The 72,089-nt window shown below is 38.5% G+C and overlaps 2 protein-coding genes across 2 annotated transcripts; one reads left to right on the forward strand and one right to left on the reverse strand.

Annotated features, from left to right (window-relative positions):
- The first annotated feature begins 19,158 nt into the window (after positions 1 to 19,158).
- On the forward strand, positions 19,159 to 27,441 carry LOC145778991 (protein unc-93 homolog A-like). Its single transcript, XM_082590572.1, has 4 exons — positions 19,159 to 19,229; positions 19,952 to 20,106; positions 21,510 to 21,677; positions 27,317 to 27,441. Exons 1-4 carry the CDS (start codon positions 19,159 to 19,161, stop codon positions 27,391 to 27,393), a joined length of 471 nt encoding a protein of 156 aa, XP_082446698.1. The 3' UTR covers positions 27,394 to 27,441.
- Positions 27,442 to 29,235: 1,794 nt separating this feature from the next.
- Positions 29,236 to 49,829, reverse strand: LOC145778992 (uncharacterized). The gene is made up of 18 exons (XM_082590573.1): positions 49,705 to 49,829; positions 46,256 to 47,590; positions 42,805 to 42,962; positions 42,444 to 42,561; positions 41,468 to 41,546; positions 41,099 to 41,309; positions 40,076 to 40,295; positions 38,672 to 38,819; positions 37,882 to 38,052; positions 37,266 to 37,423; positions 36,790 to 37,021; positions 36,561 to 36,622; positions 32,636 to 35,943; positions 32,153 to 32,403; positions 31,487 to 31,966; positions 30,508 to 30,807; positions 30,078 to 30,300; positions 29,236 to 29,794 (listed from the first exon to the last, which is right to left on the reverse strand). Exons 1-18 carry the CDS (start codon positions 49,766 to 49,768, stop codon positions 29,681 to 29,683), a joined length of 7,632 nt encoding a protein of 2,543 aa, XP_082446699.1. The 5' UTR covers positions 49,769 to 49,829; the 3' UTR covers positions 29,236 to 29,680.
- Positions 49,830 to 72,089: the final 22,260 nt, after the last annotated feature.

Raw genomic sequence — 72,089 nt, forward strand, 5'->3', positions numbered from 1 at the left:
AAGGGCGAAGCTGCCATCAAGGCCATAACACGATTTTTAAAGAAGACAAATGGCATATTATTACCATCGTAACCAATCAAGGCCGCCTTATCGAAAAACGTCCTACTATTTTGGTATTCAAAAAAGCAATCCTGCTGTTGAGAACTCGATTTAGCGGGAGAAGACAAGCTATATCCCTTAAGGGGCTGAGTGGGCTCAGTCACATGCACAGCCTGATCACGATCCTCAAACACGTTAAAATCAGGAGACACGATACGCCTCTCACAACCACCCAAATTACGTGTAGCTGGGCGATCAGCAACTAGCGGCGCAGAAAACTTTGAAGGGGGCAAAGCATTACTGCTAATGGCGGCCCCGTGACCTGTACGCTCTGGGGGAGGATTTCGGTTGTAATTTGCAGACCTTGGCTCTACAGCCTTCGGAAGACCCTTAGCCGCGGCCCCGAGACCTCCTGAAACAGCTGGAAAACATGTGGATTGTACAGGTCCACTTACAGATTGAACAGGCGTCTGGAAAAGGTTAGGTAAATTAAACTGCGATTGATGTTCACTTCTGGAATGCCTAGAAGAGCCCTTCCTAGAGCTACGCCGGGAGCCCAACTCAGAACGATATTCAGCTAAAGCTACCTTCTTACGTTGTTCAGCCCTCAACTGTGCGTCTTTGAGTGCGAACTCAGCAGCTCTCGCTTCGGCTTTCGCGGCAGCCTCAGCTCGTACGGCCTCAGCTCTTGCGGCGGCCTCAGCAGCTCTCACTTCGGCTCTCGCGGCAGCCTCAGCTCGTATGGCTTCAGCTCGAATGGCCTCAGTTCTCGCGGCGGCCTCAGCAGCTCTCGCTTCGGCCTCAACTCGTATGGTCTCAGCTCTCGCTATGGCCTCAGCAGCTCTTGCTTCGGCCTCGGCTTGGATCTGGAGCTCCTCTCGTCTTAGCTGTAGGTTAATTTGTGCAACTATCCGTGACGAGCTCTCAGACATCCTAGTGCTTACATTTGAGGCGCTATCCTCAGGATGTATGTCAGCATCCAACCTATCTGAGAAATCACTTTCTTTTTGTTTGAAGTTATTTTTTAACGAGTTAAATTCGGGATCTACCCTATCACGAAGTTCTGCCAAGATTGCAGAGTTAAAGATTTTAGTCAAAAGAGCATGGAAATGCCGTAATTCCTCTTCTAAAGTAGATAACTTAGATCTAAAAATTAACAGTTCCTGCTTATCACTCAAAGAACCTAGGGCTACAGAAAGTTTCCCAATTTGAGTCAAAATATCCCGTCTAAGATGCCGGGCCTCTCGAACTGACTTAGCCTCATCGTTAATGGGCCCCTCCCCAGAATGGCCTGCCCGACCGCAAAGAACATCATCAGGCTTAAACTCAGTCGAGTCGACGGCGGTCGAGTCCCTGTCGCCACCGAGTGTAGACATATTAAATGTTAGGGCTAAATTTAACAATTAAAAAATTAAGTTACACAAACACACAAAATTTAAGTTATTAAAAGCTTAACTGTAAAGACCGTAAAAATACAAAAAAGAATTTAAATGCACGATACCGTAGCTGTACGAGTATGTGAAGTCCAAACGTCCACAAAACTTGCTTGGATTCTTCCACTTGAATCTTCAAGCACCGATGGATTGCCTTTAATCTTCTTTCTTGCTAATGAATGTCAAAGTTATTTTTCTTCTGTACCAAACTGAGAAGAAATGTCTTTACTTTTTAGCTTAAAGTTCTTCAGTTGCCTACCGAGAAGAAATGTCTTTAATTTTCTTTGCTTCTGTAGACTACCAACTAACAAGATCTTCTTTTATTATTTCTTTGCTTTTGTAGCCTACCAACCAACAACTTCGTCTTTTATTTTTTGCTTCTAAGTGCTTCTGTGCCAAACACTAGACAGAGAATCGTCTTTTATTTTTTACTTCTAAGTGCTTCTGTGCCAAACACTAGACAGAGAATCGTCTTTTATTTTTTGCTTCTAAGTGCTTCTGTGCCAAACACTAGACAGAGAATCGTCTTTTATTTTTTATGGTCACAGCGGTAAACCATAATCTCTTCGTGGGAAAATTGTAACATAAGATTCCCAAATCCGTTCGTCTGTATATAATGACCGAAGAAACACACACTTGAATTTCTTTTCAAACAGTGTATTTCTGTAAAATTAGCCCGAGGCTATCGAAAACGAGGGGGGTGCAACGCCGTACACCACTGAAAAACTGTCACTACAGAAGCAGATTACTTGGATAAAAGACGGAACCTTTGTCCAGCTAGCAAGCACTAAGCCAACAGTTAAATGTGCGGCCAACTTTCAAACAATCATTTTACGAATGACCAGAATAGATAGCAATATCTCAAACTCACATATGCAGTACTGTGACGCAATAATGAAAGACAATTATGAAGTCATTCCAACAGGTGTTTAAAGCTGATGTAATATTTCCTGTTTAAACAGGCCCAAACAGGTTTGACACAAGTTTTATGAACGATGGTGCAATTTTGGCACATTTTCTAGCAACTTGCATGACGTAATATTCAGTAGACTTGAACGGTTTTTATATGACGTTTGAATAGGTGAACCATTGTCTGGAACAGCATTTTAAAATTGAAATTTAGCCGGCTCAAATGATACCCTAAATTTCACGGTTGAGCCACCCGTTGTTCACGGTTGATCCACCATTATTTCACTTCCAAAAGGTATCCCAAAACAGAGCTCAATCTGCATCAAACACAATAAACTCTTCTCTTGAACATCTTGCAAATAAACAATCAAAAAAAGTTTAAACTGTGTATTGTGTCTAGTGTCTTAAAATGAAAGAACAGTGAACACTGAACGAACAGAAATTTATATTTCTGAAAACACTGAGAATCATTGAATAGGAAACTTTGCACGAAGGTGCTTTTACCTTTCTGAAACGATTTCGCGAACTTTGTGAAGAAAACGAACATTAGCAACCAGTGGCGTTGCTATCGAGAAAAATATAAGGGGGGGGGGGGGGGGGTGCTAAAAAAATTACCCTCAAACTGGCGCTTTACAGAAAAAACTACTCTTATGGAAGTTTAAGGGGGGCAGTGGACCGCCCCCGGCTAGGACACCAGTTTTACGCATCAATTACAGTACGGTACAACAAAATTAGGGCAGTACGTAAGGACCATCGCCTCATAAACTACATTCCTTATGATAAAGGCATGGCTCAACCGTGAACATTGAAAGTGGCTCAACTGTTAACATCGCCGCCATTTTCAAAATTCATGAAAAATTGCCAAGAACCAACTGGCTAATCAAGCAACGAGAACTACTAAAACAAAGAGTAAGTTACCTTCACCTATCCCAATATTTCCATTAAGACAACGATGAAACATCGTAGGAAAAAATAACACATTTCTTATTTTTCTCAAAACTACTTTTACCTACCATTTTACATTTAACTGATTCACAATTTTTCTGCTTGTAGAAAATCCCTAAAACTACATGTGCTGATGGACTTCAAGTTTTTCCATATTTTCGTTATGAAACGGTTGACTAATCATGCACGACGTTGCGATAAAACCGGATGGATCAACCGTTACCCGGCTCAACTAACCAAACCTTCCCCTAACATTTTTAGTCATTTTCCAAAGTGAGCTGCTGTAAATTTTACTGTAGCCTACCAGGGCCCGATTAATCATGAGGCACACGAGGCACAGGCCTCAGGCCCCCTGGTTTTGGGGGCCCCCAATTTTTTTACTTTAGTACCGTAGGCGTAGGTAGTGAAAGTTGTTGTGTCAGTGTGAGCACAGTTGTTGTTGCAGTGAGCAAAGTTGTTGTGTCTGGTTCGACTCTCGGGGTGTGCGCTTGAGCAACGCATTTCAGGACTGCTCTCCATTCAGCGGCACCTAGTAAATGGAATAATTCCTCGCCAACAACACTTCAACAATCGGAAAATTTCACTCTGCCAATCTCGGTAACCGGCCCTGCGTCAAAAGCCTCTACAGTGAGTCTACACGTATGCGAAACTACCAGGAGTAACCTATCAAGGCTTTGTCAGTCCGAAGATAAAGATTCAAAACCAAACCAAACCAGTTGTTATTTTTGAGAAATGATTTCAAATTTTGTAACGATTGCTAAATGAAATAACGATTCCGAATCGTCACGCTTTGGCGAAGTTACTGGCAATGCTAGGCAAAGGTTGAACACTGCTACTCTGCATCGAAAGCGCTTGCCAATAGGGGCCGCTAAAATTAGCTGTGCCTCGAGCCCCCGTGAGCCTTAATCAGGCCCTGTAGCCTACTATGCTGTTGATAAAGTTGTATTGAAGAGGGTTCAATACCCGAAATCGCGATATAGAACAGAAGAATTTCAAAGGAAGAATTTCAAAGGTCCTTGCTTAACAGCCACTATCAATCACTTTCTTTTTCTGTTTGAATTAACATGTCCTCTAAAAGGTTGTCGTTAATATTATAGTATTCACATTTTTCTCAAACGCTTCAACAAGCGGAAACTTTATTCCTTGTCAATTCAGGTAGCCGGACCTGCGTCGCCCGTTGACGGGGGTTCAAAGCCTTTATCCTACACGTAGGCTATATAAACTATCAAGATTAAGCTCTCAAAGAAACTTTTTCAGTCCGAGTATGAAGATTCTTCCAGTCAAGGATGTTGCAAACGCTATATTTTTTCGAATTCAATTCGAATTTTAGCAGTCTTGAGGGACAGTGAGAGTGGCAAACTTAGTCAGCTGTGACACACGTTGGCAAGACCTATAGGCTACATAGGCCGCTGTGTGCTTTGATCTTTTTATCTAAGTTGGTTACCACTATTCAAAGTGTGAAGTTTCCGCTTGCAGGCCTATCTGAAATGCTGTTGCCCCTGAAAACATATTCCATCCTTTGACTTGTTCCGTTTAGCTACACGTCTTGAGAGTTGAACGCTAGTGTCGCTTAATTTTATTTGCTTTGGCTACAAAAACAGATGTCTTTTTCAGCTAATCATAGACTATGACATCATTTTTTAGAACAGCGCTTCTTTACCTGTGAGTAATAAACTTAGGTAAGGTAATTTGGGGCTTTCCAGGGGGTAGAGAGCAGCACATGGCAAAAATTAATTGTTGCAAATTTTTAATCAAAATTAATTAATTGTTGGTTTTGATATTCCATTTAATTGATTGCAAAACACCAATAAGTAGGCTACGAACAGAATTAATTTCATGCTGCTGTTTGGAAAATTACGCCACCATTGCATCATTGATGGCTAGCGCAGAGACGAAGACCCTGTGTGACGACAAAATATAATTTGGCAAGACACCGAAAGGTGTGCTGTCGATTGAGGAGTGGCACCCCTTCGACTATAGCGGAGCCCTAGATTTATTTCATGATTATGAACAGAACACTGCTCTGGGTAGAAATTATTACAGACTTTCATTGAGCTATAGCCTACTGAACTGAACATTACGTCACATTTCAAATCTTGTTCTCAATGACAAGTGATGTGATGTGATGTTCTCAAGTGATGTTCACTGTGGAGTTAGTTGCCTGCTTATAGCCTATAGCCTTCGGTAATGCCAAATATATTTTGTTGAGGATTCCAATGTTTTTTGTTGAGTTACAATTTTTTTTTTCATTCAAGCAGCCTTATTTTAAATTTAAATTCAAGAAACAACGGTTCATTTGTCAAATTTTCGTTAGATCAATAAAGCCAATTTTATAGAACTTCAAATTCAATTTTTTTTTGGATTTTTAAGTCAATAAAAAGTTACCCTTATACTAATCAGACTAGTATCGACAGTATAGCAGCGACTCTGAATGCTATCAAGCGTAGCAAGGCATACTCTGGTCGAATTACTGCGTACAGATTCCTACATTATACTATAAGTTACATAAAACTGCTAAAATTTAGCTTCGACAAAGACTTTCTTAGTTCAATGAAAAATATAGCTTCAAACATTTCTCAAAATAAGTGGCCTAGTCAGTAAAAAAAACAAAAAGTATTTTTTACCTTTAAATTGTGTAGCTTGCAATTTCTACTTTGTAAAGTTTATGTTGTTTCAGATTTTTGGAAACTTAATTCCGTTCTTTGTGATTGAGCTGAGTAATTCCGATGGAAATAAAGACTTGTCTTTGGACTCTTTTAATCAGACTTTTAACACATCTGGCAGTTATCAATTGTCCACAATTGCGCAAGAAAAATTGAAGTAATGAACATTTTATGTCGTAAACTTTGTTTTACAGTCGTTTATATGATTTAAGTGTTGGCAGGAATTCATGGGAAGACCTGCAGCTCACTGTTTAGACTTTAAATCAAAATTTTTTAATCGTTCTTGTGCTATGAAACATTTTTTAGAATTTTGTAAAGAGAAAACTTTGTTAAACTATAACCAAGCAATGACACGGCATTTTACATGATATACAACATAAACTAAAAATTGCTAACGTTTTTGACCATAGGCATGTTTGCTCTTCTCAAGCATTTGAATACTGAACAAGGTCTAGGCCAGCGGTTTTCAACCAAGGGCCATGGCTCACCAGTGGGCCATGAAAAGATTTTGAGGTGGGCCACAGACCTATTTAAAAATTTGCTAGAGTAAGTGAAAAATTTAGTTTCATTTGAGTTACTATAGTTAATTTTACACTTGTGTGTTTTGTTCAGTTGTTTTGATTGTAGCAACAATCAAGGCCTACGAGAGGGGGGTACGGAGGGTACGGCGTACCCTTGAAAGCCCAGGCCTGTGATTGTTGGGGGGCCCGAAATAGTGATTTTATAATTTACGCGCAATAATGTTTGGTTAAAACCGATAGCTTTTTTTAATGCCCAGATGTTTTTGGGCTTTTTGTGTTTTTTAAAAACTATTTGAAAAAAGGGGCAAACTTGGTTTTGAATCTTTATCCTCGGACTGACAAAGCCTTGATAGATTATTCCTGGTTGTTTTGCATACTTGTAGATGTAGAGGCTCTTGAAGCAGGGCCAGTTACCGAGATTGGCAGAGTGAAATTTCCAATTGTTGAAGTCTTGTTGCCGGGGAATTATTACATCTATTAGGTGCCACTGAATGGAGAGCAGTCCTTAGAATGCGTTGCTCAAGCGCACACTCCGAAAGTCGAACCAGCACCGCTTGATCTTAAAGCTTCTTCGTTCACGAAGTTACGCGCTAACCAACTGAGTTGTCGGAGCGACACCTTACATTATGTCATTATTCAGATGCATGGGAATATAATTTAATCTAGGGTAGGCCAATGCCATTCTCTGTTGTTACAAACTTGTATTTTATGATGCTCAGTCTTATCGTATCTGGCAGCAGGGCAGGGTAGGCCTATATCATGAGGGAAATTACATATTTATCCTCTTTCATATTCAGTATTATTGTACATATAGCCTATTAAAATTAAAAAATAGTTTACTGCAGCTTGATACTATTATTGCACACAGATGTCCAATTCTGCAGTAAAATGTTGTATGCTGGTGTGCAATTCGCCTAAGCAAACATCACACGTTTTGCCCAAGACAAAGGGGCCTGGAGTGAGAGGGGGGCCCGAAATGACTCTTCGTACCCCTAGTGAAAATTTCTCTCAGAGGCCCTGGCAACAATGAATGGTGCTGCTGTAATTTGCTGCAGAATGGTAATTTCCATTCTAATAATTGAAATAATAATTTTGGTGGAGTGATGTAATCAATGCTGTCTGTTCTCTGTTGCATAGTATACGAACGTTGATTTTAAGCAACTACAACAGTGTGGTTCTTATAGGGAGCCACTTGGCTTCTTAAAGAGAAATTTTTAACAGAGAGGAATAATCGTGTTGAAAGGAATTGGGAAGAAATGTAAATCAAATGTAAATATATCTAAATCATTGGTTTTCAACCAGGGTTCCGCCAGTAAGTCTAGGGGTTCCGCAAGTTTACATTCAAACCCGAGTCTATTTTATGATTATATGCATATTGTTTAAATATAATTAAATATTGATTAGGTTTGCCACTATTAATAAATTTTCTACACTTAGGCCTACCATATTTTTATCGCCTAAAAAGAGGACACGTTTCACCAGCAAGTAGAATTTTACGCTTGAAGAATCGTTTACATCATTTTTATTTAGATCATTACAGTATAGGTTCACGCAGCAAAAGTTACCAAAAAAGACAAAACAAGAAAACAGACTGACTGAACGTTTAACTTTTTTTTCTCATTTTTAGTGCCTCCTTAAAACAACAAATGATTTTATATTATTAAGAGTCAACAAAAAGTGAAAAAAATACCTAATTTTTAGACAGTTTCAGTCAGACAGCCATGATCGCAAAAATCTGCAAAATGTGACAAATCAGGCACGATCTCAGGTAGCCAAGCCTTAACTTTATTCAACAAGGAATGATCAGCCTTAACGAAATTGTTAAATTGCTTGCAAGAAATATGGTTAAAACAGTAGGCTGCACATAACCGTTAAGAATTAGGATGCTAAAAATGGCGTGAACTAAAAATCTGTCCCTTTTCTTGCAAAGCTGTAGGCCTATCCATGCCACGATTTCTTTTGCTGGAGGTTAGGTGTTACACACATTGCACTTATAGATATTAATTTCGATTTGTTTCAAGTAACAAAGGAACCAAACTGAGTTGGTAATCAACAATGTCAACAAGCGTTGTATCAATATAAAACGTATGTAGGTAAAAGAATAATTTTTTGTCAGAGTGTGAGCATGGCCTTTAACATGTCGTTTAGCCTACTATCTTACAGTGAACCAGGCAATGAAAGTTCAACAACAGTTCCATAAAATGCGCCAATTTCTTGTAGATTTTATAAATCAGCATGTTACATTGGTAGCCTATGCAAAATGTTTAGAAAACTAATAGCCTACAAGCCGTCGCTGAAATGTCATCAAGCCAGGGGCGCCGGAAGCGGGGGGGCAGGGGGGGCGAATGCCCCCCCTGCCATCAAATTTTCTGCAGATGGAGGGGCAGGGGGGGCAATGGTGCCCTTTTAAAGTCATGTAAGCTACTGCACATTTTGCAATATAACAATTTCTGCTATTCGCTTTTAGCCTAATTATAATCTTTCATTTTTGCCTCAAAATAATATTTACGGCACAAAATTTTGCAACACAGTACAGGCCTTAAAACTCGTTTTTTTTCGACAGCCATCGTGGCCTAACGGGAGCTCCTTCTCGGCGGCCAAATCTGCGTGCTTGGAGGCCAAAATACAAAATAAAAATAACGATAGCACAAGTAAATAGAATTAAACTTGCAACAATGCTAAAATGATCACTTAGCGTTGTTGAAGTCTGGGCCTGGGCGACGTCCTACAATAGAATCGCTGCACCACGCAATAACTGCTTTATCGGGATTGTAATCCAGTACTATTCAAACGACACTCGCACGAGTGTCTCCAATGTGGCTGATTTTATAAAAGTTCGCTACTACCCTAGAATTCTTTTTAGCAACGAAAAACAACGTTCGACATGTGTTGACGATGACGGCAAGGTAATAAAATAAGTCAGGGGTGTGCAACGTGCGGCCCGCGGGCCAAATGTGGCCGCGAAGAAAAATTATGTGGCCCGCGAAGATGTGCCAATTTTGAATTGTGTGCGGCCCGCGAAACGAGTTTATAATTTAGTTTAGTCTGGTACGTATGAACAATTCATTGTGGAGTGGATTATTGTAGATTTCGCACCTTCTGTTAACCATTTTAGAAGTCTCCCACCGGCCACCGCTAAGCCATTGTATTTAATTATTTGGAACGTAAAAATGTATGGTCACATAAAAGGCATTATGAACAAAGTACGACTTTGGAAAGCTCACGTACAGACAGGAAATCTTTTCCACTTTCCAACTTTAAGAGACTATGGAATGCATCCTGAGAAGAAAACTGAATTTGCTGACCAACTTGAAAAATTGTTGTATGAATTTTTGGCTCGTTTCAAGGACTTCAAATCTCATGAACATTTGTTTGGTATATTCGCTTCGCCATTCAACACAGACATTAACAAAGCACCAGAAGATATAACTTGAACTGATTGATCTTCAAGAGAAAACGGATTTGAAAGCAAAGTATTTAGAAATGAATCTTGGCGATTTTTACCGAAAGCATTTCAACTAAGATGACTTTCCACATTTGAAAAATCCATGGCTTCAAAAATGGCACTTTTTGGCTCAACGTATTTGTGCGAACATTTTTTTCTAAAACGGGCGTCATGAAATCTCCCTATTGATCGGTTCTGACAGACGAACACTTGGAAAATGGACTTCGAATTGCGATCATTAAAGTAAAGTATAGCATCCATTAAAGTAAATTTGGAAAAAGTCGTCGGGAAAAGAAGCCAGCTGCAAACTTCTCACTGAGCTCGTTTAAAGACGGTGTGACAATAAATTTGAATAGCAGTTTTCTTCAGAAATATATGCGTCCTAACTTATTATTTCTGGAAGGAGATAACCCCTTCTTCTTCTTCTATCGAGTCTTCTAAAGTTTGTTGATACACCACAGATTGACACATTCTTCCGCAACGGAGTTGTACACTGACAGGTCCCACCTACTGCACCGGGTGGCAAGCCGAGGGCAAACAAGATAACCCCTAATATAAGAATAATATAAATAACAAAAAAATACTCTTTTGTCCCTGCAACTACTAAAATCATATGTTAAATAAACGCGCGGCCCGCGGTTTCACCCAGTTATTCATATCTGGCCCTCCTGTAATAAAGGTTGCACACCCCTGAAATAAGTATTTCAATGATTAAAACATTACTTGTAGGCTTTAACTGCCCTTTATCAGAACTGACGATGCACTAGCAAGTGCGAAATATTTTTTCTGTTACATCTACTGACATCTGATCCTGTTGCCTTAGCAATTGAGGTTTTAGCTATTTTAATGATGTAGGCTACATTACTAAAAGACATTACTAAAAGAAGCATAATTTTTGCAAAATATGATCAAAAAATGTTTTCCCATTGATGTCAACTAACTTTGTTCTCCTTTTTAACAACGGTTCAATGTCCGACAACATCGAATCGACATAAAAACGACAATATTGTCAGCTGATGTAAATTAGCAATTCGGATTAAGACTTTGTTAAAATAAACGTCGGGAATTACAAACAAGACTTACAGCGCTGGCGATCGCAGATGGATATTCCATCAATAACAAATATTCCCGCACAATGTAACAGTGGCGATTATGACGCGCTGACCTAACTTTGCGTCACTCTTTGATACTACATATTTTCGACAGCTAATTCACGATCATTCTATTGCGAAATAAATAATTGGCTAAAAGAGACCGGCGGCCAAACTTGGCCGATTGAGGAGGTAGCACCGGTGGTCATTCAAACACTACTTAGCGGCCATGGCCGCAGGCTGCTTTAAGGCTTGACAGTAGGTTACATCATTATAAAATAGCATGATGTCCTTCTTTGTATACCGGACACTTGTAAGCTATCATTACTCAATACATAGTGAGCTGATAGATTAGCATTATCGCTATGTCTTATCTTAAAACTTGAAAAAAAAATTGGCCTTTTAGTAAACAAAAGTGCCCTTTTTTCGTAATCTTGCCCCCCCAGTTAAAAATCGTTCCGGCGCCCCTGCATCAAGCAATATAATCCCGTGGAAAATATATGCAAGAAAACCCAAACTCTCAAAAAGAGGACATTTGAGCATTTTTTAGTGTCCTCGGAGGACAGTTCATTTTTCTTAAAAAAGAGGGCAAATCTTCTTAAAAGGGGACGTATGGTAGCCCTAGCTATACACTTTAACACGTTCGCTGCGATCCCGAATTTTCGTTGTTTTCTTATGGTGCGATTACCTTGAATTTTCTGCTCTCCCGCCAAATTTCGTCGACATGTTTTCTTCGTTTCAAGGAGTTCTTTCAGACAGTTTAATCGTTTTTACAGTTTGTATTTTTATTGTATCTGAAAATAAGTATTTTAATTTTATTTTATTAATCAAACGATGCATTTTGCATAAGGCAATTAAATTATTGAACAGGGGTTCCTCGAGCTTTTGGAGTGTTTCATTGGGTTCCGTTTCACCAAAATGGTTGAAAACCACTGATCTAAATAATCTATTGAAATGGTTAATTTATTTATGACTGAGCACATAGTTTTAGAATTCAGAGGTGATGAACCTTTTTGCGGTCGCGGGCCATTTTGTCAATTACACATGAGATATCGAGTCACACAACTTTTTAATCGTAACCTACTATGAAATCTTTTAGAAGCGACTCAAGATATTATTCATGAAAAGTAACAAACGGCAGATGAAAGTAATAAAACCCACACAGTTGAAATTATCTTACGCAGAATCGAAACATAAAATAGCAAAAAATAAAAATAAATCAAATTGAGCAAAAAGGATAGAGCAACAGTACTTGCATTGATAATGAAGACGGTTTAATTTTCGAAGGTTTGCTTTCAGATGAGTATGATTTCTTCTTTTTTTGGCTCTATCCTTTTTGCTCAAGTTGACCAAATGTTTCGACCATTATGCTCCGAAACAACAAATCAGTTAATGAAATTTCTTTTTCAAACAACAAACAAAAGCCCATGCGAATCATACAGCTGAAGTTATCTAATGCAGCATTGAAGCATAAAATATTAAAAAATAACATTGATCAGGGTTGATCTCTAAGTGGTCAAAACTGGTTTTGACCACTAAGCGGTTTGAACCTGGTTTTAACCGGTGAAAATTAGGTATAAACCGGTCAAAACCCAGAAAAATATTTTTATGTAGTGAAAGGTTGGCTACCTGGTAAAGGTGGGTCCCATACTTGATTCAAGCTTTGGGGGATGAGAAGATGAGGTTCTCATTGTACTAAGCCTTCGGCACTAACGAGAGTAGGGTGGCCAGTTCCTTTATCTCGGCCGCCTTTCCTTCAGCAACTACGCCCACCCAATTTATTACACCCTGGGTAGAGGTGAGCGGTGTTTGTCAACAACCAGCGTAAGCCGGGAGTCGAACCAGGTTTGCATAATTGGAAAGCCAACGCCTTATCCGCTGCGCCATCCCACCGCATATCTAGGCTATGGGCTACCTGGGCTATGGGTTATTTAGAAAATATAAAAGCAGTTGTGAGTTGTGACCATTTTGATATGCAGTCCTCGAAATAGCTGGCGGCCATGGCCGCCTGAACTTTCATTAATGGCCGCCAATACCGACCTGTCAAACAGCCACAGATGGCTGCCTGTAAAATTCGTACCAAAGATTATATTTATCTTGGATTTTTCTCTTGTTTCAGCGCCGCCAAAAACAAGACATCAAACAGCGTTAAGACTACTACCTTAATTACATGTCGTGCCACGTCTTATGTGCTACGCAACTGGAGGGCAAATGTTGCGCAAAGTTTATGGAAAAATTGATGGCAAATGTTTTTCATAAAAAAAAAATTTGTCGGAATAAATTCTTGTACTTCAGTTGACTGTGCAAAGGGTTCATCGTTCTACCAAGCATTTTTTAGTTCATCAGAAACTTATTTTTATAATTTGAATTTTTTCAATAATTAAAATAACTAACTGATTGAAATATCAAAAATAAACAGAGAAATTGAATATTTTTGTTCCAAATCCAGCATTTAGGTTATTGTTGATCAAAACAAAATATAGTTGAACATCATTACTAAACATGGAGGGTAATATTTTTAATTCAATTGAAAAGCAACTTGATTCATACGCTAAAGGGGTTTTGACCAGTTTTGACCAGTAATAGGTGGTCAAAACTGCCCGGTTAAAACCGATCAACCCTGACATTGATGCATTGAATTTTTTTGCTTAGTGGAATTTTTGGAAAGTTTTTTGCTTGACTAAGCGTTCAATATTTGGTCGAACAGACGATGTGACAACTCTCAACTGCATACTAAGATTTTCATCTCTCAGCCTCGACCTATAACGACTTTTTGTAAAGTGCATTTTAGAAAAGAACTGTTCGCATAGGTACGTGCTGCTGAAAACCGCTTTGAGATGTCTTTTGTCTTTAATGCATGAGCAATTGTCAAATTGTTTTGCCGACCGTGCACAATTCTTTGACGGGCCGCCTGCGGCCCGCGGGCCGCAGGTTCGTCACCTCTGTTTATCGTTCATCTAAAATTTAGAGTTAGACCAACGTCGAGTTGTTACAACACTTTATGATGTAATAGACTACTTTTTGATTACCATAAAGTCATTGCTTAACTGAAAGCGGTAGCCTACTGAAATTTGTGCAGGTCTGTTTTTAGTATTTTTTTGTGAATTATTGTGGGGAAAAATTGACAATAGTTGTGTCTTTCAAGGAAGAAATGCAGCATTAATGTTGAGAACCAATGTAACTACAAGTTGGTCAATAGCGTTCAAGAGCACTCATCTCATTGATGCACGGTATAATCTGTTTTGAAACATTTTCTGCTGTTTTTTGTTTTTAAATATATTTTGCAGTTTTTTTTATTTCATGAACAATTAGCCTAATGGGCCATAAGAATTTTTGTGCAACGAAAATGGGCCACGAAAGAAAAAAGGTTGAGAACCACTGGTCTAGGCCTACTTACAACTTAAATTAAATTAGAAATGCATAAGAGCGAATTAAACATAGCAAAGAAATTAAGGCACATCACATGGCGGTTGAATGTGAATTATGCTTAAAGCAATTAAAACCACCCCTAAAGTATTTTAAAACTACACGGAAATGTTCTACCGAATTTGACAATAAAATCCACGAGGTTAAACTCATCAAATCTTGCCATCCTCAGGTTAACAGACAGTTGTTTGTCGGAGGTACCTCCTATCTGCTCAACGCATTTGATTAAATTGTCATGTGATGTGTTTCCCTTGCGTGTAATCAAACCGTCATTTTACCTTAAATAATACTGTTATGTTTATCTCGTAGCACCCGTGGCTCAGTAGTTATCACCTTCGGTTCTGGTGCTGGTAGTCCTGGGCTCGATTCCAGGTCGGGTCATACCAAAGAGTTTAAAAAGGGTACCGATTGTGTACTTTCTTGCATATCGCAGTGAGGATAAATCGGGTAATAATCTGGTGACATATCACCCTCTTCCAATCTGCCTTGAGCCAGCATGGAAGCAGTACGGCTCATAAAATCACATGGAACCCTGTCAAGTAACCCATGTTGATGCGCAATCTGCTGCAAGCGGAGATAGCGAATGATTATATATGTTTATCTAACTCTTGAAGATTTTCTATATTCAGTGTCCAGATGCTTGAGAAGGACTCACATGTGCATAGCCGAAAACGTTAGCAATTTTTAGTTTATTTTCATACTTATATCTGGTTAAATCCCCCATATTGTTGCTCATTGTTTATGGAACATTTTTGTGCATTGAAGAAATTTTGCGAAATACTAAACGAAAACCAGATAGACTTTAAATTGGATTTTAGCTAAAGAGCAAATTCAATCATAGTTGATTTTCTTTTGTTTTGATGATTTTCGGACCCGTTTTGTTTGTGTGCTGATGTACAAAATCGACTGCTAGTTTATAGTTAAGCTACTCTTTCACAGACTTATTTTACTATTGCACTTGAACCAGCCAACACGCAGACTTATTTGCCATTAATATGTAACTGAGCCTCGCCGCAATTACAATGGTGTACCAACTGAAAGTGAAGTATCTGCTGAGAAGGAGCGATCTTCCTGGCGTCAGCACTTACCTGACTACTCATTATAGGAAGATCGCTCCTTTAAGGTGCATAGGCCTATCCTTAGTGACAGTTAGTTTAGTTGTTTTCTGTCAACATAGGTAAGGATTCAATTGACTGACAAAAGCAGCGGTTGAGAACTATGGATTAGTAGTGCGATACTGATAAGCCCAGGCTCATGGACGAAACACGTGTCTATCGCTGTCAATTCTTGCCACACTCGACAGCCTAGAAACAAGTGAAAAATCTTTCGTGAATCATTTAACTGTCTTCCTCAGAACACTGGTCGTAAATCATTGATAGGCCAATAGATGAATATCATATGAATTAATCTTCTCGGAAAAAATCAGTAGGTTACCTAGTAACCTATTAAGCAATCTATTGCAGAGGATTAACAGATTAAAAATGTTTCTATTTGCAATGCGTAGAAGTATTTAATTGTCATTCTACTATTTACAAACATTGTATACAGGTACTCCATTCAAGACATTTGCGGTGCAAACGACTGCCAAGATCCATTGGTAATTCAGGACGCTTCATCTAACTTCCGACGTCCAAATGAAAAGTTATTGTATCTTCTTTGGGGAATATTGATCGGAATTCACACTGGTGGAATCATAGCGCATATTATATTTGGGCCACTATTTGAAAGTAAGCTCTGATGCTGCGTTCAGCTGTAAAGCTGTTTTATTTCTACCATAAATGCAAAGGAACGATGCAATGATTTAGATTAAATTAGACATACTGTATGCTACTGAAAAGAAATGTAGACTATGTTGTTTGTTACTGAGGTGTCAGGAATAGGACTTAAAGTAGTCCCATTTGCTGCAACAAGCAATTTTCTTATAGCCTATTACTGTGTGAGGTAAGAACAATGAAAGATATCATGTTTCAAAATGCTACTTAGGTAAAGTTGTTTTTTTTTAGTTGAAACACTCATTTTGACACTGTATACATAGTTTTTGCTCTTACTGGATACATTGCATCACTGTCATGATTATAGGCCTTCATCAGGGCGGGACCTATGTCTTTCTCAAACAAGAGAAGTGTGTCTCGGCCCTGCGAATGCGCTCTCAGATCAGGAAGCCTATCCTATATGTTAAAAATATAAAAACAAACAGCCATCGGTACAAGAGCAAGAGAGCAAGACTTCCATCCTTGCTACCAGCACACTCTGCACATGCGCATTAACAAATAACAATCACCACTACTGAAAGAATAAATGACAAGTGTTGCCATTGTTGCTTCAATCTTACAAAATACAGTAGGCTAAATGCAAAAAAAAGCGAAACAGAAAATATGGAGCCAAACCATTATGAAAAAAAGCCAAAATAAGGCCAAAAAGCCAAACCCAATTTTTTGGCCAAACGACTTCAAACAAGACCAAATTTGTGAAATTTAGCCGTAAAAAGGCCAACCTGGCAACCCTGATAATAATGACCAACACACTAACACATTCAACACTCTGTAGAATGTGTAGACACTTTTATTATAACACACATGCATGGTTTGTACAATTGTACATCATACACACGTTTAAGATTAACCAATGACGCCAAATATCAATATTCTGATACTTTGAGGTTATTGACCTCTCAAGGTCATCAGAGGTCAAATCTGACTTACGTTTCAATCTTAAAATGACCCTTATGGTATGTACTAACACTGGTGAAAATTTCATGCTTTAGTCATAATTTGCACAATTGTAATGATTATGAGAGGTTATCAGCTGTACTAACCTTACAATGGTCGGCAAAATAAAACAACAAGTGGTTTATAGCTCATACAAAGATGGAAAACCTCAATAAGACGACCAACGGGTTGGCAAAACCGAACCATAATCACAATACTGCCGACAATATTTTGTAGATACGGTATTGCATTGTTCATATATACTTTTTTTTTATAGTAGGCTAGATAAAAATAACCTTTTAAACGCTTTTCATTTCTTGCAGGTGTTGGTATTGATAACGATACTACATGCGAACAGCACCAAAAGCAAGGTGCCATCAATGAAACCTACATTCAAGAGGATTCAGAAAGTGACAGTCATGTAAATCTAAAAAGGAACAAACAACATGTCATGATAATGGACCGTTTTTATGAATATACCGTAGTTTTAGCTTCTCTAGATATTTTCAAAGATTTTTAATCGCAAGCGAGCTACATTAAATCCAAACGTATCCTCAATATAAAGGCATCCCGCTATTTGATGACAAAATAAAAATGTTTACGTCTGTATCATTAAAATTTCAAGGCAATTTTTAAAGCGAATTATTCCTTTTTTATTTATTTCGTTTATAGACGAAAATCGTGAATTATTTTTATGATAAAAACCGGACCCCATCTAAAAAATTATATAAAACACATGCACTCTCGTGCAGAACCGAAAATCGTGAATTATTTTTATGATAAAAACCAGACCCCATCTAAAAAATTATATAAAACACATGCACTCTCTTGTGCAGAACGTTGACCGTTTATGGAAATGTATTTTTACAAATCGCAGGAAAAAGAAAACTCAAGCAAAGTTTACGACCAAATATCTCAGAAATCATCAAATACAGTTGCGGTATATGTTGAACAACTCAAAGATACTTTGCGTTTCTTGTTGAGACCTAGTCAACTCTTAATACTAGCAATGGAGTTTCACATGGGCTCAAGCTTGGGTTTTGTCAGTGGCGAAGTCACTCGGGCGTTTGTTTCTTGTATCTACGGAGTTGGACAGGTGATTCTGCCTTTGTGTGCTTTTTTGAAAACTGCCTCGAGTGACTATTTATGATTGTTTTTATTAATTTCCATCATGGTTGCAAATTTGATTAGTTGTGTTTATGTTCACAAGATATTTTGGTTTAATCTCGGTGATTTTAATCGACTTTAAATCAGTTTTCCAAAAAACTACAAGTTTTTTGAAACAGACTTGGAATTTTTGATTAAAATTCATTCTCGCCATCGCTAAAAGTTTTAAAATTGGTCCAAAATGTTTCTCTTCAGAAAGTTACTGCATTGTTGATTTTGAGCTTGATCAATTTGTTCGGTTATCTTTGATTTTAGGAACATACTTTTCAAGTTCGTTTGCAGCCCGAATTGCAACTTCGAGCACAGTACCTCTTGTACCGCATCTCAATCTCAATGGATTAACATTAAACAGTTGACTGGAGTTCAATCAACAAATCGAGCAGTAGAAAAGCATAACTCGAATAGCAAAATATTCAGACTGTGAACTTTGATAATCGGACCAGCCATAGCCACCTTAATAGAGATGGACTGTTTGTCGACAAAAGGAAATGGGTTCAGGCCCGTATCCAGCCGGGGGCCAGAGGAGGCCTCGCCCCCCCCCCCCCCCTGAAAAAAATTTCGCCTCCCCTGGCAAAATCCCAACATTTTCGAGCAACAGCTACAATTATAATGATTGAATTTTTTCGCTCCCCCCCCCCCTAAAAAAAAGTTGGCCCCCCTTGCTCTGTGGTCTGGCTACGGCCCTGAATGGGTTACTTATGTATTAGGTCACAATTATGCGTCTTAATAGCAGATATCACCTGCTCCAAGTTTTTGTTTTACCCTTTTAACTGGAATTTGAAAGTGCTGTTTTTTTTAGGTTGGCATATCCATGGCCATTTATGGAGTAAGTGTCATGATGTTTGCGTTTGTCACTGGAAAGATCTCTGCTAAATATGGAAGGTAATGACCTGTTCTTTATGTTGGCTATACTGGCTACTTGATATTCACTTTGGAACTTGATTTAGATTTATTTTGTTGCATCTAAGCTTAGGCCCGTTGGTTGAAGATTTAGATTAAGCGGAAAGGAAGGTAAGAAAGCAAATCTTTGGGTCCACTTTCGGACATGCCTTTTATGTGTTATGCTAAAGACATAACCGCATGACCTTGAGCGGTGTCGAACTGGCGCCCTTTCAAAGGTCGTACCAGGACTCCCACCACTAGGCTATGCAACCGACAATTTTAGATTTTTTTGTTTGTCGTATCCAAGTTTACACCTGGTGGTTGAAGCTTTAGATTAAGTGGACCGGAAGGCAAGGAAGCCAATCTTCAGGTCCACCTTCAGGCATGCCTTTAAGTGTCCTGCCAAAGACACAGCTGCATGCTCATGAGCGGTGTCAAACCGGCGCCCTTTCGATTGCCGTTCAAGCGCTCTCACCACTCGGCTATGCAGCCGACAATTTTAGATAATTTGTGGCCTATCTAAAATATGGACTTTACAACAGACATTCTATTGGTTTATACATTGCAATGCCAATTAAACTTGTTAACCTAATCCTCGTTTCGATAAACGATTGTTATTTTATACTGATATCTTTGTTCTTAAAAATTGGCAAACGCGCTATGGAAAGCAAGAAAATGTTGAACGAAAATTTATTTTTATCTTTTTACATTGATATTTGCAGGGAACTGTGCATAGGTTTTGGAAGTGCTGTAAACACTGCCATTTATTTTGTCTTTCTTTATTGGATCCCAGGCGAGAATACCAGCATTGGTGTCACATACATTTTATTGTTTCTGTATGGAATATGTGATGCGGTATTTCCAACCATCACAACAGGTGAAAAACCAACCCAGCATCTGTAACACAGTGGCGTAGCAAAGAGCATGGAAACGGGAGGGCTTTACAAGGGCTTTGGTCATTGAGCTAAACTTTGGGTCCAGCATGGGGTAGAAATTTTTCCAGGGAACGTATTTGGTTTTCTAAAGTTTATATGGACGAACTTCTACCTACAAACGAACTTCTGCCTATCTTGTAGACAGAAGTTCGTTTGGAAAAAAATTATTGCGATTAAATTGAAACAAAGATTACAGTGTTATCTGGAAAGAAACGTTCTGTTATATTCAAACAAGCACAAATGGCAATTTGCAATTATTGTCAAAGTAAAAGGATTTTGTGGTTAGAGGTTTTAATACAACGAGAACATAAAATAAAATCAGTTTTTAGTATTTTTTAAAACACATTAAATTTATATCATATCTTAATCAGCAGAAGCCCAAAACCATATGCGAATTCAGATTTAAACCTAAATCTGATGCAAATCCGGTCGCCCACCTTAAATCTGGCCGGATAATCCAAGTCCATGTTATTGTTCATCTCTGTTATGTGGTCAAGCGAAAATCCGACGCCGTGGGGAGTGTAGGCTACTAACGAGCATAGCTGCCGTTCAGCTGGGCCCACTCCTGTCTTAGCAGAAACAGACCTCTGAAGAAAGTGTCAATGTCAAAGATAAGCTAACCCAGCTCGTTGTATTTAATCTTGAATCTGCTATCCACTTGTCTTACTCTAAATTAGTTGAAATTTTCTGTTTGTCAGCTCACTAGCTTAAGTAGATGAATGAGTGAATAGGTGATTGCAGAGGTTTTAAAGTCGTTAGTATTACAAATGCATGTGATCATTTTTTTAAAGATAAAAGTATTTTTTTGCTCACAATCTTTAAGCTGCACATATTTAGCCATTTTAATCTGCTTCAAATTAGCAAGGAAAGCTGATGCAAAATACATTCCCGTAGTCAGGCCCGGACTTAGGGGGGGCAGAGGGTGCAGGTGCTTCGGGCCCCCCGATGTTTGAAGGCCCCCCTACGTGAAAAAATGTGATTTTGTGCTTTTTTTTCTTTCAGCCGTTGAAGTTTCTGCAAACTGCTGTGCAGTGCTGGATTAATGCTATTGTGGACGCAGAGATGGTTTTTCGCGCTAATGGCGCGAAAAATTTTTGTGCACAGGGCCCCCCGATCTAAAAGTGCCCCGGGCCCCCCATCAGCTAAATCCGGCCCTGCCCGTAGTGGGTTATATCTGATACTGAATCTAGAAAAAAATACGGCTTTGAATGTTAAGTAGGCTACGAGTATTAAATCACAGCTTTAGAAATAAATTTGTGAAAATTTACTTATTATTACTGAGAGGCTATATAATTTGAGTCACTAAGACAGAATACACACTAATGTTGTTTTTTTCGTTTCTTAGAAATAGCAATCATTCATCACACTTCGGACACAAAAGAAGCTTACTCTTGGTGGGTGATTTGTTCTAGTCTCGGATACGTTCTTCAATTTTCGTGGAGCACAAGTGTTTGCGTGAGATACAAACTCTACGCCATGATAATTATACTTTTCATTGGAAACGTAACTTATGGTAAGACGTATATACTTAGTAATCATGTTTACATAATAAGCTAGTTCAAATATAGTTATTACTATCTGAAGCCTTTACAAATTGTTTCACCTAACGGATCATCAGAAGGTCGTGAAACAATTTGTAAAGGCTTCAGATAGTAATAACTATATTTGATTTAATTTGCTCTGCTTTGCTTTTTTGCTTGGCATTGAGCACTTTTTGTAGTATTAATAGTTTTCATTGTTTTAATAAGCTAGTTCTATTTTTTGTTATTCTAACGTTCCATGTCTAACTTGTATAACTTACATAGGCTACTGTATATTAACATACATATTGTGAATCAATCGCACTCAATGTCCAAATGAAGCGTGGTTTCAGTCAACATTTGGCAGCGTGCAGTTAATCTTTCATACCTACAGAAAAAGAAGGGATCCGCAGAAACGTTTTCTATATTTTCAAGTATTATAATTTTTGAGTAGCTTATTGCTGTAATATTTGATAAAACTACCATTCAACGTTTTATAGGCAGAGAAAACTCTTTCTCGAACCGTTGAAAATTTCATGATCAGATCACCGCTTCAATGCGTGATGGAAATCTACAAGTAGATCTGCATCAGGCATTGCTGTTTTTTGCACTCTGCAAAGCCTGATGCAGATCTACTTGTCAGTGGCGCCGCCAGACCTTCAACATTGGGGGGGAAAAATATTGACAGTGCAAGACAGTAGCATAGTCAAAAATTTTGAAAGGGGTGGTGTTGACAGCCGGCGGGCGAAGCCCGATGGCGTGTTCGCCGAAAGCGACACTTAGCGGCGTGGGGTCTGGGGGGCCTCCCCCATAAAATTTTGAAAAATTACTTTCAGTTTGGTGCATTTTGAGAGCATTTTCAACAAAATTGTGGGTATGAATATTTCTGTAAAATGGTGCTGTCCGGTGGCATAGCAAAAGGATAAGATCATGTTTTCTTCGGCATTTTTCGGAAATAAAGCTAAGTCTCTATGTTTTCTTGTTGCTAATTCCAGACTGAGATATTTGAATGTTTGGTATTGGCAAAACTCGCTCTTTTAATGCAGTTTCGTTTAAAATTGGGCAAACTTTGTTTTAGAGACTAGGTTGATTGCTTTTTATTTGCGAGATTATTACAGTTTTATTATTTATCAATTTTCTCCTTGGTTGATTCAAAAATCAATCTTATTCCGGTAAGTCACTAACTTTTATGCTCTGAAGTCAACCCAAAGTTTAGAAAATGTAACGTCATAGAGATCATACATCTTGGTGAGTGTCAAACAAAAAGCTTTGAGACAATGAAGTTACTTTAGGCTATTTCTGATATATTCAAGTTTTGTATAACGAATAGCTGTTTAGATGTTAATCTAGATCGAACAAGCGATCTCAGCAGTTGCAGATGGCTTGCATCTTTGCACAGTTTGACGAGAAATTACATCATAGGCTAAAACTTTTCTTGTAAACAATGATTAACATCCGTAAATTCAATTTGAAAGGTTGAAACCCCCGAACCCCCTCCCTTGGCTACGCCACTGGTGCAAGACATGCAAGACAGTGGTATATTATTTAATTTCTCTTGTTTTCTACCAGGGCTGGAAAAAATGTTTAGCTTCCCGGGAATCTGTTTTTTAGAGAAAAAATTTCCAGCGGCTTACAATCACGATAATGAGAACCTTATATTCTATTGATCTCCGGAGCTGACGTAAACCTTAAAAGTTATGTCGACATATTCTTGATGCCCCCCTTATCGAAAATTGTTCTTTGTATTACCGCTTTGAAGGAGGATTACGACTATGAACAAAAGAATAAATTTTAAACTTCATTTTGAATTGATAAGACATGACGTAATGTCTTCCAACCTTAGTTATATATTTTTTCATTACGTAACGTCTTGTAGGAATAAATTGAAAATCAGTATGATCACTCAAAATGAAAGCAATGGGACTACGAATCCTCACTAAACCAATCAATCGATGGTCTTGTTGCACTGAAGATGACAACCTTATATTTTACTGATCTCCGGAGCTGACGTAAACCTTAAGGCATAGATCTGTTGACTCAATGCAAACCCTTTGAAGGTTGGGGGGGGGCTTGTCAATTCAACTTTTTTGTATCAACAGTTGTAGGCCTATCTCTAAAACCACTGAGGTTGCAAATACGAGATTTCTTGAATTTTCCTAACTTTTATTCACCTCTATTGAGCTGAAATTTTGAGCGAATAAAGGTTATAAATTGAAAGATATAAGGCATTTCTCAGCACATCCTCTGAAATATTTCATATTCTATTGTGAAACATTTTCCCACCAGCTGGATGAAAGTAATTAATTTGGCCCATGTCTCGTAATCCTAACTGTTTCAAAGCGTAAAGGGCATTGGCTGTATGTAAAATAATGTAAAAAAAATTAATCACAGCACTACAATGCACGTTCTTCATTACTCTTCCAAAAAATAATGTGTAAACTCACGCTACAAATTACACTCATAAGTGACCTCAACATTTCAACGTATATGAGCAGTTCTAAAATTCACATAGTTTTAATTTTCGGATATGCTCAGCGTGAATAATTTTACAAAGTGAATCCCAAATTTTGAAACCGTGCCAAAATAACAGAGATATCACTCCTAAAGCATAAGAAGAATTGACAGCCCCCCCCCAAACTGAGCAAGACTCCAGGAGCCCAACCTTTAAGGGTTAAAAGTCATGTCGACTTATTCTTGATGCCCCCCTTATCGAAAATTGTTCTTTGTAGTACCGCTTTGAAGGTGGATTACGACTATGAACAAAAGAATAAATTTTAAACTTCATATTTGTATTGAAAATACATGACGTAATGTCTTCCAACCTTATCACATTTTTTTCATTACGTAATATTTATCACCACCAAACCACTTTTGACGATCGAATTTGTTAATTTATTATTCGGTAAAATGTTTAGATGATGTCACGTTATTACGCCGATTTGAGATATAATTTCATTCATGACGTCGTATGGATGAAAAACTTTTACAAGTTTTATACTCTGCTGAGATTAAAGAAGAAACATAAATGACAAATATTGGAGAAATAGAGTCTCCTTTACAACTTAAGAATCGAACAACTCAAAACTGCTTAAACAAAACGTTTTGTTTAAGTGAAAGAACCACTGCAAGCAACCAATGCCAAAATGCGCGCGGAAGAAATCATGGGAGTGTGAGGTATCAAAAATTTAACAGGTTATTATTTTTCTACATCAATGTGACGTTAGTTAAAACTTTAAAAAGTCTATATCTTTGCTTCTGTAGAAAATCTTTTTATCTACTGTACAATTTAGTCATCAAGGTTTTCCATACTTTTTTTTAAAGAAAGAGCTTTTACCTCCCCCCCCTTGCAACTTGAGTTGACTTACTTGAGGTTGGGATCCAAATATTAAAAAAATAATATCAATATGTATTAATAACAAAAAAAATTAAAAAAGATGATGCCCAAAACATTGGGGGGGCAGCTGCCCCGCCTGCCCCCCCTGCCGGCGCCACTGCTACTTGTAGATTTCCATCACGCATTGAAGCGGTGATCTGATCATGAAATTTTCAACGGTTTCGGAAAAAGTTTTCTCTGCCTATAAAACGTTGAATGGTAGTTTTATCAAATATTTCTGGAAACTTCCTTGGTTTCGTATTATTGCTGTAAGGTTGGATGCATTAATATTGGATCTTTTAAGCGCCGACTAATCAAATTTTTGGATTAGATAATAATGAAGGAAACAGTTTGAACCGAAGTTCCTCTGTGCTGTAGTTAGCTACAGTAATAGTCGATTCTAATTAGCGAGTTGGTTGGTGCGTAGCAAAAAAGAGGTAGTCGACAGATTAAGCTGCTGCATAAGCAAATTTTCTTATTGCGTGGATATCCTGCAGCTCGTGCATCCAACGTTTGGAGATTTAAAAGAAAATTTTGTTTATAAAGCTGTACAATGATATTAAAGCTTTGATAGAGACTTAGCTTGTTGTAGCCTACCACAGACATACAAAACGTGGTAACTTGAACGGGTTTAACATATACTTTTATACAAAGAAAAAGAACATAATTAAAAATACTCAAACGTTTACTTCACAATGTAGATATTAACGACCTGTTTTAGCCTGATGCTGAAAGTTCGCTGTGATAATAGCGAATTGCACTAGCTTTTCGAACACTGTTCCCTGGTCATGTGCTATGACGTATGGTGTTGAAGTCAGTGAGTGGTTGTTTAACGCGGCTCTTTTGTTTGGCTTCAGATTGTTGTCTGTTGAGTTTCTGTGTTGTTAGGAAACGTCGTATCTGGAATCCTCGCCATCCTTTTCATTGACATCCTCGAAAAGCAGACATTGCGGAACCAGACAAACCTCACCCTCTACGGACGATACGTTGACGACACATTCTTGCTGACAGTCAACAACAAAGAAGCTTTAACCATCCTAAACGCCCTCAATCAAGCACACCCAGCTATTAATTTTGAAATGGAACTACCAACAGCAGACAGCGCCATCTCATTACTGGACTTCACTGTAAAGATCGACAGAGACGGCACAATCCACCACTGGTTCTACCAGAAAAAAGGAAAGACTACTTACTCCCATACTTCGACTCGGCCCTATCTACAAGTACCAAGACGACCATACTCCTAAACGAAATACAGAGAAAGGATAGATGTTCCTTACCCAACAGAGCAACACTACAGCTGACGGAATTCGAGAAGACGATCGAGGACAACGGATACCCCAAGGACTTTCTTAGGCAACCACCTAGACCACAACACCAAAAAATTAGATAAAACCTCCAAACACCATATAACCCAATACATTTTGAATTTATTTTTATGAGCTACGAAGCGACGACACAAAGTAAAGAAAGTCTTCAAAGACCTGGATTTGCCAGTCCGCCTCTTTCGACGCTCACAAACCCTCCGAAACGCTTTCAGAAACGACAAAAATTCAAACCTTGACGACCACAAAACTGCCCACTACGAAACGACATGTGTACCACCAAGAACTGTGTTTAGAAGATCATATGTAAGAAATGAAGGGAAAGCTACAAAGGCAGCACGATTCGCTCACTCCACTCTCACATGAAAGAACATTTTAGCTCAGATAAAAGTTCGGTCTTTGATCATCAACAACAGTTTTGTTTTTCGCCGACTTTGAGTTTGCAATCATTGCCAGAGTAAACGACGTGATGCAATCGCGCAGCAAAGAGGCCGTTTTCATAAATAGACAAAATTCAAAGATCAACAACCGTGGCGAAAGGGAAGAACTACGTCACTTAATTTATTAATCAACTGATTCAACAAAATTTCACAGCAATAACGCCTAACAACACGGAAACTCAACAGACAGCAGCCTCAAGCCAAACAAAAGAGCCGCATTAAACAACGACTCACTGACTTCAACATCATTCGTCATAGCACATGACCAGGGAACAGTGTTCAGAAAGCTATAGTGCAATTAGCTATCACCACAGCGAACTCGCAGCATCAGGCTAAAACAGTTGAGTTTAATTTAATTATGTTGTATTTCTTTATATAAAAAATATGTTTTATGTATATAATAATGTTTCACCCATAGGCTACGGTAATTTAATGTCATATAAATCAGCTGCTGTTAATGCAAAAAAAAAATGGTGTGATATTTTTTATTACAGGTATTGCTGAATATCAGCACAAGAAGAAAAGCAAATTCAAGCCAAAGAAAAATACCGAAGTTTGCTCAATTGCATAAAAATTTGTGCTAATGCATTTTTGAACTTTACTGCACAATGAATTCTATCAGTGAACGAATTTAACAGAATGGGTTTTCCAAATTCTGCAGGTCAGGACAGCCTGTAAATAATGTCATAGACTGCTATTCAGATTTTTAATCCCTTTTATTGGACAAACGGCAAAAAGTCCTGCAATGTTGTACAAATCTTGCTTAATTAGCTACTGTAGCCTGCATTTCAATGAACATTTTGGCCCTACTTTTTGTATTGAATTTGATTCCGAGTGCATGAATGCAACTGGATAATATGCAACGTGTAGAAATATTATAATACAGGTCAAATTTGTGTATCGTTTTCAGTCACACCCTTTTTATATTGTATACCTTTTCCAAAGCCTTTGAGGTGCTTTAGGCTATCAACGTGGTCTACCTTCAGGTACACATGTCTATCCTATTAACAGTTTTTATTCGCAGGCCTTTAGCTTACATTAACTTAGCTTACATAGACATGTGGACCTAACAACGCTCGATGAATACACAATCCATTGGCTGCTGCGCCTGGATGTAACAACGTGATCTGTGGCGGCCTCAAACGCAAGAAGAAGCTTACATGCTGAGTGAATTTTCTCAGTATTGAGAAAAGGCGTAAAGAAATCGGGTTGGTAGTTCAATGTCTTTCATGAATAAAGTTTGAGCTGTAGTGCAAAGTTTTAATCCTATCAATAACACACCTATCGAAGTTGTTGCAGAGACACAGCTATCACAAGTTTTGTTTGAACTCTGTTGAGTTTTAGTGCGACCTACCCTGTTATTAAAAATGAGCGTTTCCGGAAATTACTTACATTTTCTGAAAGTCACACTAAAACTGCATTTCATAAATGTAAGATGTTACTGGTATTAGGACTACAGAGTTTGATTTAAACACTGTTAGCCTTCTACAGCCTAACATTTTAAGAATAGCCTACGTAGTACAATATTTTTTGACGTATCCACTTCAGGCAATAGAATATTTAGATGAAGGAACGGGAAAGCAAGGAAGCCAGCCTCCGTGTCCACCTACACATGCCTTTTAAGTGCCTTGTCAAAGACAAACAGCATGCTGTTGCCCAGTGTCGAACCAGGGTTCTCTCCACTCGGCTGTTCAGCCGATTACAACATGACCGATGCACATTACACAGTGTATGAAAATTTGTCAACTGTTACATACTGTAAGGAAATTATTACTGACGGTTTTATAGATTTTCTTTTTTTGTGTTGGGCCAAACAATGCTACATTTGTCGTTGTGGTAATGTTTATTTCCCGTAAGTACTTGCATGTTGTTAATATGTATCAAATGTATATTGCTTGCAAATAACAATTATACCAAAGGTTTGATTGTGTTGGCATAAGCTACGCTGTTTTACTGTTAGGTTACGTAAGTAATTTTAGTTTTTAGCCTACTATTTCTATTTCATACTAAGTCGCATTCCTTTTAAAAACTAAGAAAAAACAGCAAAGTAGCCTATAGTACGGTGAGCTAAAACCTTCCAATAAAAAAAAATACTTGAATGTAGAACTTATAAACTCAGGCCAATTTGTTCTCTTCAACAGTAGAACGGTTGTGTAAGATTCTTGCTGGAAAAGGCAACGAAAGCAGATGATCACTCACAAGACAAATAAGGTTGTAACAATTTGGGAATGAAAGCTAGCAGGCGTAGCTTAGGAACGTATTTGAAACGGTGGATGCAAAATTGATATCTTGACCGTTCAAACCAAAGACTTAATTCTAATGAATAGCAACGGGGAATGAATGGCAACATGAACTCAGTTGCAACTTGCACGTCTACCCGGATGCATGGACAGTGCGTTATTAAAAACATGCATTGTTATTCGATTTTGTTTAATTCAAAAACAACAATAATACTGACTACAAGACAGTACATTTTAACATGGTGCAGTAAGCAAAACAAATGAAGAACTGTACAATTTCATCTTACGTTAAATTCGGCAGCTGTCTCAAATAAAATATTCTTATACAAAACTGCAGATAAACAAAGTTAAAAAGCATAAAAAATTAATAGTTACTATTGAAAAGTCGTACTGTTGAAATGCGCAAATGTAGAGATATGATTCGAAATTATACGCATTCTTAATATAGAATATTAAAGTATACGCCACACGTGTATATTAAATAAGCCACCATCACTTCCACGACAGTTTTTGTGGATGTCTCTTCTCTGAAGTTATAAAGCAAAAAGTTATACGTTGGTATAACACCGTAGGTTTCCGATGCGAAAGAGAAAAGCAGAGGTCTTTTTAACAGGCAACCTACACGGGTCTGCCGACCAGCCTTTCAACTACAAGCACTGCCACCTGCCCAGCGTTGCGCAGAAGATCAACAGCTCGTTTGTGAGTGATGCCAACAAAATCGGAACCGTTAACCTGCAAAGCAAAATATCGATATAGCGAAGGTCTCCTTTTGTGCAAAAAAGAGACTGATAGATTTGTATGAGATCATAAATACACCGTTGGATATTGGTAGGTTGATCGTAAGCGTGTTACATGGAGTGATTTGTCAGTTATATTGCATTAACGAAGATGTGATCTTAAAGTGCACAAGGCAAATTGTTTTGCAAGTAGATATCTTTGCCTCCCTTTTCATATATCCTGGTTGTGTACAATGACTCCAAGTCTCAAATCATTTCATAGTTTCAGAGAAACTTACCAATAAAATTTTATCTCCCGGTTGAACATGGCCGTCCGCTGCTCCAGCAGGAGCGACATATGTGATGAAGACACCATCGTCATCAGGACGGTAAGGATTTCCTCCAGCATCAATTCCTCCCATAATGTGAAAACCGAACGTTGGATTCTTTCGGACAGTGACAGTAACAAGCTCAACACCGGCATCTGTTTCACACCAGTGTCGCGGCGGCTCGTCTGACAAACTAACAAAAGTAAAATAATTTAAAAACAGAATTGCAAACTGTTGTGTAAGACTAAGATATTGCTGCCAACAGTACACAAAAAATACTTTTGTGATGTTAAACTAACTTGTAGTCAAAATATTCCCAAAGATTTGGCTGACAAGCATTAAAAAAAAAGCAGCAAAGATAAAAATTCAAACATATCTTGCACACGTCACTGCAACCAACCTTGGATCACTATCACCAGAATCGTCTTTTTCATAAACATTGTTGTAGCGATCGTTGTGATAACGAGAAGAGTCCACACGTGATTTGAAAGTATTTTCTTGAGCATGTGGCTGCCCTCTTGTAGGATGGTGATGATTTCTGTGTTGGTCGATCAGATTTTGATGTTGTTGATAATACAAAGCGTTGTCTTCATAATGAGGCTGCGGGTTGAACCTGTAGTCGCTACGATGTAAGTTCGCAGCATGCGCTTGTGGATTGACGTTTGGATTGTGCTGATAAGGTCGAAAAGCCGAAGCAACACTAAAAATGTATTTAAAAGTCAGTTAAATTTGTTTTTTCAAAAAACTTGAATTCAATTCAATTCAATTTAATTTATTTTTCATTGCTGGCGCGAACATGAAGAAAACGGCAAAGTAAACTCACGAATTTAGCACCAACAAAAGGGAAAGATGGCAAAACCAAAAGGTTTAAAATATGCAAAAACAGTGTTGGGATGTCACTATCTTTAATTTGCACAGCCACAAAACCTGAAAATGAGATAGAAAAGATAAAAAAAGTTATGTGAAAATACTACAAAAAATAGGCTACAATTACAATCAACACTTGCCAGTGCAACAAGGGCGATTTTAAACACCAGCTGAAGTTAAACATAACAAGCCCAAACCCTCTCTTCAACAAAAAACAAAAAAAATAGGCCGAAAATTAATGTACAATGAACACTTGCAACAAGGGGGATTCAAAATAACTTGTGATGAAAAATAACTTGTAACGTAAAACGATCAACATTGACGTAGTTACTGGTTTTCGGTAAACTGCAGGCTAAAAATGAGTGTTTATTTATTGAATTAATTTTTTGCTGTTACAGTTACGTTTAACCTTGCATTTGTATACGAGCTTTTAGAACAGAGTTAAAAATTTCATAATCTAGTTGTTTAACACTCAAAAGCAAAGACGTAAATAATGAGATGATCAAACAAACCTTTCATCTTCTCTTTCTCCATACGCTCGATGTAAAGGATAATCCTGCCTGATCTCACCGTACTCATTTAAATATCCCATGTGGGTTGGTGGTGGATACACATACTGGTGGTGATTCCTAGGCTCTTGACGGTAATAATTATCATATATCTTCGCATCTTGTTTCTTGTGGGCTTTCGTCTCATGAGATAGAACTTTAGCAACTTTTCGATTGGTTTTAGCAGGCGCTGGTATTTCACCATATGGGCTTTTATATTCCGGATAGGCATGTGTTGGATAAGAAGCTACTTCTCTCTTGTGGGTAGTGGGTTCGTACACATGCGGCCCATGACCACGGTAGGCTCCACTGTGGTAGGGAGCATGCGGGGGTTGGTATCTCGGGGAATGTTGATAAACATTGTCCATGACTGAATCATGGGAATTGGATCCACGAATTCCTGGAGTTGCACTTGCAACTTCTGGTAAATATTGCTTTTCAGTTCTGCGAAAATATTGTTATTTAGTAGGATGAGAAATGACAAAATTGTTCAGCATGTTACATATGAATCCAATTTTGAAATGTGAATGTTTTCTTGATCCTAGCAAAAACTGACATCAATTAAAAGAATTACCAATAGAAAGCTCCAGCTTTTAATAAATAAAACAAAATTTATTGTCTACCACTTACTTGGAGTTTAGCACTGATTCATGAGAGCCAGATGAACGAAGCGGGTAATAACCTCCCTGATCAGGTAAACCATCATACGTAGAATCTTGTACATGTTTTCCATGTTTTGATGAGCGCGCACGGTCAATGTATTCCACATTGACGTAGTCGTGATAATCTTGTGCATTACCACCAGCAGTGGCCCGACGAAGAATGTGATCTGAGTAGCTCGGTGGAGCAGCAGCTGGGCGAATAAGGGCATGGGGCATATCCTACAGGAACACCATATTTGTTATTGAATAATTTTAAATGTCATTTTGTAGAATTAAAGGAAATGATTTAAACTGAAGAATGATCACGGCACGGCTATTGCAAACACATTCATAGATTTAAATTTAAGTAAACTGGTTTCCTGCAATAATTTTTTTATTTACACCACTATTCTTAATCTTTTGTTATTTTATTGCAGTATTAGCCAACTGAGAAGTTAAATAGTAAAAATACCTGCTGCTTTTCAGCTTTCCGACCCGACTGCCTTAATGGAGGGGGATCAAATATTGATGTTGAAGAAATGGGGGTATCCATGGCACTTTTAGGCCGCGCAACAAGTTCGGTTCGTGTTGACTCTGAGGCAGCCAGCTCAGGACCAGGAGTTCGCGTTCGTAAAAACCTTCCAGACGATCGGCGACCACCAGATTGTTTGGAAGAAGTACTTGAACTTCTGGTAAAGTCGCTTTCTTGCTGATCGCTCTTTGACAAACTCTGCCGTTTTCGTCTTTCAAGGGGCTTAGGAGCAACTTTAGGAACTCCCAAGGAACGAGGAATAGCATGTTCGTGACTGGATTCTTTGCGATTATTCTTTCTGTGATTTTCTAATGGCTGAGTGTTCTTGGTGTAGTTATCAGAAAAAAGAGGTCTTGAAGGTGCAGTGGCAGCATCAAGATAATGCGGTGATTTAGTGCGAGACTGAAAACAATCACACCTAGGTGTTTCACCCACATTAATACGACCTGTAGTGTAAGGTGTAACTGGTTGTTCCTTTTCTTGCTTTTTACGTTCGATATGTTGAAGGAGTTGTTGTTTCCAGTCGTCAGGCATTGGATTCTTTCGACTATTGTAACTATGGGCGGAGTATCCTTGCAAGTTCTTGCGGTCTTTGTCGGTTGTGGACGGAAACTGGTTCTTCCCATGAACCAATGAACGGTGTGAATCGACACCAACGCATGGCACAAAACCTTTGTCATTGTTTCGTATTAGGTCAGAAGAACCATCCAAAAGCAATTGACCTAACTGTTCTTCTAAACTTTTCTTCGGGATTTCTTCTGGGCAATTGTTAGGAACGATTGGTGGGGAATTAATTTGAATTCCACCAAAGTTCTTCGTTGAATTTCTTTGAACACATTGATGTTTTCCTACCTGATGCGCAGATCCAGGTGGTTTGTGCGAACTTCCAGCAGCACTAGCTGGAGAAGTTGTGCTGCCTAAATGAGGTGGTTGTCCGGATCTTCCAGTTGGTTGTAGTTTTTCTTTTAATCTTGAATGTATTGAGTTGACCTTTGATGAACGAGGGACTTGATAAATGTGTGCCTCTTCTTCTGTGTTGTCGGCAGTCATGTGATCCAATGGAGTAGGATTGTGATAAGGAACAGGGGATGTGATTCTAGGAATACTTGAAACTGAAGATGAGCTGTTTCGAGACAATCTCGTGTTAGACGTGTTCTTTTGCTGCATCATTTTCTCTAACTTATCACGGAAATGTTTATGCTTTGTTGCAGCTAGTGCTTCTTCAAACTTTGACTTTTTCATATGCGCGGAAAGACGTTTTGTAGGGACAAAGTCAATATTTTCAGAATGCATGGAAGATGCTTTACCCTTTGACATAGAGTGCTGTTCAGAGAGTTCATACGAATCGTCTTTCCTTCTTGTGGGCGCTGTCAACAGTTTATCGGAATTCTCCTTCCCTCTGACAGTTTTGGATACAAAAACATTGTCCAAAGACTCAGATGTGAAATGAGGTTTTTGTTTTTCAGTTTGTTTTGGCTTTGTGATAGGCAGCACTGGTGGAACATTATAAGTTCTTTCAGAAATCGCAACTGCATTCTTGTCCAAGTAAGCCGGCTTATCTTGGTTAATGTATTGTGCTGGAAGGCTTTTGTATTTCTGTTCAGCGCTGTCTGAGGTAAATAAGCCGTCATCAAAGAATTTTTCGAACTTCTTAATATTTTCCGCAACCCGGCGATTTTTGTTATCAGCAGAAACGGATTTGTCGTTCTGAGCACGTGAAACGTTATAATCATGACTGTACGTAACCGTTGTTGAATCCATTGCAACATTAGAGGCATAGCGACTTTTCAGTGCGCTAGAGTTTTCATTGGTGGACTTTGAAACTGGAGGTTTGCTGACATTCATTAGACTACTGAGTTTACTGCTAGTTTGATTACAACTTTGTGTATCGTTCTTTCTTGATGTTTGAATTGCTTCATCTGTCCCAACTAAACCAATCCATCCATCTTTTCCACGAAGCACACCCGAAGCAGCGGCGTTGGTAAGACCGGAGAGCTTATCATTTGCAGAAAGTGTTCGGGAAGTATTCATAGAAACGGTATTTTTGTTATGGTCGTCATGGAAATCAGGGATTGACTCTTGACTTTCAACATCATTGCCAACGCCAGAATCACGGTCAGTGGCCGATATACTTTCATTGGAAGTCACAGATGATGACTTTCCTTCTATGACAAAACCAGGAGATAAGCATAAGTTTTCATTGTCTCTTCGCTCGTCAATTTTGTTTGTATCACCGACAACATTTCTTCCAGATGGTTGTACTGAAAAGCTTGTAGTAGATTCACTTTTACTAGGTTTTCCTTTGAGAGAGAACTCGTTTTCAGCAATGGGTTTTGACGGCGTCTCAGGTTTTTTTACGAAGCTCTTTGTGTGCCTCTGGCTGGTCACGTTCTTTCCTTCCCAACTATCCTCTCCATCCATAAACGGAATATTGCTAAATGACGGATTTCTTTGTGCCGTTTTATGATCGCTTTTTGCATTTGACAAAGGATCAGATTCTTTGACAAATGCTTCTGAACCTTTTGCAGCTGAATATGCTTGTGACGTATCTGTGATGCGTTGATTTTGGTCCCGGAATTGTTCGACTCCACTAGAAAGGTCGTTCTCGTTGTTTGTGGCATTCATCTGAACCTTTGTCTTGATTGGTTTCTGTGACTCAAGCAATTGGTTGTTGGAAGGATAAGTTACAGATGTTCCTGGTACAGTGATGCCAGGTGCTGATGGCGTTCGGTTTGGTAGAGAAGATAAATTAGGTTTAGGTTTGATGATGGGAGGAGCAGTAGCTGGAAAAGTAGGGGCAACATCGTTGACAACGGTCTTTGTACAGTCTTCATCGGGATTCCATTCATCAGTTTGCTCTGTTAATACTGTTGGAAGGTTTGAATGAGACGACCATGTCCGCAATCCAGTTCCTTCCGCAGGAAAGCGTACGTCCATTTCTTGTAATTCACTATCACAAATGTGCTCTTCCAGTAAACGCGTTTCATTGGAACCGTTCTTTTCTTTTTCGGGAGAATAGCTCTTAAACGATTCTTCAGTGAATTTTGGTGCACTAAATCCTTGATCTTTTACGATGGTGATTTCGGCTGTTTTCATTGTTGGCTTTTCATTGGAGAAATTTAAAGGCGTGTTAGTCGTTGCAGACTCCACAAGTACAGATAAACTATTTGGTTTCGATTTTGCTGTAACATCCACCGTATGCTGATGGACACCTGATGACGTTCCGTTGTTCATCGGTATCAAAAAACCTGTAAAATAATGCACCGATAAAAATTTGCAAAAATACATTGCATTTATGTTTTTGAACAGGCAATGCTCTAATGCAACGTTTCTCAACTAGGGGTACTAAAATCGACTTTAGGAGGTGCTGAGAATGATAAAATACATGGGAGTATAGCAAAATGCCTACCACAAATCAACATCAAAACATTCAATGCAATAGTTAGCTAAAGGGTAGCCTACTGGATTATTCAGACGTGTTCATGAGGTCTTAAAGTCAGAAAAGGTTCAGAAACGCTGCTCTTATATAAAGCTTGTTAAATAATCTTAGTAGATAAAAAAATGGTATCCCGACAATTCAAAGCAGATAATTCAAAGCAGACAATTCAAAGCCGACAATTCAAAGCCGATGATTCAACGACGAAATTTTAAGGCAGGGATCTCTGAAGAAAAAATCTCTGTTTTTCAGAGGTCCCTGGGTTAAGGTTAGGGTAAGTGTTAGGGTTATTGTCTTTATCATAAATAAATTATAGGCTTTGAATTGACCGCTTTAAATTATCGACTTTGAATTGACTCATAACCTAAAAAAATACAGTACCGTACTAAACAATCATCGCTTAAATTAGCCTACTGTTTCAACTAATACCTGCATGGGTAGAAACGCCAACTGCTTGTTTTGCAACAACACTTTGCTGATTCTCTTGAAACCTGAAAACATAAAATTACGATAAGATAAATTTGTTTGCGTGCACACGTTTTGTGCTGGCAACAGTTACTTAATTGCCAAAACAACAACCTGGGAAGTTTTTTGAAAACTTGACCTAAAACGTCCCAGAAATTTGTGGAAAACTTGTAAATGTAAAATAAACGGTTACCTGCTGAAGGAAGGCTGTTCCATGCTTTGGTCACTTTCACTGTTTTGGTCAAAATCTTCACCGTAATCGTCATTGCTGTATGTTATCGCTTCCATGTCAAAAACTACATGTGTCTTGCCACGTTGACGTTGTGCGTAAGCTTCCAAATCGTCATCATCGGCCGCATCATTTGCGTAAGTATCGTCGTCGTCAATGTCAACGGAACCAAGAACTTTGCGGGCACGACTCATGTCTAGAGATGGAAAAACGATTCATTTTTTTAACGCAAGTAGGAGGGAAACGTAAGCATACATAAAGCATAAGTAGTTTATTTACTAATAAAACAGCACTAGAAAAGTTGGAGTAAATTAGCAAACATAGCTAGCCTGATAGTTAACCCATGTCCCTCTGAGAAGCCGTAGCTAACATAACCGTTGAAATGACAAATTAAAAGGAAAAAAACTGACGCAAGATAATAAAAAGATCAACAAATTTACCTTTTTCTTCTTGCGGAAAGAGGATGTTTGTGAGTATCCGACGACCATTTTGATGGACTTTCCCATGCAAAGGAACGTTAGGTTTGGATTGATTCGGACTAACCCACAAAGCAACCAACCCATTCAACTTAACCATGGTGATTGGTAGATATGGAATCCTATCAAAAGTGGTACTTTGAATATTGACCTATGTGTACAGTATAAATCCACACAAAACACTCTTGTGATATACAGAAGGTTTCTCCGACGAACAGTCATAGAATACGTGATATTTTACTTCAGTAAATTAAGAAATCCAAAAGAAGCTCATTGTCATAAATTAATAATTTTCGATCCTTTTTAACACGAACCAGTAATTAACAATGCGTTACACGGCTAGCAAATAAGCGTGATCATTGTACTTATAGTTTCAAACAAAGACGTGTTGTAACCTCAAGTAATTTCTCCTACATCTACAAGTAGCTATTTCGTGTATTATGTTGACTGACTATATTAAGCAAGCATATATAAATTATTATGATCGTTATTAACTTAACAATTTCATATTTATAATTATGAAAAAAGGACATCAAGTAACATAGTACAAATTACACTTTAGCACATTATTCTTCTTTACCGATTTTGGCAAATGTTGAGGACTTTTAGATTTGTGAGATCACCAATGGAGTCGGGAAGAATTTTGATTTGGTTTCTGCTTAGCTGCAAAATGTTCATCTCTGAGCACAAGCCAAGTTCCTTTGGAATACTTTCTAGCTTATTTTCGTCAAGTAACAACGTGTTGAGATTTCTGTAAAAATATGGAAATAGATTAAAATAAATTCATAAAATAATTAAGGATAGCAGAACACGAAAATGTTTCAAGTACAACTGGTAGACTACATGAAATTTTTAATCATGCTCTCGATTCAAAAATATTTTACTGCACATTTAGAACTTTTAGAACAAGTAGCCTATAGAACTTTTTCAACCAGTAGCGAAAAACTAAACTTCTTGATGACTAAATTAGAGCTGTGGTCTTGATACGTGTGTAACACAAACAAAAGTTTGTAACATTTAAGGGGAGTAAAAGACTAAACACAATGAATTTTCAACATGAAATATAAAAAAACGTTTAAGTGATATGATAAGTTCAGACAGCGTAATAAACAGATGAACCTTAAACGTCGTAATAATAAAACATATCGCAAGCATCTGAAAATTGTCAAGGAAAAGACCAAGACTCCGACTTTTCACTTGACAATTTGTGATATGCTTATGAAATATATGGTAACAGGTAGTAGGCTTATTTTTATTCCCAAGGTATCAATCAAACACGTAAGTGTGGTGTTCAACAATGTTTGAACGTTTCAAATGAATTACATTCTCTTGCATAACGAAAAAGAAAACATGTTGAAACAACCACAAACCTCAAATTGCCAATCGAGGGAGGGAGCGCCTCAAGTTTATTGTGAGAAACATCTAGTTCTTCCAGTGCGTGTAGCTTTCCAATACTGTCCGGCAGTTTGGCAATTTGGTTTAGTTCCAAATTAACCATTGTTAGTTGACGGAGTAAACCTTGAATAAAATCAGCACACCATATTATCATGATTACAAATACAAGGAGGGTTGCAATGAGGACCCCATAGAGCAAATCAATGTAAAAAACGCTTGAATTGCTGTCTTGGACTTTAGAAACAAAAATATATCTTGAAAATTCAAAACGGTTCTTTTCATTCGATAAAATATTCTTTGTCTTGATTTCGTTTCGAGTTAAGTTTCACAGTCAGTTAGATAATGCATGGCGTCTTTTGTTCCCTGTATTGCGAGGGTTGGACAGCAGAAACTTCATTTTGGGTTAAAAATAAAAGCAACTTTGTTTCGCTGTCAAATCACAGCGAAACGCAAAACGCACAAAATTTTTGCAGAAAGTATCTTAGTACAATGAAATAGAACTAATAAACCTGGTAGCTATAAATCAACAGTTTGAGCTCAAAAACTGTCAACAACAGCACAAGAATGCAGACGGCAGAGGTTATGCAAATTAAATTTGTTTTAACTCCCTTCATTCAAAATCTCGCATATTTGAGTCAAAGTAGTCAGGGCGACGAAAGCCTTGCTATGATTGACGCTCGTAATTTCATCTAGGTATTACACAAGAAAGTCTTTGATATGTTTGTTTCTAACAGTAACCTCGGGCGATGCTGCAGAGTAGTGACGTTTGCTTGTTGATGAGAGGGAAGTTTTGAGAGTTGTCAGAAAAGCAGTCGTGCACGACGGACTTTGTTTTTGTTAAGGCGTACGCATTTTCCGTATTTACCAACAAAAATATTTATTGTTTGTCACACTGTTTTATAGCATTGAATAAAATTAACAGAACGTCTTCATGACGTTGTCAGACGTAGCCGCGAAAGTCACAGAACTCGATCACTACGAAATTAAATATTCTATTCTTGAATAAATAGTGTATCTTAGCTGCTGTGACCAATGACTTCGACAGTAGATTACCAGTTGACTATTGCTTACATCACTCTACTAAACTGAGTCTCATGAGGATGCATATAACTCACACTACAATTTGATAGTATCAATGATAACATACAAAAATTTATGTCTAAAGGTGTTTCTCAATAGAGTGTAGGTAAATGCTGTAAACTTCATATTCTACTGTGGGCCTACATAACAAGTTACCAGTAATTTTATAAAACATATTTGGTAAAGATTACCATTTTTACAAGATTACCACTACAAACGTTCAAGCTCTTGCAAAAATGATGGTTTTACAAAATATGTTAGTTTAATTATTAAAACATTAAAAAAATACTTCTGCATACCTATGCTATCTGGTAAGATGGTGAGAGCATTTTCCGACAAAAGTAGATCAGTTAAATGTTCCAGTGATCCTATTTGACTGGGAATAGCTTCCAAGAAATTTCGACTCAGATCCAAGTAAGTGAGTTTTGTTAAATCTCCAATATCAGAAGGAACTTTGGCCAGCTCATTGCAATCCAGCCACAGTTCGGATAAGTTTGTTAGCTTTGAAATTACGTCTGGCTGAGAAAGTGAAGCAAAAAACATTGTTAGCACAGTTGTGTAAACTTTGTACATACTTCCCATGAAATCTACTGTACAAATAATGCCGGTCATGAAACAGCTTGTTTGCCAACTAAAAAACTTTCGAAAGAAAAGTTTAGCAGCTTCAGTAAAGTTTGTTTTGAGTCGCTTTTTATCTCAAGCATGCAACAGCAGTCAATTTTATATTGTCATGTGATCTGAACAATGTATCACAGCTTGACAAACTTAGGCGTACTGATTAGATGAAAACAACTAACTAAACCAATGGAACCGCCATTTAAAAAAAGGGTTTTGTGAACCTAACAGGAATAATTTTCAGCATTTTGATGAGAGCATATGAAAATACGGACTTACAAATGTACTTAGGCTATATAACATGCAGCTATATGGGATATCAATTCAAAACTCAGTTACATAACCAGGTTTTGTCTATCATATTAGTTAAAACAATGAGTTTAAAGCATGGCATTTTCTGCAAAACCTTTTCTCGTAAAACCGACTAAATTTTGCTTTGTGTGGTAACAAAAATGCACAGACAAGACCACATATACAATATTCCGTCAATAAAAGTTAGTTTTAAAGTCTCAGACTGCAGCAAAGCTTGCATTGATGAAGAAATTTTCTGAAATTGCAATGGATCGGAGGCGTTCAATGAAAAACTTGACACATTTACTACAAGTGGCAAAAACAAATAAAAAAGCAGTTTGTTTCATAACTTTAAAGCTCTACAAGAGATTACTGCTAATTTTCAGAAAAATTCAGAAAAAAATGGTTTTCCTTACCCATTCTTGGAAAACATTTCCGCCTAAATCAAGTCTAGCCAGTTGTGTAAGTCTTCGTATAGACTTTGGTAAAATTTGCAATTGATTGTCTCGTAGCTCTAGGACACAAAGCTGAGACATTCTGCCGAAATTGGCTGGAAGAAAGTCAAAAAAGCAATCGTTCATGTACAGTTCGCGGAGGCTCATTAGTTGCGTAAATCCTTCGGATAGCCTAAAATCAAAAATGTGATTAAAATCGATCTGGAAGCGGTGCGGTGGTGTAGCAACAAATGGATTTTACCGTATCTTAAAATGCAAAGACCATTCAAGATCATTTCCTTGGCTTAAATCCATCCTGCACTAGGCTACACCATGGCATAGAGAACTTACTTTTCAATTGGATTCACACTGGCATCAAGGACTTGTAAACTTTTGCAACATCTTATGCAATCCGGAACGTCTTCAATTACTAAAGAAATAAATTACATTTAAAAAACAAAAACTGTGTTTCAGCATATGGTAGTGAAATTGTATTCTAAAGCAAGTAGGAAAATCGGGGGTAAATACCGGTAGGCCTAGTGTTATTTATTTAATTAACTGAAGCTGATGACTTATCAAAATTATCCAATTGAATTTTATTGTATACTTAGGAACACCTGTTATCCACAAGTTGGACTTACTAAATTTACAACATATAGTAAAAGTCAACTGCAAAACAACCTTTTTGAAAACCGGTCATTTGACACAAGTTATCCCATGTTGGGAGAAAGTTGCTGGGCTGTTTGGCACAATTTCCTATTAAGTATTTACCTACTTCTTAGTTACCAAGATCTAATTACAACAAATATCTAACTAGGTTGGCAACACTTTTCCTTTTCCCGGTTTTGGAGAAACATTTTTGCAATAGTTGGGTGTGAAAGTTATGTTGTCAAAATCGGCCCTGATTTCTTATGAACCACAAAGGCTATGTAGCTAAACGAATAAAGAAACTTTGTGGAATCAGCAAAGCAATTACGCTGACTAACGTTCATTAACTTGATCTTAAAAAGTGACACACATTGCTCTAAACTGAGCGAATGTCAAATACGGTCACAAACATGACCGCAACAGCTCACAACAATGTGGATCATGTGTATTTATTACCTATCTCTTAAATCTTGCCTAGTTCATTCGCTGATGAAAACCAAAATACGTGTTAGAACAATGCCAGATCTACCGCAACAAACCAATACTACTTGCAAAAGTAAATATATATTCAAAAGGTGTGGTAGCAGGTGAAGTTCTTAAGCATACTTTTTACCTGACAGAAGTTGATCTTAATATGGCAATATGATATGTAGAGTAGCTAACATGTGCTTAGGCTTACCATTTTTGCTCACATCCAAATGGGTTAAGTTGATCAAGCTTGCCAAGTTTGGTGGAAGGACTGTAATGTCGTTATCACTCACCGACAAGTACCGAAGGTTTTGGCAAACAAACATTTCCTAAGTTAAATTTGTACTGTTTTATAAACTCTTCAAAAGACTTACAAACTATAGCAAAAACACCATGACGTACTGTAGAAATTAACACAATCAGATTTCAACGAATACAATTTCTTTAAAAGATATAATTCAGAAAAGTGATGAAAACTTGTGACCGACCACATAAACTATAAGCTAAAATTTGCATAAAAGTTTATTCGATGACAAAATAACATCGCAGATGCCTTTGAATTTCCGGCTTACCTTTGGCAGTTGTTTAATGGTGTTAGATTCCAAAAGCAACTTGGTCAAAGTTTCTGCGTGATCTCCTATTTCTTGTGGCACCTCTTTTAAATTGCTGTTGCAAAAGTCAATTTCTGTGACGGCATCGGAAACTTCTCCGACCGTGCATAAACATTGACCTAAGATCAATTTATTTTAAAAATCAGTGAGTACTTACAGAAATCAAGATCATGAAAAATGTCCACGTTTTCGTGTGTCTTAAAAATGTGAGTGAAATGAAAGTTTCTGTTCAACCAATCGACGTAAATTAAAAGAATAACAAACGAGGTGATAGTTGAATAAAATTTACAAATTTGTTGCAAATGGCAACTTTTTGAACGTGACGAAGTTTTCAACTTGCACAACAAATGTTAGTAACAACTAAAAATATTGTAACATTTTATGTGATTACGCAATACGTTTAAGTAGTCTATAAAATAAGTTGCCCATCTTAGCCAAACATTAATTCGCTTGACAAACGATACAGCAACCCACAGCCAGTGCTTTCTACATTTTTTGGTTAGATCCAAAAAATTTCACACACTACTACTCAGTGACCTGTTAATCAAAACTTCAAAAAGGTTTCAAATACTAGGGTGTAGACCAGACATGGGCAAACTACGGCCCGCGGGCCAAATCCGGCCCGCCGGCTCTTGTATTCTGGCCCGCCGGATGTTATCGACATGTTGCAAGTTTTATTATTGTGAAGTTTCAATAGGAGGATTAGATACCTCTTGTCTCTAAATAGCGATACAATGTAGAATGTAGAGCATTATGATGTCACAGGTACATTTGTGCGTCGCTTGACGCAACAGTGCTTTCTGCTTTTAACCAGTAATGTCTCGTTCTGTTGCTCAACACAACAAACAGTTTACCAGCCTCATTTTTTTAAAAAAATGAGGCTGGTAAACTGTTTGTTGTGTTGAGCAACAGAACGAGACTATAGATAAGAGACAGTCAACCGCTTCAAGTGGACAGTTTGCTGGGAGGTTCACTAAAAACAGAAAGTTTTATTAGTCAATTTAACCAGTAATGTACCATATTTCTTAGTTTAGTGTTTTTATCAACAGTTTCGTCAGTGTGGAATGCTAAGCGAAATAGACATTGCTAAGTTGTTAATAAATTATATTGTTAAAATGAGTGCAGCGAAGAAGCGTAAAGTCGATAGTGAGCGCAGAGTGTTCAAAAAGGAGTGGACGACGAAATACTTTTTTACCGAAGTGGGATCAACTGCGGTATGCCTTATTTGCCAAAAAAACGTTGCTGTTTTGAAAGAATACAACATCCGCCGCCATTTTGACACCAATCATGCAAACCATCATAGCAGCCTGTCAACTCAGCAAAGAAAGGACGTTTCTCAGAGATTAGTGGCAAATTTTCGGATTCAGCAAAGCACTCTTTTTCAGCAGAGTGCAGTTTCTGAGTCAATCACCAAGGCAAGTTTTTTACTGGCTTTCAAAATAGCACAAGCAAGCAAACCATTTTCCGATGGAGAATTTATCAAGCAGTGCATGGTAGAGACAGCAAGTCTCTTGTGTCCAGATGCAAAAAGCAAATATGAACAAATCAGTTTATCACGCAGAACTGTAACTCGCCGTATAGAACAAATTGATGAGCACTTAGCTAACGAGTTGAAAGGAAAAGCAGATTCTTTTGTATTTTATTCGTTAGCGCTGGACGAAAGTAATGACGTAAGAGACACGGCACAGCTTTTGATTTTCGTCAGAGGAATTAATGACAAGTTTGAGATAATAGAAGAACTTTTAGCAATGGAGTCGTTAAAAGGGACTACTCGAGGAGAGGACCTTTTTCTTAAAGTCACTAGTGTGATCGACAGGTTTAAATTACCATGGAACAAACTTACGAATGTCACCACTGATGGATCACCAAATTTGACAGGAAAAAATGTTGGACTGCTAAAAAGACTTCAAGATAAGATGAATGAGGAAAATGCTGGGGTGGATATAACTTTTTTGCACTGCATTATCCATCAGGAAGCCCTGTGTAAATCTGTACTGCAGCTCAATCATGTAGTGAAGGCAGTAGTAAAACTGATCAACTACATAAAAGGGAGAGGACTTCACCATCGCCAATTTATCAAGTTTCTTGAGGAAATTGATTCTGATCACCAGGACTTGCTTTATCATTCTCATGTGCGCTGGTTAAGCTTGGGTAAAGCATGTAAACGAGTCTGGAACCTTAAAGAGGCAATTACCTCATTTTTGAAGTCAATCGGGAAAGCTGATGAATTTCCTGAGCTGGAGGACAGAGATTGGCTCTGTGATTTTGCTTTTTCTGTCGATATATTAACACATATGAATGAGCTGAATGCAAAGCTGCAAGGGAAAGAACTCTTCGCTCACGATATGTACACAAGCGTTACGGCTTTCAAATCAAAATTGGCTTTATTCTCAGCACAAATGTCCAACAATTCTTTTGTTCATTTCCCCACATTACTGACGATGAAAGAAGCCCCTAAACATGCAAATAAATACAGCAAATCACTAAATGATTTGCACCACGAATTTTGCCGTAGATTTCTTGATTTCGAAAAACTCCAAAAACCATTTCAGATTATTTCGGCTCCACTTTCACAAGTCGCTGCAACAGCACCACAAGAACTGCAGTTGGAATTGATCGATCTTCAGAGTGACTACGTTTTAAAGGAGAAATTCGAAGCCCTGAAGCTAAATGAGTTTTACGCATCGCTAAGCAACACCAGATTTCCAGAAATTCGAAAGGTGGCACAAAAAATGCTGGTATTGTTTGGTTCCACATATATTTGTGAACAGACGTTCAGCTTGATGAATTTTAACAAATCTAGCCACAGGTCTCAGCTGAGTGATGCGCACCTCAAATCTATCCTGACTATCGCCACAACCAAAATGATGCCAAATTTCGATGCTTTGGCAAAAAATAAAGCTTGACAATCCTGTCAGACGTCGTATTTAAATTCGATTTTGTTTTTTGGTTGTATTTTTCAGTTATTTGTTAATTTAATCTTCCGTTTTTTTTGTCCCTTTGTTATTCGTGTGACAAACTATATGTAAGTGGCGGCTCGATCACTTGGCCCGCCAGTCTAAGAACAAAATAATTTTGGCCCCTAATTCAAAAAGTGTGCCCACCCCTGGTGTAGACTGTAGAGTGTTCAAAAAACTGTACGTGTGGTTATAAGAGATTTGTGCAATTTCAACAAAAACAAAAGTTTTTCAGTCATGGCAATGCTAGACTGAATCTGTTTCCTGGCAAGCGCAATTTTTTTTTTGACTATTTAAGTATTTAAGTTATCAATTTTTTTTTGACTGAACAATATTTAAGACCTTCAACATGCATACTCAATCGAGATAATGCCTATTAATAACAGAGCTTTGGTAAAAAGTTCACCTTTTAGGAATAAATAACCAGTGAAAATAGCAATCACATGCAAACTTACCGAAAATTTTCTTTGCCTTCTTCATTTCGTCGCTGTCTGGATGTTCAGCATTTACAATAACTCCAAAGCAGTGTTTGCACTTTTCAATCGTGTTATTTCCAACAAGATTAGTCGCAAGTAATCCAGGGGAATGCGTCGATTCGTCTTCACTACTTCCTTGAGCATTACCACCGCTGGTCTGTTTATTGTCTGAACCCAGACGGTTATTGTTATTAAAATTTCGCTGGAGGAAATCGTCAACTTTTGCAGTGGGAGTGGTCTCGTTGTGAGGTGGTCGTATGTAGTCCACGTGATTAACACTGCTGGTTAAGTTATCGTTTTTTCTATTTTCGCCTCGACGGCAACCAGGCGGCAAAATCGGAAGTGAGTCCTTTTTAACCTCACCAGCGGAGCCGCTAGAAGCTTGAGCTTCAGCAAATCGCTTCAGGTTATGATGAGCTGTTGCTGTAGTAATTTTGTTGTACAGTTTTTCAACCACGTCACTACCAATGGTGCTGCCGTCTTCGCTGCCAACTGAAGATATAAAACTGCTGCTCAAGCTACTGCTGCTGCTGTAGGTAGCATTTTCATTGTCCTCTTTCCGACGATTACGGTCTTCAGCAGCTGCAGATCTGACGTAATCCAAACTAACGTAATGAGACTTTAATCCTCCTTCTGAAGGAACGACAGAGTCAGAGTTTGCTTTCAATAAACCATCATGATTTAACGTTGATGAAGATTCAAATGAGGTAAGCCTAGGAGGAAGGTGTGTAAGTCCAACATCGTCCAGATTATCTCCAGGTTTGCTTGGACTCGAGGACAGGTTCGTACATGAAGAGTTCAATATTGCATTTTCGACGTAGTCGCTTATGTTTGCACAATCATTAATTTCGGACGGTGAGGTATTAAATTGCTTAGTACTGCCTTCAGTCTTATCAAAACTGTTCTTTGTGGAACCAGTCAAATTTAATTCTGCAGCAGGATAATGTTGTGAAAATCCATTTACAGCGTCTTTGTCTTTAAAAGAACCACTATCTGGGATAATAGGTTCATGTACGCTTCGAACTGACAAGTTTCTTGAACTGTCATCAATAATAACTGATCCCGATGTAGACGAGGTAGTATAGCTACTGGGGCTGTACTCTGTACCACTACTGCTCGTCCAGCTCTCACCAGTTGGGGTTGTTACAGAAGAATAAGGCTGCAGTAGATTGCTGTCGTCTCCGTTGATGTTAGAAAAAGACTGTTTACTTTTGTGGTTTGGGGGAAGGCTTGGAGCTTTACGATTTTGCTTGCTGTGGCTTTTTTCTACGGTGGCTTTTTCGTTATCAGAACGGACAATCTCGTCCTGTTTTCCTGAAAATAAAACCAAAGTTTTTAAAAAATGCAAATACCATTGTAAATGTTACAAGTAACAACAAAACTGAGTTTTTTTTTTAAAGCTACTGTATTTGCTTCAACATGAATGCATCTTAGTTTAATCTCTGTTTTACAGGGAGCAACTTCTTCTTCTTTCGTATGAGAGGTTGTTTTTGGACTACATTTCATTGGGGTCAAATGTCCGGGCATTCTTCGAGCAACTAATACAAGCTTATAAAAATGAAATAAGTACAACTTTCTTCCATGACCATTTTATTATTGGAAAACTATTTACATTAGAAATCTTTTACAAGAAACCTTATAGCTATGCTATCCTCAATGGCAAGCAGTCTTTCAAGCATGACATCAACAAAAGCTATATGATTTTAAAATTTTAAACTAATCTCAGCAACACGAATTTCTCATATACAGCATCGAAATATAGAGGTTACAACTTCTCAAACATTACATAAACAGATAAAACAATTGAACCCTTGACGACTAGATGCATTAGTAATACATTTGCAATCAGTTGTTCAAATTTATGCAAAACCGGAATGTTACTAAACCAAAACGGGTCCAGTAAAACTTCGTCACACTCAAAAGCACATGATAACAACCTGTCTAATCTAAGAACCAAGTCATAAAGATCGCTGATTAAGGTTTTCTGACAAGTAGCTCTGCCTGGACAGCCTTTGTAGAAGAACTAAATGCCCCATTGGCTCAGCTTATCGTTAAACGTTGATTGAGCGACCAGTACAACTTTTTCTGGAAGTCACAAAACACAGCACACAAGTTCAAACAGAATCGAATTCTGGTCAAGGAATGAGATTTTCAAATTACCTTTTCCAATCTACAACATCCACAGTAAAATACAAGCCGCCAATTTTGATTTGTCATGGTATTCTACCTCTCCTAGTATTAAAATCGTCCTTCGCCATGGAAACAACGTTAAACTAATGAATTTTGCACTGTTTTGTAGTTTGAATAGCAATTTATTGATTTTCCGACCGGTGGAAGTTCACAGGAGGTGAAAATCATCGCTGTCAGTAACCAACGGAAATCTTCTGGGACAATCAGCGACAGTTAAAAACCACATCAGTTCAAAGCAGGCTTTTTTAGGCTAACAAATGTATCGTAGGCAAGAAGCTGATGTGTTCTGAACCACCTTAACAAAATGTCAATCATCAGAATGTACAAATTGAAAAACTGATCACGAAAGAAGAACGTCCTACAAATCGATAAACATCACTGAAAGATTGTGACTAACATGCATTTCAGACTGACTTGGTTTATCTGAAGCTCAGGAAAATATTCCAAAGGAAAGGATTGATTTTTGGATATTGACAACTTTAACAAACAAAAGAGTTTAGGAAATCGATGGCAAATATGCTTTAAAGTGTATAGTTGTCAGCTGAACGTTAGTAGAAGTTAAAAAAGTACAAAACGTATATTTAAATAGTATGGGTGTTTTAAAATCTTTTTTTAGTCCAGTGGCTTACACACGAAAAGGTTAAGGAAATGGAAGATAATCTGGATAATACTCTTAATATTTTAAAAGCCAAAACTAAAGCTAGCTTACAATCGCCAGAAAAACGCAAGAAATGTTAAAATAGTACTATGAGATAACACAATCTTTCTTGGTGATAAGTTTTTTAATTGTCTTCGCAAAGCAATGGTCTACTAACCATGTGAAAATAATTTGATAATAATAGCAACCTAGTTTTTAACTTTATCTTATCCGTTTATGGTAAAATCATTGCCAATAAGAAACCTAAAAAGCCCATACGTCCAAGGTGGTCAGTAAGAATGATAATTTCAGTTGTGATGTGTATTGCTAATGCTATTACTATTAATTTAAGCTCTCTAGAATTTGAATACTGTTACCAGAGCAAACTTTTCTCACTAATAAAGAATTCGCGAAAAAAGCTATCATCGCTAACGGAAGTACATTGTCACACAATGTTAACAAAGATCTAAGTTTACAATATGCTGTAAAAAAATTTGTGATGCACATCAGACTATAACAATTAACAAAATGTAAGTATGAATAATGCAGAAAACATTTTGATATTAACCAACAGAAGGTACGATGGGCAACCATAACCAACCATTTGTGTTCTTTGGTTGTGAATTCAATCTCAGAAGACGACGCAGGCTCCACGAGCGAGGCATTGCAAAGTCGTTTGCTTCAACACCAAATCTGACACTTACATATTTACAAGTCAACTTTATCTGAGCATCGCTAGGTAAAAAACAACTAAATTAAAAATAATAATATCTGTTGTAACGACAGGCCTTCTCAAGTTTTGTTTTTACCTGAAAACGTACCTGACATAAACAGAACTTTCAAAATCGACTTCAAATAAATACTTAAAGTTTTCTTTGTCTGAGTATTTAACCACAACCGAGTGTCAGAAAAGCTCTTCAAACATAAAAATATCAAGCCAAAAGCTTATTCTCGTTTGTTTACCTTGTGATGTAAAACGAAAGCATTTAAACATAAGGAAATCCTACCAGCGCAAGAATCACCCTTAAAAAGTTTCACTGACCACATTTCCTGACCTATATCCTGACGCCATCTTTCTGACCAAATGCGACAAACAATCCTCACTCACAAAAAAGGTATTTGAATATCGTTCTCTGCTACTGAACAGAAATCTCTCGACATGTCGCTGAAAAAGAGGTTAGACTTCCCATAAGCTCACAGCGAGGAATACCTGGCACATTCCTTCTGCTTACTTATCCATAGAGCTCATATCAGCCTGAAAGAGAACGTAGTTGGTTGGGCTTGCTGTGTCAACAAAGTCGTTAAGAGACCGAGTCAGCAATGGCAAAACAGACCTGATTCAATATGTAACTTTTACTGCATATATTTGTTTCTTTTAAAGTTTTTATTTCAAACAACGACTGGTAAATATTTTTTGACTTCCTATTTACCTACCTCGTGTCGACGTTAAAAAGTTTACCCTGGCACATGCTTTTTGCTGCAAAATGTTAAATGTCTCCGTCTTGCCAGTGGGTTCAACATAAAGAGACAAACGTACACCCATATCGTGCACACACAGTCACACATGAATGAGCTTTCGGTGACATGCTCATGTATTTCTTTCTAACTCCTCATATCTCATTGTACATCAAGACACTGACCGCAAATTTGAAACGTAATCGGTTTCGCTTGCAAATCAAACCCAACCGAACTAATCATCTCATGTTATCTTTTGAAAGGAGATTACTTCTGTAATGAAAAATCTTTTCCATCGAGTTAGCACTTAATGAGGTATATGTCCATCAACCGAATAAAGCAAAAAAAAGTATGGTTTTATTCAATTCCATCGTAGCAACAAGTCCCTCAAACATACATATCGTATACCATGAAACACTCATCACCATCCATTCAGTCGATTTTGACTCTCGGGCACTTTATAAATCTTCCTCCATAGCTCTCGATTTCTAACAACCTCCTTCAGCTCTTCCATGCCCATCCCGCTGAAATTCATCACTGTATCGAGCATTCGAGCCATCTGTTTTTGGATGATGTATTTTTCCAGTGATTTACTTCTCAAAGTTCTCATTATGTGGTCAAAATATGATCTGCTTGACTATTCTAGATTTTAGGGATATGTCCGGTATAGTTTGGTCCAAAATCTGTTTACTTGTTGCTTTTTCTGTCCAAGAAACACACAGAAATCTTCTCCAACACCATAATTCGAAAACGTCACTCTTTTTTCAGTTTCCTTTGTTCATTGTCGATGTTTTGCATCCGCAAATTGTAATTGGAAATATTATACTTTTGAACAGCTTCTGTTCTCAGTTGGACATCTTTGCTCTTGCAAATTCTATTCATTTCTACCAACCAATGCCCCTCCACATGTAACACTAGAATTACAAAAATTAGACACAAGAATCTATTTGTAAATTGTGAATAAATCTATTTAAAACATTTTTTGTCGATTTTTCAGCGGAAAACTAACCTGAGTAACTTTCTATGCACATTGGGCCTCTTTTTTATTTAGTCTTACAAAAAGAAGTTTATTCTAAAACCAAGCTGCTGCCAAAGTTCTAATTTACTGGTAGTGTTATTTGTAGCTTCAATCCATCCCTTAGCTGCTTTTATTTACCAATAAATCCTATGTCTGGTTTAATATGTAATTACACCTTATCGAGATATTCGATGATGACAATTGCACCCTCAAGGCATTTAAAATAGTTTTTTCGCTTGCAAGTCTGCCATACACATTGCATGGCGGCTCACAAATGTGTAAGCCTGGCAACGCATGAAGTGCCTACAGAAAAATAATAATAATAATAATGTTATGGTTTTATTTATTGTCGCTCTACAACAGCTAAGGTCTTTTAGCGACAGGGCTCATTTTTCATTTATATCAGGTTTACGTTGTTATCACATTATTACCCGACTCATTCTCGCTGCGTTATGCAGGATAGAACACAATCGGTACCGTTTTTAAAGTCTTCGGTTTGACCCGACCTGGAATCGATCTCAGATCTACCAGCACCAGAGCCGAAGGCGAAACCACTCGGCCACTGAGCTGGTTACCTACAGAAAAAAGCCTGGCTTGTAAATTGACCAACATCTAGAAAACAGATCTCGTTCAAAATATAAAATGGATGTTTTGTTTTCGTTTTTTTTTTCTTTTTTTTTTTTGGTTAAATTATGAAGCTACACGGTTACGAAAGATGGGCTGCGAATTCTAGTTCACTTTAGTTTGTGAGGAACCAAACGTTTATTGTTAAACATGTTTACTTTTATCATTTTAAAACGTAAGTAGCCATGTAACATGTGCCATAAACGAATCGAAATTAATTACTGGGAACCATAAGTCAAGGAATTTAATTTTACACTTAACCTACTTCAACAAAAGCTATTCAAATGCATCATTAACAATGAATTACGACGCAAACTAAAAAAAATCCTTTTATCGCCCACCATGTTTAGTATAGGCGATTTGATCATTCATGCTAATTTATCTCTGAGAAATTATTCAAAATGAAATGCTGTACTGGCTGCTGACACGCCAAAATCGTTGAGCAAGAAATTTTCATTATCTCGTTTGTCCAACCAGTTGTTGAGGCATGGCGATGCTGGTCTATTTTAAGAATTGTGCGGTTAGTCGCTTTCATCCATGCTATCTCTGCTTTGCTGCTAAGCAACACTTTCCGTTAAGATAACACAAAAGACATAAAGTTATTTCTCCCATGTCAGTAGCACTGCTTAGTTTTGAAGCCCAACACAGCACCAGGCGGCCAGGCCAATAGTAGTCACTCGTCTTTTCGTTTGAAGCTGGAGAGACAGTTAATGAAATCCGACAATATCGCAGCAGCGCGCGCTATCGCTTCATTGGCCATAAACAATGCCAGCACAGCAATCCGTAGTTTTTGCTGTGATTTAACATCTGCAGACAATATATCAATGTAAAAAATGACTGATTAGCTGACTGGATTGTGTCTGTGCACAATTAATGATAAATTAACCCTCATCTTGTTCTTTAAGATCATTTTGTTTATAATTACACCGTTCAAAATCATTCACTACAAAGTATCGTACAATAATTCCTAGTCCCATTCAAACATGACAATATAAAAAAAAATGATACGTTCTACTGGTGCAAACTAAGCTGAACTATTGCAAACGTATGAAGTTATTTAATCACTAAATACCTGGTGAACAGCCTCATTGCCTCATTCAATTTTTATGACAACAATTATTTATCAAAAACTCTTTTCCAGGTCATGTCGGACGTCGCACATCACTGTGTGGCGAGTTTAAAGTGTGAAAATAACAACACTTCTTTGCTGGATATCGCAGTAGGCCAGCAACGGCCATGACAATGACCCGGAAACAACGACGAACATACAACAATGCCATGGCATTTTTTATTAGTCTTTTCACTAGTTCTCAATTATTTGAATGTTTCACAGAAATGCAACGTTTTTGTCGCTACAATATATCAGCAATACATAAACACCGATTGCACTGCAGAAAGAGCTTGGTCGTAAAAAGTTCCACCATTCATTGAGTTTGAAACTTAAAGCATGAAGGAATAGAGTTTATTAAAAACTTTAGGAATGCAACAGTTAAGATGTTAAAATGCCATATCATTAGCATATTGCAACATCATCCATTTTTCGATAACTGAGATTTACCGTAGGTTAGTGATAAAATGTTAATTAAACAAGATTTAAACTGAGCAATGCATACCTCTATTCCAACTTTGTTTCTTGGTGTATATCTCCATCGTATAATCCATGAAGTTATAAGATACTGTTTTCAAATTGAAGAGTCATTGTCACGTTTTTGCAAACAACAATCTGGTGCAGTTTAAAATTAATTATATTCAGCACTTCCCTAGAAACACAAGAAACGATGTAATTTTTTACACCTTATTCTGAAAATTTCGTGCGTTTACAAATATTAATGGTGGAATAAAAAATGATCAGTGCAGTAGGCTAGCTGCGCTAATTCTTTTGAGTAATTACAGCAGATTGTGGAGTAACTCGAGCTTGCTTAAAACCGTTCATGTGTTAAAAGGCAAGTCTTGTAAAACGTACAATAAATTTTCTCAAATTTAACAAAGCAAAACGAAAAAAATACGTTGAAATGTCTGTAAAATTTTGAACATCAATATGGAATGTTCTGCTCACGAAAACTAGCTTAAGCTTGGGTTTGTTAAAATGTTTGTCTTCAATGCTTGACTGCCGTATGGCGACATTTATACCGCAAGTATGCTAAAGCAAACAACTATATGTATTAGTCGCGAATAAAACTTGGCAGAGAATAACGCTCAGAAACAAACATTTCACTTTAAAGGTTTTAGTTGCTGTCTTTCAAAATGTAGCCCATCACTTTTGGCCTGAAGTGTGCGCGGACAGGACATGATCAATGATCATATTTGAAACATAAACTTTCTCGTTTACATTTCAAAACATAGCTCGCAAATTATTCGGTTGCATTCGTTCAATATGAAAGCATAGTATATTATGCACTCTCTTTTGCCGAAAACCTCAAAAAAAATTTTTTTTTTAATGAAAAATGCTCCATAATCGGTGAACAAGATTTCATTACTCTCACTTAATTCCTAAGTGAAGTACTCTGTTCGGTAAGTTTCATCTAGAATTTCACATGGTTATACATTCAATGCAGTTGTCGGTTAACAGCCATATCAACGGAGTGATGATTTCATTATATTTATAATATTTTTCGTTGTCAGTAAGTTAATTTTCGTGTTAGTAATCTGGATCGCTTTACTACGAGGTGACAGAGAAGATCGATTCTTGATATTAGAATAAGGTACAAAATAAATATTTCTCTGCTTGTCAGTGTAAATTTGCTGTATTTTATTTATTCAAGCCCCGCTACAAATACGCTCGAACTACCTCAGTTCAGTTTGTTTTTATTTCTGACGATCACAACGAAAAAACAATATATGACAAACATAAATTGGTAGTAAAGACTAACTGGACTCATTGATTAGTTGCGAAAATTTCAATCACTTCACCACCGAACGAAATTTTTCCATTTCACAACGAATCACAAGTTAGAGTGAAGTAAAACGTAAAAAAAAACAAGGCATCTCAGTAGGTATTCAAACTGCAAAGTCTTTAAGTTTTCGAATGTTCTTTTTGAGCATGAAAATTACGAGGCAACTTCTTCAGTGACTAATTCCATGCAAGAGCAACAGATTGGTAGAGCAAACAAAGGCTGTATCAACAGTAAAAGAAAAGATTGAATGAAGCAACTGCCGTTAATGGATACAGTGAATGACATGCTTTACAACTAGGCTCTTCCGACAAAGAATGCCTGACCAACACTTTAGTTGGTGCCTGTTCATTTGATACACCAAAACAAATACAAACCGGAAAACCAGTCACTAGGCCTTGGGGCAACTGTTAATTCCAGAGTAAATGATTGATCTCGCTTGCGTATATTTTAAGCTGAGGACTCAACTGTGCTTACAGTAAAACAGAAATTCAAATGCAATACAAACAAGATTTCATTACTATTGTCATTGTTTATTTACATCAGACAAGGTTCTACCTGTTCAACACAAAACACTACTCTGTTATTTTACCATTATAGTATATTTTTACCATTGACAATTACATATTTAAAAAGTTTAAAACAACATCTATTTATTTTTGTTATTGGCTCTATTGACAGAAAGAGCACGTGAAAAATTATATAACAGGGATGCATAATGCATATTTTGCAACCAACCGTAACATAAATCGCATGTATTTTCAGCAATACATTTATCTGATTGAAACTATACATGATAAATCATCGATTTTTGTAATTTTTGAACAACAAGAGAAACCATGTTCAATCTAAAAATTAAGAGCCTAAAATTTAGATACTAAATTTATGTTCAGCAAACGTTTCGAAAGCTAGACTGTTTTCATTTTCAGTGCTATTGAATGCACTGAAGATGAATGCACAATAGAAACACTGGAATGCACATTCAATAGCCCTGAAGAGGTGCACACAGCTTGAGTAGACCAATTGGTTTGACCAAGCGTTCCAATTGTTTTGCTCCTAAATCCTGTCCATGTATTGTTATAACATTTTATGTCAGTAAAGTAGAATCAATTAAAAGCAACAAGTCAGGCAGAAATTACAATTTAGAGTAATTCTCCTTGTCTAAAGCTGTCAAATTTGTCATCAGATTTGAGACATAAGGTGGGTAACTTGCAATTACTGCAATGCGTGAGCGTTTTATCACATGACACATCTCGTTTTATGATTCGATTCACACCTGTGGAATTTCCACTTACTTTTCGACAATGAGACAATGGTAACCTACTCTCGTGTGTAGTGTGTTTGGCGTAAAGCATTTCTTACTTTCAACCTATAAGTGTTACTTTCTTCTTACTGTTAATCTTATGTCGTAGTCTAGTGACGCAGCCATGGGGAGATGGACTGAGAGGGAATAGTCCCTATAGTTTCGATTTCCACATATGTTCAAGCAAATATTGTTGGTGAATACTCAAAGCAAACATCAAATGTTCTTGTTTTTGCTTGCTTTTGCAATTACACATTGGGGCGATCTAATGTCTGTAAGCAAAATCTGGGTGGTTTTATCTTACATGAGATTGATACATGAGCACGAAAACGTCACCAATTTTAATCTGACGAAAACAATTGAATTGCCAAGCAAAATATCGAAGTTGCCAATGCCTACGACATCATCTTTATTCACATTTTCTATCAAGCAGACCAAACCGCATTTGTTGCTTTAGATTTGTTTAGAATCAGCCATCATGTACTTGTTTGTGAGGCATAGCATGAGCCAAAGAAACGTTGACCTTGCTTTGATAAGTTGGAGGTGAAATTTTGGTAGAGTTAAGTCATACTTGGGCAGTTGGGCTGTTATGTTGCAGATTCACAGACAATATCTCTCAACAAATAACTTACAGAGCCAAAAGTTTGTTTAGTTTGGAGTCATAGTCATGCTCCTGTACCTGATTTGTTTCCAACTTTTCGTACGATGCCAGTAATACCAAGTCCCATTGGGGACTGACGATTACTAATAGACAGATTTGCTTCAAGAAAGTGACCAAACGGCTAAAAATAGACTAAAAGGTTTAACGTTGGACAATTATTGAAATGAATATTCACCCGGACAAACCGAATACGTAATGTTTGCGGAAGAAAGACAATTTACGACGTCAAAAAGGCACTGACAAGCACATCTCGTTGTCGTGGGAGTTCCAACTTAATGACGCATCAATGGGAAGGACTTCATATTTATTCATCAAATAGTGGACGAGTTTCAAAGCTTTATTGATATAGAACTTTGATATGGCAAGCAATATCCAATGATTCTATTCTCCATTAAAGCTGTAATCAGCTCAGCTCGATTGAAAGTAATGTCCAATTTAACAAAAACTGACAGCACAAAATAAGATTGTGTAATTTTTTTCAGGTCAAGTCATTTTTCCTGTTATGTATACGTTGATGAAAACATATGAAGCGAGCAAGGTATGATTATAGTCAAAATATTCCAAACCCAGTTTTTTAGAGGAGCGAAAATTAAAAGCGCTTGCTTCAGGAAACCAAAACAAAAATATACTGTGTGAAAACTTGCACGTATGAAATAAACTTCACCCAGACGTAACAAACAGCGACAAGCGTTTCGCAACATTCAGCTACTTAAGACTTAAGCTACACTTAAAACGAAACATCACATGTATCATGTAATAAAAATGTCACAAAACATTACTTTTTTAGAAGATTTACCAAATTTTCTCACATTATGCACTCATAAAATCACCATCTTGTCTTCTGCTTAATAATGCAGCAGCATGTTCTATGTTTAACATTATTGTGAAAAAATATCGACAAGTTTAGAATAAATATATCAACACATCTGCACTCGTCTGCTGTACAATGATTAATATATTTTCTCAATCAGTTTGTTTCTCGTCCTAATTCACTTCATCAATCGCAGCTGTTGGTTTCGAATTTCAATTGTTGCGCTGCAGCGTCAAATAAGCATCACCTCTGACGCATATCAGTAGACAGGGAGTGCCACAGGCGTCAAAGATCCTGTCAAACATGGCCGCGTCCATGCGAAATAAACAGTTCTCGTTTTTTAAATTCAACAACTGTTGCCAGATGGAAAAATGCTAAAATTTCCTGCTAAATTTCCTCATACTTTCAGTATGACAGCAGAAAGAAGATTTTCTATGGCATGAGCAACCGAGCGTATATTTTACTTTTTAGAAATTGCTCTCCTTTTATGCTTATCTGATTACATAGAAATATCACTCCGTCAAATTGCCACCTGCTATGTTTCTGCGTCTTGTCACCACCTGTTTCAGTGAATTTTGTGAGCAGACATTTTTAAGGCAGGCATTGAGAATAATAACATTACGTATTTAAACAATGACAAACCATCACCTTTTCTGCCCATTTCGAAAAGTCAAATCTGAGAAAATGCTGCAATACTCTATTGGAGAATAATAACAATTAACAATATGTGTTTTTACTGTTTTTATGCAATGTTTTTGTGATTTGCCAACAAATGTGACAATAAATATCTGAAATAACTGAAGAATTCAAAACTATCAAAAAACTAAACCAAACTTTCAGTGTTGTATGTTGACGTTTTGCAACATCACAGTAGATACTTGTAGATGACAAGAGATATTGGATAACCGAATTTGGGCGAAGATAACTACACGTTTGTGGCATGAGTTAAAACAAACATAAAAAGCAATAGACTTAATGCAGCTGGTCTGATTCAAAACATTTGATGTGTGATTGATTCAAAACAATCTCTCATCAAAATGATTAAACAAGTCGATTTGAGTGAGTCAACTAATAACATAAATGAATTTTCATGTCACTAAATTTAAAGAAACATGCTTATTGCTTATTGCCTTGATTCAGTTTTCTTTATTAGGTTCACTTCTAAACAGACCTACTTCATTTCTCTGTTTTACTCGAAGATCAAGCATAGTAGGCTAAAATCTAGCCTCAAATTGCTTAACATAAAGAACCGTTGCACTGTATTTTTAACTCTGGCTGCCTATTTCTTCATGAAAAATTTTATCAAGATAATGTCATATTCAAGTAAAACAATGAATTTCTAAAAACGGTTGGACCTGCATTGCAAAAGTGCAACACATCCTTAGTAGTTCATACCTGCATACCGATCTCATAAGCTATATCCTACTTAGTATTGTTGCGTTTTCATCAAAGAACACTCTGAAGTGCGTGTACCTCAAGATAAATTTCCACTTCAGTGACTGACAGTGCTAATCCAATATAATACTCTAAGGACGATCGAACGGCCGATTTAAATCAAGGAACATCCTGTTAACCAACACTTTGAAGTGAAATGCACTCAACTGGTAAAATAAATAAGATTTAATTAACACTACTCCCTTCAGTTATGCCCTTATTGGTATTCTAAAATTACTTATTTCACAAAGCTACCCTGAAATTAAGTTTTTGAATTGAAATCAAGACAACTCACTTACTAGGCCTACATGCAAAAAACTCAACAATTGCTGATTCGAAAAATGCATACATCACAACACACCGCAAGCAATACACCTTTCTACAATACGGCTCTAAACCCGGAGACTTTATTTTGCCCAATTTTTATCGACTTGTCAGTCAGTTCACATTTACATCAAATAGCCATCAAGAAACGGGATTAGAAGTGGCTTTTCAGAGACACGGCGGTTTCAACTCGTTATAAAGCAAACACCACGGCAGTGAATATTTATCTTCAATTTGATAAATTGCCATTTCGATAAGAAAACGGCTCTATTCCAGCTTGTTTGATATAAAGTTAATATTTGCTTGCTTGGTCTCGTTCTGAGCTGGCAAAATACCTCGAAAAATTCCATGTGGACAAAGTGGAATGGCTTTAAGTCCATTAGTGTAGCTACGTGACGTGCACTGAACACAGCAGGCTGCAGTGCGTACTGCGTACCTTGAGGAGGTTTTACAGACATTTTTATGTTTTGGTATGTCGTTCTAGATTTTGTCTCTACCAACCAAAAATAAACGCCCAAATGCATTGGATAATCAAGCATTGGATAATCATGCGTTTCAAAGATGAGCAGTATTTCTGAAATGCATGTTGGATTGATAAACAAATGTTGAACAAACATAGTAAATTTGTTGGAAATTGAAAACGGTTTGACTAATAACACAGTTTGTTGTGTTTGTATGCTTTGCAGTCTGCATTATGTAGGCCTATGCAGCACATGACAATCAACCCAAGAAAATTCTTGACTGTACCAACATTTACTCTCGAACTGGGCATGCCTTTTCGAAAACTTAACCTAAGCATTTGTTGTGTAATGCATTGTGTAAAGCTTTGAATCATTTAACCCCAATCATCGAGTTTAGTCGTTTAAAGTTGTGAACTGATTTGATGTTAAAATATACTGTAGTTTGCTAGCAAAGGACCTTTCCTTTCACTGGATCTTGCTGAAGGGAAAGAGATTGTTTAAACATGAGCTTCTACAATTGCACACTTCGAAGGTTTACCGTCGTTTCAACGTCTATTCACAAGCGGGTATTTACCGTATTGATCTGTTTATAAAATGTGATTTGATTCTACCAGGACGAAATAGTCAATTAACTTGAACAATACCAAGCTACTAATATTCGTTATGGTAAAAGTAGAACTAAATCCAACGTCTATGGCAATGCAAATGTTAGCTTACTAACTTTTGTGTTAATAAACTAGCAGTTTTACATGATAGCATCTTTCGTTTCAGTTACAACTAAACTGCCACTGCTACTTTGTTTTATATCTTTTGAATATAAAAGCAACTCTCATTATGCTAAATTATGGATTTGGTACAACTTCCTTAGGAATTAGTGAATACTCGCTACTCAGACAGTCAATATAAAGAAACGTCTGAAAGAAGTTGCTTAAGGCAATTAGGCAGCTTCTCTCCTCGTAACTCGCATAACACCATTGTGGAGTTATGGCATCCTAAAACCACAAATCCTTTCTCATCAGTAGCCTAAAACTGAGTGTTTTGTGATTCAAATATTGGTTTAATTTTGATTGTCAGACTTTTTCATTTTGGTTGACTTACAGAACGCTGTTAAGCAACTCCAAAATGTTTGTAAATTCATATCAACGTGGTTAAAAATTTAACAAAACAGTCAACAAAAGTACAAGGCTTAATTGGTTATTTGAGTGTCTATAACTCAATGAAGCTTGACAGAATTCTTTACCTTTTAAACTGTCTGATTTCATCTTCAAATTTCTGTGACGCATAACTAAGTTGAACAGTCGATTAATATTGACTCATTTTGACTGGTCTAGTGTTTTTGAGGCTCGAAATTCTCGAGCTTTTAACCGCAAAAAGCTGTGCTACTTTGGTGTAGTGTAACGTGAGTTGATGCTGGGTTAATGCAAAGATAACACCATTTTTTTTTTGAAAACTGAATAATCTGCATGAGCCAAAGCCCGATATGTTTGCTTTAACAACAACTTGAACCTTTCCCTTCCAAAACCAGTTTGATCTGTGTATACGTGCAACAACGTAAGTAAGCTGAAATACGTAATTACACAGGTTTGACTGTTGCCTCACACCATGAGTGGAGTGCTTGTCCTGTGCAAACGAAAATGAGCAGAGGTTTGATCATTATTATGATAAAGTTTCGTTGTTTAAACGTTGCGGTTGTTGAGCCAAACTAATCTCCTTGTGGCAGCTCAGTTATTTCACAGAGTAAATTCTTGTTTGGAAAATTTGAAGTTGGGAGAATTTGATGACGAAAGAAAAAGCACTTTGAAAGATGTAATAAGCGTTCAACCTCACTAGTATTGAAGTTGTTGCTTTTTTTTGTCAAAAACGTATTTTGTGTAGATTAAATTTCGTGCTTGAATGGAGACAGTGGCCTGCTAGTGGCCCTAGCGGAATGAACAAAAAACAAAGGCTTTCCGGTGTGGCCTCGCTTATCGCTCATGCCAGATCAAAATTTTATTGGTTTGAGGTTCACAACTATTTTCCTCACAAACGTAAGTTAGAGTTCTGCAAAGGTATAGGTGGTATAAGCTTCTCTAAGTCTAACGTGATGGCAAGTTATAGTATGATAATGTCTCGCAGGAGTGATGAGATTGGATATTGCTTTGCCAACGGTATCGGTAATCCAGTTTTTGGCGAAAGATGATTTTTGTAATGGATTGCGCACATGTCCACTCATTGAAAGCTGATAGCGATATATGTGTGCTCGCAGGGCCATGTTAACCGTCCCGCGTACCACCGGACCAGAGGGGCAAGGTCCTCTGAAGGCTCACACATGTTTAGTCTGTTCAACGTTTTTTTGGCTATTTACGAAAAAACGACAGAAGCTCGATATTCATAACTTATATCACATCACGAAGTTTTGTATTGCCAGTCATCTTTTGATATGACGATTTCAAATCGACGAAACTAAATCACAGAGGGCTTTTTAGTCACGGATCTGCAACTAACTATCTTCTTCACTCTCATTTGTAGTTAATTGAGGTACAATGTGTAACACATTTTGTGTACAGTTAGGCTATCGCTTACGCTTCAGTAGACTTTGGTGGCCTGAAACTAAAAGACAAAAAAGGTTCTGCGTATCTGAAAACATGACAAAGCTAATTAGACTAAAGGAGCCATAGAAGTTTGGAGGAAGTTTAATCTCTGAAAGTAATCACACTTCCTCAGTGTGCAAATCTTTTCTAAAGCAATAAGCTGAGGTGCTTTTTATGAGTTGTGGTTCATGGGTCTTACATTCAAACATAAGTTTGCAACCTATCATAAAAAGACCTATCATCCCTGCAAGAATAGCTTTTAACTTACTCAGCTACAGTGGTGTTGTTTGAGATTCAAAACAAAATAAATTGTCAGAGCCAATACCACGTTTTCAAAATCACATAACGATAGCCCGGGGCATCATGCAATGATGAAGTATTGTAGTTAACTACTACCTTAATTTTAAATATTATCTTTGTATTAACATGATGTTGGATTCTTTGCTAAGTTATAAGAAACACGTTGTTTCAGTAGGCTATGTCTCACCATACACTCTGGACACTCTCATAGAAAATACTGTTGTTGTTTCTACTGTGCTGAGCCACGATAAATACAAATATGGTCAATTTACAAGAGACAGCAAATTATTACAAATCTAGAATCAACAGAAAACAAGTTATCTTGTTTGAGTCATTGTGTGCATTGAAGCAATGACCACACTCGAGTTATCAGAACGACTGGCCGGGTTTAAATCATCGAGTGGCTGGATGCTTTGCAAAGGATAAGACATCACATTTATTTTCATATTTTTCTGACAAAGATGGGACTAATCATAATTTAGAATATCACTGTATGGAGTGGAGTTTAGTCTGATTTATAAGGTTGGGTTTGGCATATTTTTATCGCTAGACCGAAGTTACAGTGGTTCATCGATTCAACTATGCATGTGTGTACTATTAGGATAACAAGGAGTATTGTACAATACTAATACAGAGTAGGGTGGCAGTTAGACTAGTAAACCGTATGGTCGTCCCTTTGTCTCCCTGTCATTATGGGAACATGTGCATTGTGCAACTTTAGCATTGGGTGATGTGTATTACTTGCATATTTCAAACGTGTACTATGTTCTTGTTTCTGACAAATAGACTATTGATTGATTGATTGAAATTGGTGTATAAAACAAAAATGTTTGAAATTTTTAAAGGAAAACTTACAAATCGTTTCGCAATATTGTAACCTTTAAGTGGGACACAATCTATACAAATTTAGATCTTGAACCCAAAAAATCAATATTCTAAAATTAATTCAAACAGAGCCGACCCGATATCTCAGTTGGATAAGCGACCAAATTTGTAAACAAAAGCATCAAGCCAATTTATTTGGAGATCAGGCAGCGGCATCTAGTGGATGAAATAATTCACAAAAAAACAACCCTCAGCGAAAACTTCATTCTGTCAAGTTAGAAGACAGCCATGACTGAGCTTCCAATGAGGATTTCCTTATTCGTGGATAAAGATTCCCACAATCGATGGATTAGGATTAAGCCAACTCAGTAAATGCAATTGAGCTGATGATGATGGCGTATGAGTGATCTTTTCAGGCTAGATTGAAGGGCAGGAAATCTTCAGCCACTCAGCAGTCTCGTCGTCCAGGACATTCAGACCATGCGCACCGTGTGGAGGCCGGTGGGTTAGGCAGTGGTGGATGACATGGTCTGCGGTCTGTTCCGTGGCACCACACTCGCACTCTGATGAAGGAGCCAGGCCCCACTTGTGCATGTCCGAACGAAAGCGGCCGACGCCAGTTCGCAGGTGGTTAAGCCTGACCCACGCAAGCCTTGCGAGGGACATCCCTGGTGGACGGGGATCGGCGTCGGGTATGAAGTCACGGAGCGTGGAGGTGTGATTTTGCCACTCCGTGTTCCACATGTGGTTCGTCCAGTGTGCCGCACTTAAACCAAGTTCTTCTGCGTTCTTAAGTAGTTGTTGTGCGGCAGGCACAAAGGGGCGTCTTGATTTCAGCCGCTGCTTTATAGGTGGTGGTCGCTTAAATGTTGCATGGAGGAGATGGTCGGGGTCCAGAGCGCGGCGGGCGAGAGAAACCGTGGCTCCTTTACGGCGTAGCTCAGCGGGTTGGATGCCTGCTAGGATGGGTAGGCAGTCCGTTGGAGAGGGACGCAGGCATCCAGTCACAGTACGCAGTGCGTCGTTGATGGCAGTATCAATATGGTGGGTGTGAGAACTACACCAGACCGGCGCGCAGTACTCAGCGGTGGAATGAACAAGGGCTAGGGTAGCTGTACGAAGAGTTTTATCACCAGCTCCCCAGCCGGAACCCGCCAATCGCCTCAAAAGTGCGACGCGTGTAGATAGTTTTTTGCGCAGTGACTTCAAGTGCCGGCGGTACGTGAGTGACCTGTCCAGGGTAATGCCGAGGTATGTAGGTTCGGCACAGTAGGACAGGCGTTCCCCATCAATGTTGATGTTTATCTCACGCTGTGCCTCCCGGTTGTTAAGGTGGAAGGCCGCCGACACTGTCTTTGACTTGCTGAGCTGTAGCTTCCATTTCTGGAGGTATGCTGATAGTGTTTGCATGTCTTGGCTGAGGTTCCTCTCCACTGACTGCCAATTTCCTGCTGACTGCAGGAATGCCAGGTCGTCTGCGTAAGCACATTTCCTGGAGATGGTGGGGGGCAAATCGTAGGTGTATATGTTGAACAGGAGAGGAGCCAAGACTGAGCCCTGTGGGACGCCGTTTTTAAGTCGGCGTAGTCTGCTTCGACGACCGCTACCGGTTGTGAGGGTAAAACTGCGGTTTTGCACAAGTTCCATCATCATATGGATCATGTGTCTGTCAGGGAGCAGACGGAGTAACTTGCAGGTAAGGCCGCTATCATAGGCAGCCGTGAGATCAACAAACACGGCGCCAGCCTTCTTCTTAGCCGAGAAGCTGTCCTCAATGTCTTGGGTCATAAGTGTGACCTGATCTACGGTCGATCGTCCGTGTCGGAAACCAGCTTGTTCACGGGGGAGCTGCGGATTTATTATTGGTTCGACACGGGCGTAGATGAGTCTCTCGAGGATCTTGAAGGGGATGCAAAGCAGAGAGATTGGACGGTAGCTTTTCGGGTCCTCTGGGGGCTTCTTCGGCTTAGGAACTGCAACCACAAGGGCTCTTCTCCAGATTTTGGGAATTCTCGGGTGGCGCAAACAGCAGGAAAGGAAGTCTTTTAACCAGGACTTTAAGGAGGCAGCAGCATGGAGTATCAACTCCGGGCATAGGTTGTCAGGGCCCGGGGCTTTACCTGGCTTTATGTGCTGGAGGCGGCGGAAAATTCTTCCGGGGTGAACTCACCCGAGATGTTGTCCCCGTCTGGGGTTGTTACCCTCCAGAGGTCCGTCATTTCTTGCAAGACGGATCTATCTGATGCACGGTCTCTCGATTTGTATTTCCCGTTCTCCACAAGTTGTGAGGCGATGGAATTTGCTGAAACGGGACATTGTTGACGAGAGGCACGTGATCTGCCAGTTAGGTTGTTCAGTGTACTCCATGCTATGCGGCTGGAGTGGGTGAAGTCGATTGATTCAACGGCTTCTGTCCAGCGCTCCTTCCTCTTTGAGTCCAGCCTTGCCAGCAGAGCTGTGGCTGAGCTGTTGGTGTCATTGCCCTGAGGGGAGTGGAGGAAGTCGGAGTGGAGGCTTTCGCATTCCTTATCCCAGCACGGTATGTAGGTCTTTCGTCGGCGTGGGGGATGGATTGTTTTGCCGCTGATGTTATTGCATCACAAAAGTCCTGGTAGGCTTCTTCCACGTTGTTGGTGTGAGGGGATGGGAGATACTGTGTGGCTTCATTGGTGAGGAGGCTATAGTAATCCCAGTTAGCCATTCTGAAGTTCCATCGCTTAACAGGCTTGCTCGGGACAGGCATTATGAGAGTTGGAGCCGTGATAATCGAGGGTCGATGTTGGGACCTGGGGAACTTCTCTAGCACACGTCTGTCCGGTTGGCAATTATCGGGGTCATCACTTGCGAAAGCCAGATCGGGGTTTGTACCAGTGTTCCAGCGTCCGGAGAAGAAGTTCGCTGCACCCTTGAGATCGTGCAGTAGGGTGAGGTTATTATTGGCTGACCATGAGGCCAGGCTTTCTCCGTCGGTGTTGGTGGTGTTGTAGCCCCAGTCAACGTGGTGGTAATTAAAATCGCCAGCATAGAGGCTGGGTTGGGGGAACACTGGGATGGCTGTTGGTGTTAAGCGTGAGGGTGGTGGCTTATAGACATTGATGATGTGATAGCCTGATATGTCTATGCATATTGCATAGCCACTCTACCTCCGATTGGGCACTGGACTGGTCTATTGGCGTCCAGCTCAGTTGCTCATGGATAAACGTGGCGAGGCCGTGTTTCCTGCTGATGGTTGCGCTTGCGAGTGTGAATTTGGGTAATGCCAACTTATCCACAGATGTGCAGTGGGTCTCCTGGAGAAGAATAACGAGGGCCTGATGTTTTGTGGCCAAATACTCGATGATGTTGAGCTTGCTGGCCGTAATGCCCTCGGTGTTCAGCTGCAGTACGGTGGGTCGTCGGTACTTTTCGACAGAGGAGCTGCCGCGCCCTGAGAAGGGCGTTTTCCTATCCACCCTGCGCCTGGTTTGCTCGAGTGTGACAAGCTTCGCATATCTTTTTTTTTTTCTTGAAGATATGGTACTGACGGGAGGGACCACGAGAAGGTGCTTGTTCTTCCCCCCCCCCTGATGATAAGCTGATGATGTCATGCAAGAAGTTGTTGACCATACCAGGAAATAATATATTATTCTAACGTTGAAAGTGGTAAAAACCTACTTTCAACCAAAAGCGTCGAAGTTAAATGACCTGTGACATGTAACATCTATAAGTGGTAGCTGTCTAGGTGGCAGGCTACTTGCTAACTCCAAAGAAAAAACTCAGTTACAACAATCTTACCTGCAGCCAGGGCCGGATTTATTAGTAGGCAGTTGCCTAGGGCGGCAAATTATTGGGGGCTGAAAAATATGCTAATATATTACTGTACATTGATAATACTGTACGTGAATATAATAATTCACAACGCTTGCAATGCCTTGTTGCATAGCCTAGTTATGCGGAAATTTTAGAGGCTCTGGAGACTTTTGAAAATGATCCCATGCAGAAGGCAGCAGCCAGATGTGAATCTCGTGGATTAATTACCAGTTTGCACAAACTGGAGACAGCTTCTTTGACAGTGTTTTGGGCCTATATACTGCAACACTTTTCACGATCTTTAGTAGCACTGCAAGCTGCCGACGCTGCCATTGGTCTTACAGTATCCCAGTATGATACAATAGGAAGTTTCGATATGATACAATGGGAAGCCGATATTCGATCAGAGGCAGATACATTTTTCAACAAATTTGAAGATGCGGCAAAGAACCTGCTTCCAGGAGTAGATTATGAAGAGGGACGGCAGAGAAAAATGAAACTTTTACCCGGTGAAACTAAAGACAATGATATCACTGTCACTGTGGATAAGCGAAACAATCTGAAAAGAAATGTTTTTTTGCCTATTCTAGACATAGTTCAGGCCCTTAGGGGAATCTTTAGGCTAAACGTGTTACACGTTGTTTTTTTGCATATTTTTGCAGTTGATCAACCCAACTTTGATTTTAGTGGGTGCCGCAACTTTTTGGGTCACGTGATCACCCCCAAATCGGGGATTTCCCCAGAAATCACGTTTCAGCTCTTTTTACGTCATTTTTGTGCAATTACGTATTTGATTTTTGTATATTTTAACTTAAAATGCACATACAAATAAGTGAGACAAAATAAACACAAAATAATTTTACTGATGACGTCATTGTGACGTCAGTTTTTTACAATTGCAAGCTATAATTTTACAAATTTTATTTTACAATTGCAAGCAATAACAAAATTTTACAATTGCAAGCAATAACAATAATTCCAGTACAGTATGACGCAATAACGACGTCATCAAGGGAATAACCAGAAGAGCAGCTACCAGGGGTGAATTTCCCTTTTGGTCATGCCACTTTAAAATTTAAAATAATATGTAGGCCTAATTATGATCTACAAACCCAATTAATACACGACCCCAGATGATGCAATGTCAGAGTCTTAACCCTGTCAATTCAAGATGAAAAAACTAGCGGTTTTGGATGTTAAACTCCTACCATACGTAATTTGATGTTAAAAAAATTCGTGTACGACAAGTTTTTTCAAGTTACAAGATAGAGTTTAGAAAGTCAAAAGCATTTCTTGAATGATCAGTGTGGATTGGAGATGAAACGTCAATGTGGATTGAAGATGAAACATCACATCAGAGAGGATTGGATATTTTGTGGTCGAATTGCATGTTTCGTACTCGCATGAACAAAGATTTGTGCATTTTATGGATTTTTTCTTACAGGAACATCGAGAGCCACAAGTAGACTGACAAAACGGAACAAGCCGATTTGCATCATTATGTTTCCAACCCCAAGCTAAAGGAGAAGGTAGTTGCTGAACATTTACGAGGCTTGATTTCCGTATTTCAGCTTGATGGATCGCTCTGCGTGTATGTTGCATCTAAGCAGCTGACGTTGGTGGCAGCTTTTCAATAGTGCAACCATTGGTAAACATCATATAACGGCATTCGTCTACATCCATGATAGTAGGACCATTGCCATAAAGAGCTATGACATACTTTTGTATGTCATTTATAGAACTAGGTGAGCTTGAGAAATTCAGAGAGTTAAATAAGCCACACATTGCGGTAAGATTAAGCATCCAACAATCCCGAGCCTTTTTTTCCAAAGACGAAACAGTATCACAGATTGTGATAGCATAAAACAAAGGTCAAGAAGCGCAAATCATCGGAGATTGAGGTAAAGATGAAACAATATCATGGATTGGAATGAAGCGAGTTTTTTCTCCAACTCCAAATTCAACCCATAGTTTACAGATTTCTAACTTGTCAAAACACGAAATTGCAATAATTACCACATTAGTATCTACTGTTTTGACTATGGCATCGGATTTTCCATGTTTCACATGGAGAAACATACAGGTGTCTGCCTCTTCGTGATCACATGGGGAAACCTCAGACATGTCCAATGTTTGATTGTTAAGAGCTGTATCTAACGATGTTACAACGATCGTAAACAAGTTTGGATCGACTGAAGTTATCACAGCTTGTTGAACCAGTTGATATAACGCAGTTTTGTTGCTGTCATTTCCCAAAAACTCAGACCAGTTGAGAGGAAGACGAGTATTACTTGTGACAGCCACGTAACATCCAGACCCTGTTTCTTGCAGAGGGTAAGCCTCAAATAGCTACTGCCATCACAGAACATGCCAGCAGTGTGATGTCAGCCGATTATGAAGTAGTGAAAGAATCTGCCTCGAAAACCGATCACTACGTCATTGATGGAGGGTTCTTGTTGCATCGAGTGCCATTGAAACTGGAGACAGTTATGGGTCTATTGCACAGTCGTATGCAGATTTTACCCTTCGTCATTATCGCTTAGCAACGGTGGTCTTTGATGGATATGGTGGTCCGTCTATCAAAGACAATACCCATCAAAGACGCGGCATGAACGTCCACCCGGTTGTTCACTTTACTGTAGACACTAAGTTCATTGGAAAGAAGGAGCAGTTCATGCCTCGAGCTTCCAACAAGGAAGGATTAATTTCTGCTCAACTGAGGAATAGAAGCTGCAATGTGATGAACGCTCCAGGTGATGCAGATGTTGACATCGTCAAGACGGCAGATGGACAGCCCTCATCGACATAGTACGACTTTAATTGGTGAAGACACAGACCTTTTAATATTGATACTACGCTATGCTGACACTGACCCAGACATTAAAGAGCTCTACTTCCGCTCCGAAAAGGCTTACGCAACCAAGATACACGACATCAACAAACTTAAAGCAATCATCGGACCAGACATAATTATGCTCACAGCTTCTCTTCATTCATGCATTCACCGGTTGTGATTCAACGTTAAGGATATTTGGTATCGGGAAGAAGACGCTTTCAAGAAACTAGTGAAAAGTCAACCAATAATCAAAGAATGTGCAAATTGCTTTATTCTCCCAAATCAGACAGGCCACATCATTAAGGATCTTGGAAACAAAGCTATGACCGTTATGTTTGGCAACGATGGCAGTAGTAACCTAGAAACACAGCGATACAATACATTGGTCAAGAAAATTAAAACTGCCAAATCCTTTGTTCACCCTGAACGTTTGCCACCTACATTATCCTTTACCACATTCCACTGCCTCAGAGTTTACTACCAGATTATGGTCAGGATGGGTAGGCTACTGACAATGGTATGGATGCTCTAGACTGGGGATGGAAAGTAGAATATAATCAGATGGTTCCAATCATGACGGACATGAAAGCTGCCCCGGACAACCTACTGAAAATGATCACTGCAATTGCGAATCGTGTTCACCTCACTGTAGTTGCCGGAGATATGTGCTACCATACCATGCTGGATGTGGACCATGCCAAACTGGTTCATGTGTCCATACAGCAATCACATAATCACAGACGATGACATCGAGAGTGACAGCGATGAGCATTAGTAATACTTGATCCATTTGCTTTCTTTACGCTGATTATGTCAAGAGTCTACATGACCACATCGTATGAGCTCTTTATGCCTGCTCAGTTAACCCAAATATATATAGAAATCCCTGTGATAGAAATTTACCGGGTTTTTTAATAAACAATACATTGTTATTGTACATTTTTAATTGTTTTGGCAGCCATCTTGGATTGCCATATTGAATTTATAGGCTCGTCGTCGTCGTCGTCTGAGCTTCTGGGGCCGAGGGTCTATCCTTTTACCACCCCAGACTCACGATGTTCCCGGACTACACTGGAAGGCTGCTAGAGAGCAGCCAGTCTTTAGTTTCATCATCCATGACGCGCAGACCTTCCACTCCGTTAGGTGGCTTGAAGATGGTACAGTCATTGATGATGTGGTCTGCGGTCTGTTCCTCGGCACCACATTCACAGGAGGAGGAAGAAGCCATTCTCCATTGGTGCATGGTTGAGCGGAAAAGGCCGACGCCCGTACGGAGACGGTTGAGGCGCACCCACGCCTGTCTCTGTAGTGTCAGGCCGATTGGGCGTGTGTCGGCGTCGGGGATGAATGAATGGAGTCTGGTGGTGCTTGACCTCCATTCAGAATTCCATTTATGGTCCGCCCAAGTAGCCGCAGAGATGTCTTGTTCATCAGCTTCGTTGATCAGAAGCCGAGCGGCTGGCACGAATGGGTGTCTTGACTTCAGTCGGCGGGGGTGCCCGTTTGGGAAGGCAGAGATCTTGTGGTGGAGAAGATGATTAGGCTCCAGTGCCCGTCGACCGAGGGACAGAGTGGCTTCTTCGCGACGAAGCTCAGCAGGTTGGATGCCAGCGAGAATGGGGAGATTGTCCAATGGTGTGGGACGCAGGCATCCGGTCACTGTGCGCAGGGCGCTGTTTATGGC

Source organism: Aplidium turbinatum, chromosome 10 (genome assembly GCF_918807975.1).
Source record: "Aplidium turbinatum chromosome 10, kaAplTurb1.1, whole genome shotgun sequence".
Taxonomy (NCBI): domain Eukaryota; kingdom Metazoa; phylum Chordata; class Ascidiacea; order Aplousobranchia; family Polyclinidae; genus Aplidium; species Aplidium turbinatum.

Excerpts from the sequence above, each read along its gene's own strand:
- LOC145778991 (XM_082590572.1), top strand. The coding sequence starts at position 19,159 with ATGGCCATTTATGGAGTAAGTGTCATGATGTTTGCGTTTGTCACTGGA. Across the intron at positions 19,230-19,951 it reads ATCTCTGCTAAATATGGAAG|GGAACTGTGCATAGGTTTTG; the intron begins GTAATGACCTGT and ends TGATATTTGCAG. Across the intron at positions 20,107-21,509 it reads ATTTCCAACCATCACAACAG|AAATAGCAATCATTCATCAC; the intron begins GTGAAAAACCAA and ends TTCGTTTCTTAG.
- LOC145778992 (XM_082590573.1), bottom strand. The coding sequence starts at position 49,768 with ATGCCTCGCTCGTGGAGCCTGCGTCGTCTTCTGAGATTGAATTCACAA. Across the intron at positions 40,296-41,098 it reads GAAATGTTTTCCAAGAATGG|CCAGACGTAATTTCAAAGCT; the intron begins GTAAGGAAAACC and ends TCACTTTCTCAG. Across the intron at positions 38,820-40,075 it reads CATCTTACCAGATAGCATAG|GTTTACTCCGTCAACTAACA; the intron begins GTATGCAGAAGT and ends ATTTTATTCAAG.